Raw genomic sequence first — 57051 nt, forward strand, 5'->3', positions numbered from 1 at the left:
GTATCATGTGTCAGAGTCCTTGAGAGCACAGACAGAGGTGATCCAACTGCACTCTGACTTTGTGGTTTTATGTTTGCTTTGATCATACTTTACATTTATTCATGAATGGATCAGTCATGTGTTGTCAGACAGAGCCAGCACCAGGTTATAGGTCCATGCAGTGGCGTTTTTATATGTACAAAAGTGGTGGGGCACAAAAAACTTAGATGTCTATATATAAGCTTCTGCAGTGACGTGCAGTGAGGTTCATGGCTGCTGAGGCACTGGCACTGACTCTTCAGGTTTACAAATATTATATTTTGACCTAACCCAAAATATAATATTATTTTCAAAAGCTTTTTTTGTCTGATGGTTCGATTAATTTTAAACAGACAGTTCAACAAAAGGATACCCAAAAAATGTCATTTTATCATTTAAATATTGAATTGTTCTCTCTTAGTGAGATCCCATTTTCAATAAAATGGCGGTCTTACCTTGACTTGAAGATGAAGTCCATTTGCCTATCCTTCTGGACAAACATTTCTATTACTTTTTTGTAAAAGTCCTCCTTATGTTCTTGTAGTTTCAAAAGTCTATCATAAATCTAATCCATAGATTTATGATAAAAAAATTATATAAGTAGGGTAGACATGTGGATGTTATCCGGCTAATCAAAACGTGCATTTATCTAACAGGTACGTTTCCCACAGATCTTATTTCGAGCTATTTTCTAAAATCCTCTGGAGAAATCTCATTGCTTTTTTGTGCTTACTTCCTGGTTTTAGGACGCGCCACTGCAGCTCTCTCGTCTCCTGTTCACACAGCACACTTTTCGCGGCACACGTACTTACAGCCAATCAGCTCTGAATGATTTGAGATGACGTATGGTGGGGATGGTAGCTCCATGCCCCTCTGGTCATTATTTTTTTGCCACACACATTTCATTACAAAATACTCTGAGCATGCGCAGTGAAGTTTTTACAGTCACCGTTGACTTCACAGCGAGAGGAAGGGGCATAATCAGGTTTTGTCCCACATGGCTCTAAACAGCTCAATAGGCACACACTGTGACTGTAGACACACTAATTAGAAGAACACAGACTAAAACAGCAATGTACAGACGAATCAGATGATTAAACATGATCTTAAAATATATTTTATATATATATATATTTTTTTTTTTTGCATTTTTGTAATCATTATTTGTAATACTTTCTGCTGACACTAGGTGGGGCTGTGCCCCACCTGCCCCTAATGACCAGTCGCCACTGGGTCCATGCCCCTCCTCATTAGATCATGTGGTCCTCTTGCACTTGACGTCCCCTCTGTCTGACATTATATAGCTGTCTCTTGTCAATATGACTGTCTCTGTCCCTCCAGAGACATTGTATCGCCTCAGGCTGACTGATGTGCTGACTGACTTTCCCCTCGCACTGCAATTGAACAAAGTGCGGAGCTCCATCATTCACTCATCTTTCTCCTTGATAGCTTGATGTCTCTACAGCACACAGCTGGCGGACTGAAGTTATTATGATGTGATTTGCCAGGGGAATTTCCTGCATGTAGCTTTTTTAGTAATTAGGATTAGCTGGATTTGGAGACAAATTGTTTTATACACTTTTGTTTGCTCATTTATTTTCTCGTTGTGTCATACATATTCATATTGGGGAACACAATTGTGGATTTACTAATGAGTTGAGTTACATTTGTTGTTGACATTTTTCCAACCATCTCAGGACAGTATACAAGTTTTAATATTAATACTTTTCTGGAGGGTTACTGTTCATGGTGCTAGAACATATTTTCATATCTTTAAGCATGTTTTCTTTTTGGTAAGGCTGACTCTAGAAGTAGGCAAGAACATCTCCAAAAACCTACTTAAAAGACGATAGAATCCCTTTTTGTTTGTCTGTTTTCCAGTGACGTCCACTTTAAGGGCGGTAAAAGTAATGCTTATTTAAAAAAGAAAATGGTATGTAAGGAAGTCTTTGATCTACCCAATTGTATTAAGAAGTTAACACAAGCAGTATTTATGGAATGAACAGTTGTAAATCCACATTCATTCTATTTGTCCCAGGTCCGAATGAGTTTATGTCCTTGGCAGAGATGGAGGACGCCCTGCTGAGGAACCTTTTCCAAGGCTACCAGCGCTGGGTCAGGCCTATCCAGCACGTCAACGACACCGTCACGGTTCGCGTTGGACTCAAGATCTCCCAGCTGGTTGATGTGGTGAGGACACACCTACAATCACAAATGCATATCCATGTACTTCTTTATTCATGAGGAGATTTGTTGTGTGCTCCCCAGTGGTGGAGCAAAACTGCACGCACACATTGAGATAAAAAAAAAGAACTGTGTGGAAAATATATTTTTCTAGTTTTTAAGCTGCTTAAAGGTGGGGTAGGTAAGTTTGAGAAACCGGCTCGAGATACACTTTTTGTTATATTCCATGGAATGCTCTTAACATCCCGATAGCAATGAATATCTTAAGTGCTTTGACAAAAAATCCATAAAAAAATGTCATCTGTGGAAGCCGTAGTACTGTAAAAAGCACGACCAATCATTTTAGCTGGCCCGGCTAAAATAACTGGATGGCCTACCTGCCTGTCAGCCTTCCATCTGTGCACAAACTTATCTCTTGCCCTCATTGGTCATGTGCGCGTTCGTGTGTGTTGGAGGAGGGGCTCTATAAGGAAGTGGCAGATTTTCTCCGGTTGTGTATTTTCAAATTCTAGCGATCTCGAGCCGGTTTCTCAAACTTACCTACCCTACCTTTAAGGTAATTAGAAGTTACCTTATTTGTATGCTTCATATTCAACCTCATCATAACTCAGATCTTGAAGGACGAGTTTGGCATTGTTCCATGATTTTCTTATTAGCAATAAATCACATCAAAGTCGCAATCAAAGTCAAAGTCAAATTCTGATTGTTTCTTCAGTGCTATTGGACTCAATTCTTATCCAAACTATTTTACACTTAAAAAAACAACACAGTGGCTCTGGGTGACAATTTCCTTTTTTACAAAATAAAAACATATAAAATGGTCCCCCAGAAAATGAACAACTTACTGCTATTAAAAAAAACCGAACAGTCTTAAATGTTTAAATTGTTAAAAATGTTTGGCCTGTAATTTAAAATATTTTAATTAAAAAAATAATATATTGTGTATGACCAGTTTTTAAAAATGAACACATTTCATTAAGGATGCTTGGATCTGAGCGCCATGAATAATGTGTGCAGTTTTAAGAGATGGACTAGCACCTAACACATTGTTGGTTTAGGGTCTCTTTATGGGATTCATTGACAAAAACAATTAGCAAGCTTTCCAACTGTATCCTTCAAAAGAAGAGAATTAGTTAACACTCATGGAAATATGAGAAAGAGGACCACTGGCGAGAACTGAAAACCACAGTTTGATTTGAATGGTAAGTCTTCACCATCAGCCGAGTGGTGTCGCTGTCCATGGTCCTGAAACCAAACAGGGCACTAGCACCTAACAGCGAGGAGCTTTCTGTGTTCCTGAAATAGATCGGGAACACTCACTTCACATCTACAAACACAGTCTCCATACTCTGGAGTGGTTCTTTAATATTTCAGAGGCACGCTGTAATAGGTTGAGATGGTGTCCAAATGGAGAAAACGGAGGATGCTAATGGAAGAGCCGCTCTTCTTGGCTTGAAATATTCATATCAACCAGTTTAGATTGAACTCTTTATCCTTCCACCTAACACGTGTGCTGGGCAAAGACAATCTGTGATGCCCTCTGACGGCTCTGCAGAGAAGAAAGAGTTAGGTTAAGATGAATTGTTGGATTTTGTAAAAGAGACAGAGAGCTAACCAGAGACACAGCAGCTTGTCTCTGCTGCTTCTGTACATGGCTGTGTATTAGATTATGGTTCACCTCTGCTTTATGTGATCATCAAAACATCCGACTCAGTCTGACAGCTGAGGCCTGGTCTGGATATACCTAACAGCTGCATGTTTTGTTTCTCTATACTGTTTATATCCAGTCTTAAGCTCTTAGTCTACCCCCGTTTCTTCAAACTCACCTCCAGTGATGTGGAAATAAACCTGTGTTAACCACTCTCCATCTCTCTATTCCTGTCTTCTTCTATTTACCTCGTGCTGCAGTTATATCGCTTCTGCTTCAGGGTTCACTTCACCCATATCCGTTTTATGTTTCTTCCTCTTGCTTGTTAAGGAAGTGGCAGTGACGGGTCAATTAGATTCGGTCATTTCAGAGCAAGGATAAGATTATTAGTTTAACTCCCAACCAAGCTTCTCATATTCTCCACTAATCAAATCTAACATTGTGATTTTAGCACCCAGATCACAACGTTTCTTTTTGCTGTAATCAAGTTACATCGGATACAAAACTAAAAGGCTGTCAATTGTTTTGCTTTTAGAGATTTAGATCTTTAGAAACTACCCTCATTTGAACACGTGTTTGTCCTCTATGTTAATGTATATTGTACCAGAACATTCCCTACGTGGGAGATATCAGAGCCCTTTTACCAGCTTTTGAATATCATGGATCTATGAATTAAAGTAAATACAAAAACATTTGGATTGATAGGTCTCAATCGTTCTGATTTTGTTGATGTGTATATCCTTTTTTTCGTTTAAACGTTGATTATGAAATAAGCCTGACCTATACACTGTCATCTTGCTTCTTGCGTCTTCACTTCATTTTCATTTTTAACTCTTTCCTCGGTTTTCTTTGTCTGTCTTTTAGGATGAGAAGAACCAGCTAATGACAACTAACGTTTGGCTCTGTCAGGTGAGAAAAACAACTCAACAATATTTATACATATTATAATAATCTGATTTAAAGAAACATGATAACCTTCATATGGATAGTGTCTCCAACTAAGATACTGTATATTAAGTTCAGCATTAGTTCTTGACAAAATCTGTTTCTGTTCTGTCTGAAAAAATGGATGTTATCAACTCTAGGGGCATATAACTTAAATGCTTATTAATGCAAATAAGACTCTTAGTATTGTATATCAGTCTAACAATCCTGCATCCTGTGTCCTTGTGTTTGTGTCGACCAGGAGTGGATCGATTACAAGCTGCGTTGGAATCCAGACCAATACGGAGGAATCACTTCCATCAGAGTCCCGTCTGAAAATATTTGGCTCCCAGACATCGTCCTCTATGAGAAGTAAGACTGCTGTATTATGCTAGGAACCACTGAAAATCACATTCATAGGAAACTTTAAAAAAGACACCCTGTCCGTATGAAAAGTACAGCAACAGCAATCTCATAGACTTATGTATGTCATTTTCTTTATAGAATAACATTATCAAGATGTCACCAAATTGTAATACTTGAATGAGAGCTGTCATTTTATACATTAAAATAACAGTTATGTTATACTGAGTCATATTTGAAATAAAGATGGGTATAAAAGACAACACTTACTTATACAATCACAAGAAGCTAATATACAGTAGATCATCTGCAAATGTGATTCGGAGATTTGTTTTCTGATTATTATTTGATGTTTCTTCAGTGCTGATGGGCGGTTTGAAGGCTCTCTGATGACCAAAGCCATTGTCAGGTTCAATGGCGGTGTCACCTGGACACCGCCTGCTAGTTACAAATCCGCCTGCACCATGGACGTCACCTTCTTCCCCTTCGACCGCCAGAACTGCACCATGAAGTTTGGCTCCTGGACATACGATGGCCACATGGTGGACATGGTCCTGATAGACAATCAGGTGGATCAGAAGGACTTCTTCGATAACGGGGAGTGGCAAATCCTTAATGCCACCGGTGCCAGAGGGAACAGGAAGGACGACATGTACACGTACCCCTTCATCACCTTTTCATTCATTCTAAAGAGGTTGCCATTGTTCTACACACTCTTCCTCATCATCCCTTGTTTGGGTTTGTCCTTTCTGACTGTCCTGGTGTTTTACCTTCCCTCCGATGAAGGGGAGAAGCTGTCTCTCTCCACCTCAGTCCTTGTGTCGCTCACTGTGTTCCTCCTGGTCATAGAAGAGATCATCCCCTCCTCCTCCAAGGTGATCCCGCTCATCGGAGAGTATTTGCTGTTCATCATGATCTTTGTCACACTCTCGATCATCGTCACTGTGTTTGTCATCAACGTACACCACCGCTCCTCGGCCACCTACCACCCCATGTCGCCGTGGGTGCGTAATCTCTTCCTGCAGAAGCTGCCGAGGTTGCTCTGCATGCGCGGACACACGGACCGGTACCATTACCCAGAGCTGGCTCCGGAGAGCCCGGAGCTGAAGCCTCGCTCAGGAGGACGGAAAGCTGGCAAGAGGCCGAACAGCGGACAGACAAGTTCTGATTCGAAGGAGGACGAGGCCTGGGCGACCATGTTGGACAAGGCTATCTACTCAGTGCGCTACATCAGCAGACATATCCGCAAGGAACACTTCATCCGTGAGGTTGGTTTAGCGGCATGAAGAGAGATTGAAGTATTCACTAGAACAGCTCTAAGGGCTTCCTGTTTATATATGTTGTTATCTCATCTCCCATTTCTTCTTTTTCCCAGGTCGTACAAGACTGGAAGTTTGTGGCCCAGGTGTTGGACAGGATCTTCCTGTGGGCTTTCCTCACCGTCGCAATACTGGGCACTGTCCTCATCTTCACTCCAGCTGTCTACATGTTTTTCAAAATCACTCCTCCACCGGGAAGTGAGGATCCACCGTCAAACTAGTAGCAATAATAAACCACTTTCACAAACAACCGATGATCCACCAACAGATGCATCTTTGGTTACCTCTCAGCAGGTGAAGGCCACTACAGGTGTTTTGTGAAGGAGAACTTGGACTCTGATGGTTAGGTTTGTTCTTAAGATCCACTTTGCAAAACATTGTATGCACATTATAGCATATTTTTGAGTTTTTATAATTACATGTTTTTTCCCTAGATAAACAAGACAACGTTATTACAAATTGGTGCCACTTAAGTTGCTTTGTAGCCAAAGTCCTATTTATTTATTTATTTTCTTGCTGGCTTTGAGAAGCATGTAGCTATCAGTATACTAGACTACACATACTTTAAGGTATTTCAGCTCAAATTGAATGAAACATGAAAAAAGGAGTAAAAGAATAACTTTCTTCAAGGTAATATTCAACTTTAAAGTGTTTTCACATTTCAAGATCTGCTTGATTTATGCCTAGTTCCTCTTCATTGTGTTATGTTTCTAAATAACATTGCCTTTGATTTGTTTATTGGACCATCTTGAATTCAGAATTGCAAAGGATCACTTCCACAATATGTTCAGTTTATACATTTGTATGTCTTGAGTTACCAACAACATCTGAACTACCTTACAAATTCAGTAGAGATGCAATAACCTGTTATATGTTTGCAAAATGTTTGACAACGTTTGGGTCAATAAAAACAAAAAGAGCTCTTATTTGCGATGTTGTACAGGAACTGTTTCCTTGTCTTTCTCACCCTCCTCAAATACAAACGTTGCTTTGCTCACTGATATAAGTTAAACCACCTCAAGCAACATCAATGATTACATGAAGACTGAATGAACATTTCTGCTATAAATTACAAAACCTTCAAAAGTAATGTATTGGATTGTACTTTATTGCGCAAATAAAGTTGCTTTTAATACATTATGATGTATTTCTTTTACAATAAGCTCTGCTAAAAAGGTAAACAAATAGAGTTGAAATGGGTGAAGTGACAGCACCACCTAGAGGTAAACCACAGTAAATAAATCTATCCAATAAAAAAATACATTATTTATTTCCTTCTATTTCATTTCAATCAAATCTTATCTCAAAAAGCTTAAAATGCATGCTTTATTAAGGGTGAAAGTGCAACACAGCAAATATTCTAATACTTGGGTGTGATTTGTTTAGACTAACTTCAGTGTTATGTCAACATTTGCTCTAACTCGCTGACAATGATGTGTTCCTCACTCTTCAAAGTGTTCAGACCAACAAATACGTTGCATTAAAAAAGAAAACGACACACTTTGATTGTATGTTGTGTTTGTGGTCACTGCTTATATGAAAATGATAAATATTATAATATGTGTTTTTTACAGTTATATACAAAAGGTTTTGTGTACATCAACATTTCTTCCACTGGGTGGAGGTCTAACCACATTCATGGTTGGTAGACAGTTCACATTTTCTGCTGCAGGCATTTAACAAATGTGTGACAGACATGGGGGAAATATATCTATTTGATTTTTCTGAATATTTTAGCAGCTCTGTCAATGGTTAACACAAATATGATAAGGAATCAGACTGGTTTAAATACAGTTTTTTGCAAAAGAACATGTAAAAAGCACATTTCAGACATGATATCAGGATTACTAACAAAAACTACAGATATTTCTTTAAACTATCTAACTTATGTGATACATTTCACAAATAGGGGAACACATTCACACAATGTGGATGTGTATGTAACATCACCTAAGGGAAGTGGATTCAAAAGCTGCTTTTTGAGCCAAGATTGTCTTGCTTAGACTTCAGAGATTTCAAAGCAGGTCCCAAGAGCATTAATTTAGGTTCTACTTTTGAAGGTGCTGCATTAAAGCTCACATCCTTTAAAGTATATGAGCACGAGGCTTCATGTGAATTTCTTCGCTTGATGTAATATTTACACTCTCGCTCAAACACAGAGGCAGCCACATGAAAATGTCCACCTACAGTAAGAGCTGTGAGAAAAATAGTTGATGCAGAGAGACAATAAGTAAAAGTCCAGCAGAACAAAACTCATAAATGATTTAAACTGACTCTATTCATGAACCTAAGCAGCTCTAAGTAGGTCTATGAAGGTGTGACAATTACATTAGTACATGTTATTGTGCTAACTCCACTCCCCACACAATGTATTTGTCTACCCACACATCGCATGCCTCTTGTGTGTTTTATCAAAGTCTCTGTGTTTCTCCCTCACCCTCGTGTGTACCGCTGACCTTTGCACAGTAAACTCCTATAATTATGTGTGAGAGGCCTGACCTTTCTTTGATATCCCATAATAACCTGGAGACAAATGGCTGGCTGGCAGCAGGACAACAGAGCAGGAGCTCGTTGGAAAGAACCAAGATGTACAGATTACCTAAACAAAATGTTTTAATTAATGTTGCTAAGATGATTTTTCATTTGTCAAATGAATACTTTTTTCTAAGAAGATCCCTCCTGACAAGTATGACTGCACAGTTTTCGGATGCAGACACACAGAAATGTGGATTCCCAAAGGCATGCACAAGTACACAGACTTTTGTACAGCTCTGGGACCCTTGTGCTCTCTGCTGCTGTTAAAGCTCTGCGTCTTCCAGACATCAAAGGTATAGCAACTCAGACAAACTAAAACTCATCTGACCCCATTCTATCACACACACATGCACCCTGCTGGGATATTTGATTTGGGAACATGGGTAAGATGGGTGTTTGACCAAATACGCATTTAAAATATCATACTAACTTCAGATTTCACCATTGTCATTGCGGATTTAATCTGTTTTAACTTTTGTTTATGTCGGGTTTACATACGTTTAGGCTAGTGTTTAAAAAAAGAAATAGGACAAGAGGGATGTTGAAGAGAAAAAGGGATTGAGAGAAGAAGGAAAGACGCAATGGTGGCTCCACAACATTTAAGTCCATTAGCAGAACACTTCTCATTTATAAAATATAACAAATCAACAGCTCCCTTTTCTCTGTGCTATTGTTCATCTCCTATCAGTGGATTGATGCGTTTAAATAAGTGAATGAGATAATGCAGATTCCTTTAACAGTCCTCATTTGAGGAAACGTGCGTTGATTTTAAGCACTAAGAATTGAGAGGTATAACATCTACATTGTGGATTTGTAAACCAAGTCCACAAGTAATACATTTTCTCTGATGGTTGATGTTTAAAAATATAAAGTTTGATGTCAACTGGGGGCCAAACCTCTGTGGTGCTTGAGTTAAGTTTTCCTGTCTGGAGGTTTTTAGTGTTAACTGTTAAATATGGTGTGAAAAACAATTGACGGGTCAGATCTAAGTCGATCGGTTTCTGAAGAAGAGTCTCAGATGTATCAAGTTTGCTGGTTGCAATAATCTGCATTTTTTTGTGCATTGTTTTCTGGTGTGTGACATCACCATCACATTATAAACCTGACTTTATGGTTAAAAAACACTCAGCTTACCTTAGTCATGTACGGATGCTTTCATGGCAGTTTTCTGGAGGCAGTATTTTTTACATATCATGGTTACATCAACATAAGTGGAAGAAATATGATGCATGGATGGATTATTTGTCTTGTTTGATAATGTTGATACCTTTCTCATCTGTGTATTACTGCTGACACAGAACAGTGCTGCACGTAATTTCAGCAATATGGAGAGCTCTTCATTAAACTTCAGTTTACTTATTGATAATTTAAGTAAAACAATTAGCATTTATTACAGTTGGCTCCTTGGTAGAGCAAGTAAAAGGATAAAGGTTGTGATCAGAGGTTTCACTGAACCATGGCGTACTAAATCAAATCTAGTAGCATGAATCTCCTCTGATGGAGCTCCACAAGACATAGACATTTGGGATATGAAAAAAAGCAAGAACTGTTGTTAAACCAATGGCACAGGACTGCTTCTTAGATGATACACCCCTGTTCCACTGAGAGGAAGCCAGGCGGTGAGAACATTTGCACAAATGTGAAGCGTTCCCCCTCATTGCGTATCGGATCCTATTTCTGACTGAAATTATTTATGGAATGGAATAAATAGGTCATTTTATTATGAGCCAGGCTGGCACAATAAGGTGACAAATATAACAAAAACGCAGTTGATGAACCTCTTTAAAAAAAGCAAAGAGGGAAATTGCAACCAGACATTGCATTCATAACTGAGAGTCTACAGCTGTGGGCGAAGGAGGGCTGGGTGGTGTTCAGACCCACTTCCAGAGTATGGTTGTGACCTGCTCCAAGAAAAACTAAGATGTGAGATGTGTCTGTTTTGGATGTAACTATGCATTACCTTTATTAAAACCATAATGAATTGTTTTTGGTAATTGAGGGGCAGCTCAGGAAGCTGTAAACATATTGACCCATTATGAATTTTAAAACGCAGACGTGGCGATTGTGTTTCCAAATAATTTCTTATTTTTAATAAAGTAAATACAGAAAAACATTATCATTCATTTGGAGATTTGTCTGTCCACATGATAATTGTAATTCTCTCTTATACTTACAATGCTCAACTATATTCACCAGCTGGTCACTAAATGTGTGTGTCTGCTGTTTGGTGCTGGACATGTTGTTCACTTAAAGATTATCAGAGATATTATAAACTTATTTGAGCACCTTTTATTCTAACAATACTGATAAGAGCATTAATAACTTCACAATGTTGACATAAATGAACTTTGAATCACTTTAAGTTGAACACTTCTGGGAAACATTGCTTTATTGTATGTGAGGTGTGTAAACTTGCTGCCCTTCTGTCAAAACTCTTATTTGTGACCCTGCCAGAAATAAAGAAGCAACACATCCTATAATGCTTATACTAAATATGTGTCATACATTGACCATCAATAAAAGTAATAAAAAACTTTGTGAACCGGTAAGCAAAGTTATAAGGGCCTTAAGGTAACAGTATCTCATGCTCCAATGCAATCATTTGTAGGTCAGCATCAGCATTCACATACATCTGCACACAAACACGTGTTCTCTGTCTACGTCTTGAGACAGGTGAGGGCACGAGACAAAACAGTTGACTTTATAAAGTTAGTGGAGCTTAGTTAGAAACTAACTTTACTTGTTATCGTAAATATGCAACAACAAATATTCTTTAAAGGGAATAACAAATATAGAATGAACAATGAGCGGATTTAAATATCACATAAAGCTAGGCTACATCACTGCAGCATTCAATTAGGAGGACTTGGAAAAGCACGATGGGGTCTTATTAAATGCGAAATGTACCTTGCAATGACACTCTAGCTGCGTATCGTGAAAGTGATCGTCTCTATCAGACATTACATAAACTTTACTGTATTTATTGTCATCGCTGGCTGGCTCTACCTGTTAAATTACAGCAGCCATTTTTCTGGCTAACTCCTGCTCGGACGCGCGCCCCCGTGAAGCGCTGTGTGAGGGAATGTGTTTGTGAAGCAGCGTGAACGCGCCAATCTCAACTACTCCACACTGGTTCAGTCTGTCAGTGTTTTTGATCTCACACACTCCGTCTCCCTCCTCTTCGTCTACTCCAGCCTCATGTTCACACCACAGCCAAGCCGGAGTTGATTCCCTGTCTGCCCGACACTGAGAGCCCGCAGCCGGGGGCCGGCCGAGTCCACACAGCGCTGCCAGGATGAAGTTTTGGGGACCATGTTCGGTTGGATTTTATATTTGTGCGGCCATGCTTATCAAAGGTAGGATTTAAGAAAGTGATAAAGTTGTCTTTGTTTCTTCTTTAGTGAGTGCATGGGTCTGTTTGGATCAATTCAGACTAACAAATGGGTGCTTTTAACGACAAAATCCCTTTTTGTCATGCAGTAGTTTTGCATGTGTTTTGGATAATCTAGACGTGAGTTTATGTTGGTCTTTATCTGTTATTACTTAATTAAAGTAATTAAATAGCAGGTTGTGATCTTTGTTGGAAGGATTAGGCAACTTCTGCTTTACTAACTAAACTACAGGCACTGTTTTGCTAAACAAATCTGTTTTGATGTAAGGATGACACATACATTTAAAAAAATAATATTCAGTAATGAAGCCCAAAGAATCAGTAACATTTGAGTCACCAAATTCAATCGAATAACACTGCTTTGGAAACTTTGAATGACAAATGTGATCTTTTACATTTATTTGAAATACACCTCTTTCTGCACCCTGAATTTACTTTTGTTGGATCTGCTGTGTCTTTTGAAATAATACCATTTATTACACTTAGAGTTATTTTTAAATACGCGCTTGTCCTTGCATTAATGTTTAATTATGTGTGTGCAATTAGATGTGCATGCATGACTCTAACTCTGTACTAAGCTCCATCCCATCATAATCAGCATCATCATGTGCATCTGGGTTGTTAACCTTACCTTACTTTTCTGAAGAAATGCCCTCTATATGTACATGTGTGAGTCTATTTAGGGCAAACGGTGTGAACGTATTTTCACCATGTGCAAACATCAAACCTGCTTCTTTCCTCGCATCTCTGTACCGATCCGTCAGTGGTCATCTCTTTGGGAAGGAGCAAGGGAGGAATGACTAATGGCACCCTAAATGGAGAGATTCAGAGCATAGATTCCCATGACGGGAGGCCTCAACTTTCTTTCATGGACAGTGTGGCTGTCTCATGGTGGGACATCGTGTTCTGTCTTTTGAAGCACTGCAAAAGACATGGCAAAGACAAGTCTTGCAATTTCCAACTGAGTAGAAAATATGTAGGGCTTTTCTTTTTCTTGTTTTCAATTCATAAAAAAACTTCCAACAAGTTGAGGAGGTCTCTGTCTCATCATCATCAGCTTTTATTTGAAGAGACTCTTGGTCCATTATTAAAAGACATACAACACTCGAATATAAAATAAATTGTCTATTTAAGTGACCTTACTTTTGAAGAAATGCTGTAGAAACAATGAAATTATGAAAGTGGAAATAATGGCTCGAGATAGATAGATAGATAGATAGATAGATAGATACATACACACATCACTCCCAACAGTAAGATTATTTTCCTGGGTGTAATGGCGAGTCACGTTCGACTGTTGGCAGGCAAATAGGTTTGCTCACGAGTATTTGTGCGTGGGGATTAAAGAACCAGCTAGCCGCCTGTTGGCCTTGTATGTTTACATTCACTGTACCATTGATAAGCAGCTTTAGTCTATCAAGGGAAACACCAGACAATATTCAAATGAGACTAAATCGGAAAATGTAGTTTTCCTGAGATAGAAACACAGCCCACACAGCTGTGTAGACGGATGATAGAGTGAATGAGACTCCTGAGGTAGTGGACATTTTGTTTTGGTTATTATTCTATATAAAACATCCAACAGCGCTGTGTTCATGTGCAGCAGAAATATAATTCAATCCATATTCCCCATATTTCTGACCCTCTCTGCTTAGGGTGAAGTCACCTGGCAAATATGCTGTAATAATATCTGCTTGATTTCAATGCGACGCCTCATCTCTCTCATCGTATCCCTCTGTCTCTTTAATTTATTCTCTTTCACCCTCACAGACACAGTCGACTTGCATTGTATTTTTTCCATGGTCAGCAATACTTAATTCTTCCCCAGACTTTACATTTTCTCATCACAAAGTTTATGGTACAAGTACTTTTTATGGCCTTGTTCAGCATTATCTGTTCATATTCAGTTATGCGCAAATGTATCACAAGTGGTGCCGTTCGTTCACTGAAAATGCTAACATGGGACTAAAATTAAGACTGGGTTATTTGGAGAAAGAAACAGACATTTGAAAATATGCAATGCTTGGTAAATTGTGCTCAACATGTTGTAAAAGAATGGATGTGGTAGCCACGCACTCAGTGTTGCAACACAACGAAGGTTTTAGCTCCTGGATTAGGATTAAACATCCAATGGTCTTAATGCTCTGAGTCCTCGACCATAGATTATAAATCTCTTGAATGACTCCATCTATCCCAAAATCCATTAACACACAACACCATACGCTCTGATCCCTGCTCACCACTGTAGTTTGTCACATGATGACGGAAATGGTGTGCGAATGGATAGGTCTGTGACTCGTCAGTTGCTTTTAGCAACACAGTGGAAAATGATGGTTCACAGGCACACTGAAATCCATTTAAATACAGAGAAATACACAAAGAGACACCAAGTTGCACAAAGAAGTGAAAAACACTCCCAGTTGGCAGCGGAAGGGCATTGGATTGAAATCGCTTATGTAAAATTGATCTGTTCAGGAAAACTTTGTTCCCAGTGAGCTCTTTTACTGACTGTCATCTTTCTCTCTTCTCTCTGCCTTATGTCTCCTTGACACACCATCATCATTACTGATTTTGTACATTACGCCAACAACATGCTGCCCTTCTCTTGCCTTATTGTCCTTTTTAGTGGTAACAGGCTTCAAAAGTAACCCGTTAACAGTATTGCCAAATATAATTGTTTTGTATACAAAGCAGCTTTGCAAATGAAAGCATGAATAGAGATCTTGGTACGTTTTAAAGATTGGACTTTGCAATTCTGTAGAAAGATTGCTGATATTTGAAGAGGAATAATTTAAATGATCCAACAGCCCATCTTGTTGAAGGCGTAATGAATGAAAATATACATGTTAGGTCTGTTGTAATGACTGCACAACCCTGTCTTAATGAGTCTCACAGGATGTATAACTCGGGTCTGAAGTTTCACCATGCAGCCCATCAAAACTAAGCATCACACGAATTGTGATGAAAGGAACTTTCTTTATGGCTCCATAGCATACAGGACATGCAGGTTTTCCCCTACCTTAATTTTTACCTCTTTTTAAGATTATGTTTCTCCTTCCTGCCCTTCATTTAAAGTCTCCTTCATTTTTGTGACTCCAATTATCAACTCCTATCATCTCACCTCTCTGACTCTCTCCATCTCGCTGTCTTTTTAAACGGGTTAGGCCATGAGCTAGCCACCTGGCCTAAGATGCAGGTCTAACGCCGCTGCACATCTGGAAACTTCACCGCTGACTTCCCACGACTTGTTTCACTAGCAAATGATTAAAAGGGAAATAATGAGGTTCTAGACCGCTGCCAACATAGAAGTGACCTTAATTGAATTGGATGCACACTTGGTTAATTTTAGAGGATGTAACTCTATGTAAGCTACACTCATTCACACATGAATGCATAAACATACAATTACACAATAATAAATGTGTCAATCGAAGTGTTGCACAATTTACATACACGTGTCTTTATGTAAATCATTATTTAAAACAAACAGCATGTTGCAATATGCTACCACAACTCATATTTTAGTGTTTGTATTGTTCTAGCTTCGAGATGTAAATTGTATTTTTCAGATGTAACAGCTTCAGACAAACAATTATTTGATGTGGGAGTATCTCTCTTATCACCATTTTATTGCATGCAGTGTTATCTTTTTTTCTCTTACTATTTCTCCTATACTCTTATACACTGGCAGAAGATATTTGCATCAGAATGACTGTAGATGTCAGAGTTCCCGTTAGAATATTTTTTTGCCGGTCAAAATGTCCGTTTAGTTTAAATCTTCCGGACAAAATTAGAAAAGTGCCGGTTAAAGGTCTTCTTTGTTATTTATTGAGCTTTAAAACAAATTGATATGATTCAATAGTAATAATCTATCATTTATCTATAAATCTACTAATTATAGTAGATTAACTATTCAAAAGTGTACAGTAACTTACAACTAGAGAATGCAATTCCTGAAGAAATTGCTAGTGGGAATGCTTTATGCTGAAAAGCTGACGCTAAACTGCTATGCTGAAATGTAATGTGTAAGAAGAAAGTGAAGAATTTAGATTGAAATGATACATGAACACTGGGGGTTTGAATGTGTGATGAGAGAAGAAAAGAAAGTAAAAAGGCTTGGAAAAGCAGCAGAATATTTGAACTGCAAACTTTTGAACTAACTTGATGGCGAATGATCTGTCGCTATGCCAACGGCATTTGATGACATCCCATAATACGCTTAGATGCGTTGATGGCTGCATCGTTACCAAACCTGTGAAGTTTTGGGCCGTTTGGAGCATTTTCACTGAAGTTATGAGAAAACCGTGTTTCATGGCGAGCATTGTGTTGCCATGGCAATGGCATTTGAAGAAATCTCAAAACAGTCCCGTAGATGTCTTCACGGCTGGACTGTTAGCACAAATGTGAAGTTTGAGCACTTTTTGAACATTTTCATAGGAGTTATAGTGACATCGTCTTTTATGGCGAGGGATACACAATGGAAACGGCAAGTGATGAAACCCCATAATTGACGTAGAGCTGTTGAGGGCTGGACCGTTAACCATTATCTGAAGTGTGGTGCTGTTTTGACCCTTTTCATAGACGACAACATCGTGTTTTATGGCGAGGGATGCGTTTCCATGGAAACGGCATATGGTGAGATGTCAGATTTGATGTAGAGCTGTTGAGGCATGGAGAGGTGATATACAGGTGAAGATTGTGGGACGACCGGACTGTGTCCATTGGAGCTACAGCGACATCGTGTTTTATGGTGAGGAATGCGTTTCCATGGCAAGAGCCTATGGTGAGATCTCAGATTTGGTGTAAAGCTGTTGAGGCATGGACCGGTGATATACAAGCGAAGTTTGGGGGACGATCGGACCTTGTCCATTGGAGTTACAGCGACATCGTGTTTTATGGCGAGGGATGCGTTTCCATGGAAACGGCATATGATGACACCCCATAATTGACGTAGAGCTGTTGAGTGCAGGACCATTAACCATTATCTGAAGTCTGCTGCTCCGAACATGTCAGTTGGAGCTATGACATCATCGTGTTCCATGACACAGGTGTTTATATTTGAGCTAACGACGTGTCCAGAGATCAAAGGTTTCCATGGTGATTTGCAGTAATCAGTGAGAGGAGAACATTTTCATTGTTCTGAATGAGAGATAAACCTCTTACATGTGAACGTTTTGTTGAAGAACCGTAACAGATATCGGTGAAATTTCAAAGCGTGAAGCATGTCAAGGAACTTGAGCATCTGAAGTGTGCTTTTTGTGTACTTTCGGGTTAATAATGTGGCCTTTTTGGCAGATTAACTAAAGGTGTGCGGCTGCTGTGGTGGGGAAAGATAAGGCTGCACTTACAATGGGGTTTAATGGAGACATGTTGAGAGTTTTTGTCACTTCATGCCCTCAAGAGGCATTTTGTTTAATTATTTTGCTTAATTATTTTTTTCTTTCCCACTAAATAACACGGGAATAATAGACGGAGCGCTCTCTCCTTCTCCTGACAGCCCGCCAGTATCATGCCGCTCGCGGATCCAGTAATGAGTGACCCGACAGTAAAACTAAACATATCTATAACTAGTTTAGGTAGTTTGAGAGGTCATTCAAATAGCTACGTGTGATATTCTAACCTGAAGTGTGTGTTTTGTTCCGCTCACCGCTGCAGGTGATCATGCAGAGCTGTGTGTCGACTCGTCAGCAGCAGCTGATCTCTCTCTCCCGTCAGATTAGACTTTACTCGCGTTTATGTCCATATCGATCAGATCTAGCTAGTTATAGCTAATGATATGACTACCTGCTTATTAAAAGACACCTAAACAATAAGCGTCGCTATGCAACCGGGTGAGGCCACAAAGTATAGCGTAGCATTATGCATTTGTTTACATGCCCACCGGAACCCTGAGGCATTACCAACAGATCAACGCACAATCAACCCATACAGGACATCTCTTTCTCCACATTAAGTGTTAGACATTATAATTGACTATTCTTGTCCGTCACATACTCTTTTGTCTGTCACATACTATTCTTGTCTGTCACATAAGTGGCGCAACTGATGCGGTATTGCGCTAAGGGGGAATTATTTTGACCGGACATTTTGACCGGAGAGATTTAGATTTGCTGGTCTTCAGCATATTTTACCGGTCATAGTCCGGTAATTACCGGCTAACGGGAACTCTGGTAGATGTGTAGCATTTGTTTTGGGGTTGATGGTTCAGGCCCTCGGGGAGTGGCCAGGGCCGGCCCGTAGCACTGGCGTTATAGATGTTCGCCTAGGGCGCCAAATCTAGGGAGGCGCTGCGCTGGTAGAATCTTTTTTTGACCATTGGTGCTCATCCTAATTTTCAATATTATATTCATAATGAAGTAAATGTAACACCCTTTTCACCCCGGTTACACTTTTCATTTGCCCTGTACGATGGGCGCTGTAAGTGATGAAAATGGGGGATGTTGGCTTATCAGGCGCCCGCAGCTCACAGCCAAAGTGCGAGGGAGCGTGGGAGCGTGGGAGGGAGAGAGGGAGAGAGGGAGAGAGGGAGAGAGGGAGAGAGGGAGAGAGGGAGAGAGGGAGAGAGGGAGAGAGGGAGAGAGGGAGAGAGGGGAGAGAGGGAGGGCGCACCGGTACCGGCGCTGTTGTTATTAGAATCTGGTGCTAGCTGCTCTAACGGATATAAGAAGAAGATGTTTCTACAATAATGTGGAGGGAGAGTCCTCTCCAGACAGACTGAGAGGCTGATAACTACAGCTCAGTGAGGTAAAGGGCTCTTGAGTATTTAGTTAGTTAACTTTAGTCTAAGTTATCTCAGTGGGTCTGAAACGTTTTGATCACAATTTTTGTAAACACATATTTCAAAGGCACTCCTTTATAATTATTGGGATAAACAGGTTTGAAATCATTTCAATGTATACTATAGGACAGTAAACCAAAAATATCGTTTAAAACTGGAGAGATAAAAAAATATTCATGAATAAATAAATGTTAACTAGGTCAAATAAGATATGAAAGAACAACAAAAATAAAATAAGTTACATTTATTTGTTATTGGCTATGGTAGGTTGTTGGTTATGTTCACACACTTATTTGATTATTAAAATGTAAACCGATCTTTTTCATATGGGTGTTTTAGAGTTGTACCCCCTAGATCTAGTAGTAATTCTGCTCAAAGTGCACAAGATTGAAGCATTTTACTTTAAAATGTTAAAGCATACCCCCGGACCCCCCTAGAGGATGTGACGTCCACCCCCCATTCTATTGTGTATTCTTTGGATACTCTATTGACCTTTATCTTTTCTACTGTACGATTCTCTGGCTGGGGCACCAGGTAAAATCTCGCCTAGGGCAGCAAATTGTCTAGAGCCGGCCCTAGGAGTGGCAGTCTGTCAGCGGTGTCTTTGTGCAGCCCTATCCTCCAGGTTTATAACTCTGGTCCCTCTGTCCCAGAGCATTCTGGGATAAGAGCCCTGTTATGTTCCAGACCAGAACATAGACATAGATATATCCTCTTCTGAGAAGTAGCTAGCATGTTGACCAACAATAAGATTACTCTAATCTTAATAATGAGGTATTTGTTTCACAGTAGTGTGACTTCTATGTTAGTACTTAGACCAAAGGAAAAACTTAATGTCAGCATGTAATTCAAGGTGGAGCACAACTGAACTACAATCAAGTCTTTTTTAAAAGCCTTATTATCTTGATCCTTTATTCAACACAGCCTTTTCAAGTGAATAATACATTGTTGGGCCTGAGTAAGCGACAAAAAACATAGGCCGAGACACCTGCCAAAAAAAGTTAACAACCAACAGTATATGTTTTCCTGGATACTTTTTCCTTTCTAAGAAATTATTTGGGGATCTTAAAACAAAGACAGAATTTGGTAGGCACTTCACTCGCCCAACTGAAACTGGTGAAGCCACATAGAAGCATTGGTTGAACTTAATATGCATTTTGTGTTATTGTGGAGTTTTAATATGAAGGATCTTTTCATGGTAGTTATGGACTGTTATGATTAAAGCAAGAAATAACTCAATGTTAACCTACATACATATGGGCATGTGAGTTTTATATGAAGACAGATTAGAAAATATGAGTACCTTCAGCATTAGCCTTAATATTCAAGCATTGTGTTTGCAGCTCGTTTCAATAAATGCACCCCAAGCATATGTTGAGCATCAAAATAGCCATTGATCCATTTTCTATCCACTAATAGTTTCATTACTTTCCAATAAGTTGTATTCCGAAAGCCTGTATCTCTGTAAAAAATTAAGTGAAATTCTTTTTCTGGGTTCCCCAATATCAATAATAGCTCTAAAATCCAGTCTTGCATGATAATGGATTACCTATACATAAGCATGGTAGAGTATCTTGGCAGAGAGACAAACGAACAAAGCTTTCATCGTGTGTGTGTGTGTGTGTGTGTGTGTGTGTGTGTGTGTGTGTGTGTGTGTGTGTGTGTGTGTGTGTGTGTGTGTGTGTGTGTGTGTGTGTGTGTGTGTGTGTGTGTGTGTGTGTGTGTGTGTGTGTGTGTGTGTGTGTGTGTGGTGTGTGTGTGTGTGTGTGTGTGTGTGTGTGTGTGTGTGTGTGTGTGTGTGTGTGTGTGTGTGTGTGTGTGTGTGTGTGTGTGTGTGTGTGTGTGTGTGTGATGTGTGTGTGTGTGTGTGTGTGTGTGTGTGTGTGTGTGTGTGTGTGTGTGTGTGTGTGGTGTGTGTGTGTGTGTGTGTGTGTGTGTGTGTGTGTGTGTGTGTGTGTGTGTGTGTGTGTGTGTGTGTGTGTGTGTGTGTGTGTGTGTGTGTGTGTGTGTGTGTGTGTGTGTGTGTGTGTGTGTGTGTGTGCGTGCGTGCGTTTGTGGGGACAGCGGCTCAGCCTAGATGTGTTTAGCTGAGCTCATCGGGGGCACAAACACACCCTGATGTAAGAGGTGGTCATTTAGTGCTCTGCATAAAATAGCTTTCCTGTTGTTTTTTTTGTGTGCGTATGTGTATGAGAAAGGGAGAGGGAGAATGTGTCCCTTCGGGCCGTCTGTGTTTGGATACCCTGTGTCTGATGAGTGTGTTTGGGAGCCTCATCTGAACGCATTGACCCAGTACAAAATATTCCGATGGGACAGAAATGCCTAGCTGATTTTTTGGGTGCGTGTCTGACAGAGAGTGAACAATAATTATTTGCTTGAGTGTACGGTTCTTGTATTTTCAGATGCCATCTCAAACAAAAACAGTTCACAGTCGACACATCATTTGCATAACAAATGTCACCTTTTATCTGTTTATTTGACCTCGATTGCCCTTATATTTCTATAGAAATCCCACCATTTCTTCAGATGATGCTAACTAACTGTTAAGAGCCTGCACTGATCATGCCCATGAATGAATTTCTAGCTGATTGTTTATTTTTACGCAAACTGATCGGCTCTAGAATTGCACAATGCAAAAAGAACAAGGACACTGAAAGCTGAAATACACAAGTCAATTCAGGACAAGAAAGAGTGACTAAAAGGAGAAATAAAGGAAACAAGAGATGGATCAAAAGAGGGGATATCACAAGATTTGAGAAGGTTTGTAAAGGGATAAAGCTACTGATAGAGTGAGAGAGGTGCAGTCAGAATTGAGAAGATTGCAACTGTGGAAAAGGAGTGAGATATTGCAGAGGATTTTACATGAGAAATAAAGAAGGTGTAAAGAATTGGGATTAGAGTAGGAAAGCTTTAGAGGAAGTGAGGAAGGAGGATGGGAAGAATGTGCTGCCATCTGAAATGTAGTTTTCCTCTCCAGCTTGCACACTATATGGAAATATTTAATTTTAGCTGATGCTAAGCAAGATTTTCCTTATTTTCCTTCCATGTATGCAGCTGTCCAATCCTGACTCAGTAGTGGCCGTTATCATCAATATCATTTTTTTTAAGACCATCCCCCTGTTGTGATGGTATTCAATAGGCGCATTCACACCGCAGTACTTTTCCCACAAAGGTTCATGAGAACTTAGTTCATGAGAACTCTTTAGTTCTCATGAACTAAGTACAGATCGCGTTCACACCGGAATAAGTTCCTGGGGAAGGATTAGGCAAATGAAGCCGCTGACGTCACTTCTTCTTCTTCTGCTTTGGGTTTACTGGCAGGCCGCAAACAACTTCACGGCGTATACTGCCGCCCGGAGTCCCCGGCCGGAAGTCCCCGGAGTTGGGGACTGGCTTCAGTAGAAGCTGCTGAGACTCCCAGCAGCTTCTACTGAAGCCTTCCGAGTAAATCGCCAGAACGCCGACACCTCCTCATCTCCACCGCTCCCATGTTTTCTTTTGTGTTGCCATAAGTTAGTCTCTTTGCGTTTGTGCACTGGGCTAATGCTAATGCTAATGCGAGGATAATAAAATGGCGGCTTCACAAAACTTTTTGGGAGTTTTACGGGGCGTGGTTTGCATTTCCGCCCAGCCAATCAGACATAGGAACCTTTTTCTCCCACGAAAGTCCCTGCTCTCTAGCAGGGACGGAAAAGGGGGTAAAAAAGGTTCTGATTAACTAATTTTAGTTCCGGCTCTTTTTGGTGTGAACGCGACATTTCGGAACTATATCGGAACTAAAGTGGGAAAAGTACTGCGGTGTGAACGCGGCTAATTCTTAAAGTGTTCCTTCTCAAAGGAAGCACCAAACATAATGTATGTCCTCAGCGTTAGAATGGCTCTAAAACTTAACATTCGGGCCTGAAGCCTCTCCTGGTTCAGACTGATTGAAAGGTGACACATTCTCAGACTCATTGTCTTATCCCTACAGCACACAAATCAAAAAATATAAGGATATACAGAACAAAAGTACATCTACGTGTCTCACATTTTTCATTTCCTTTCAATTCTCTTTTCAAAAGATTCACTAGAGATAGCTCTAACATCCAATATTCTTCTAATAAATGTCGTTGAGGAAAAACGCTCACAAAGAAAATTGGCTTGGTCTCAAAGGAGGCGTTATGAATGTGAGAGATGTATTCATATTTGTGGGGTTCTGCCGAGCTGACATAAAAAGTCCCTGTGGGAGCAGATGCACTCTGGGTCCTTGAGGTGCCCAGGAGCAGTCTGCCTCTGCTTATTGAACTAGAAATAATTCAATATGCAGACATCCTGGAGCTCAGGGATAACATCAATGTGCTAGATCATTGGTTTTAGGCTAACATGCATACATCTGTTTATACACGCTTGAAAACATGTAAAACTACAAAAAAAGGTGTGTTTCTGCGGGTTGTTTTTGCAAAGTTATTATGAGCAAAAAGGAGATGAACAATTCTGAATGAAGATAGAAAGATTCACCTTTTTTTGGTCACTTGGGAAGGGTTCAGAATCCAGGACCGGTTCCTATAGATTGTCTTTGCATGCCTCTGTGACCATTGATTTCTCCTATTAATACTGTCTGACAGTTTAAAAGTTGAAATGCCTCATTACATTTTTTTTCAATTATTTTTTTTTTTTAAATGTTACATGTATTTTTCTTCATCCCATGTTCAGCCTTAATTGGTTAGAAAGTCATTCATGTTCTCACTTACAATTTTTTTCATCACGAACAATGTTTATTTAAATAAAAAGCTTCAATAAGAAATGTTGACATAGTGTTATGTTTTTGCTCAAAATGAATCTGAACCTCAAGGTTAATTTGTATAAAAAATAACATTTGCCAAAAAAAAACTCTTTAAAAAATGGTTTTGACAATTGCCTTTCTTTCAGAACACCTTTTTGAAGGGTGTTTTCAATCGAACTCTTTAAATAAAAGGTCAAGGATGGTGAACAGGGAGATGAACAAGAAATGCTGAACAAACGACAAATCTCCCAGCTCTCTTAGCTCCTTCCCCAACTCTCATTCTCTTCCGCTGCTGGAGTTTGTTTGATGAGGCCTCTCACTGGGTTTTGAAAATGATGTCTTCTCTCCAGCTTCTCATATCAGATTAATTAGTGAGATGATAGAAAAAAAAACAATCTAATGGAAGTATCCGTTCATCCCTGGCGTATGCTGCACACGTTTGTTGGCAAATTAAATCTGAAGTGGTTTATATTGAATGTGATTATTACATTTTTCCAAAAGCTGTTTTATGGCACAAGCGGCCTCAAAGACTGAGTTTTACATTTTCTTCACTGAATGCATTAGTTTTGTTGTGTTTGTTTGGACATCAGTTTAAAATTCACAGTCAAATACATGTTGAAACACAGGAAAAGGTTTGTAGAAAAGCAGCTGTAGATTAGGGTGCAGTTACATTTGACTGCATGTGCATATGCAGATGTACTTAGATGGACATATGTATTACTTTGCCGTGCCATGTATTGATTCACTGAGCCATTAGAGCAACTGCTTGGGTGTCCAAACCAACATGTGAACATACAAAGAGACAGAAAAACAATATCATGTCAATCCAACTTCCACATGAGGTAGAGGAAGATACAGTTGCTTGAATAGAGAGGATGCGGTCGGATGTATTTATCAGTCTGTGTGGCTCCATAGAGCAGCGAAAGGGATTCTGCTGTGCAGATCAGCTTCTCGTAACTCCTCTGTCTCTGACCTCAGGCTTGTTCCTGCCATAACTCTCCTCATTACAGCCTTAATGGGCCAATCAACAGCGTTACGGGCCGAAGGCACACTCCTCTCCTCTTCACAGTCTTGCAGTGCTGTAGCGCTCGCTCCCCTCCTTCTCTGTAATACTCTGTCTTTGTTACCCAACCACCCTATGTCTGTATCTGATACTCTCTGCATCCACATTCCCCATTGCATGTGTATATGAGGTATTCATCCTAATGTGTATGCTGATAGTGATGAGTTTTTGTATGTCAATGACAGGCCTTTGTTTATAGGAAATGTTTGTTTTGTGTTCATTTAGTTTATGCCTGCTCTTGATTCCTTTTGTATGTGTGCATAAATAGTGTCTTTGACAATATGTGAGTTTGTTGTACAGATGTACTAGAGTGCTCACTTTTCTAATTATAATGCTCACCAATGTATGTTTTTCATAATTTTAGATCTGTCATTTTAGAAATAACTTACCTGGTGGGCCTATACATTTTAAAACCCTGGACCTTGTCACAAAATGCATTGTCATTAAGCTCAACAGAAAGCTGTTTTCTTAAATAAATGTGTTTTTAGACTACAGGCAGGCTATGCATAGTTACAAATAATAGACCATAAAATGTTCACACTGCATATCCTAAGATCAGTTATGTTTGACATTGTGGCCAATATCAATCCAATACCACTCTAAAAACGAATTCTTCTAAATTGGCGTCCATGTGTATGGTGTCATTACATATCCACTCATTCATGCTGTGGCAGGACATTTAAAATGCTCTTTGCTTTCGCACTGCAGCCACCGATCATTACAACAGATTTGTGTCACATAAGGACAAAACACAGATTTCACTTGCAGAGTGAAGTTTGCAGTCTCTTCTTTTGGTTTTAAAATGCAGATTAGCAAGATCAGCGACTCCTAACAATGTGGTGTGATTGTTTTTGTGTAAGAGCGTAGGTGTTTGTGTGTCTCTGTCTCAGTTTATTTTGGGACAAATAGACCGTGTGAAATGTGTTTAGAAGGTGAGGTAGAGAGGATCAATAATGGTGATGAGTCGGGCCAAAAAACACATCACTGTAATCACCCGGACCTTAAGGTGTGTGTGTGTGTGTGTGTGTGTGTGTGTGTGTGTGTGTGTGTGTGTGTGTGTGTGTGTGTGTGTGTGTGTGTGTGTGTGTGTGTGTGTGTGTGTGTGTTGTGTGTGTGTGTGTGTGTGTGTGTGTGTGTGTGTGTGTGTGTGTGTGTGTGTGTTGTGTGTGTGTGGTGTGTGTGTGTGTGTGTGTGTGTGTGTGTGTGTGTGTGTGTGTGTGTGTGTGTGTGTTGTGTGTGTGTGTGTGTGTGTGTGTGTGTGTGTGTGTGTGTGTGTGTGTGTGTGATTTGTGTTATGTGATGGTGTGTGTGTGTGTGTGTGTGTGTGTGTGTGTGTGTGTGTGTGTGTGTGTGTGGTGTGTGTCGTGGGTGTGGTGTGTGTTGTGTGGGTGTGTGTGTGCTGTGGCTGTAAGTGTGGTGTGTGTGTGTGTGTGTGTGTGTGTCAATTACACTGATATGTGTTTATTAAAACTTTCCGCTCAACAGCCAACCCTTTTACCTTATACATGTTTATGCCAAAGGCAAGTTTACAGGAAGTACTTTGAATCACGGGATATTCCGATATGGACTGCCCGTTACAGGGCGGCGCCGTTTGCAAGTCAATCAGGTACATTTATAATCTGGCTGCAAGCTTGTGCCCAGCAAGGAAGGGTATCAAAGGTTGGAAATTACATTTTAGCTAGTTTCCAGATTAGAATCAGGCATCAGTGCACAGAAGCCGGTCCAAGTACAATTTGCAGGATAAGAGGATGACCCCACCCCAGCCACATAACACTGATAGCATTTTCATTTTGTTTTTAAACCTGTCATGGAACATCATAAATTGAGCACTACATTTACCGTTTAAAATGCAAATGGAAAGACACACCCTATCTGTAAATCAAAGAGAGACCTTCAGATATTCTGCAGTGAATAGAGGGGAGTACCTTGATCTCTGATATATGAGGTAATTTGTTTTTCAAACAAACCTACCTGAGAAGTGTGAACTTCCATTCGCAAATGTTGGTGCTTAGTTTTAAACAACTTTTAGTGTAGATGCTGCCTTATAATCAAAAATAACCATCAGACAAATCAGGTTTGTCTCTTGTTTCTTTTGTTTCCTCTAGGATCCATGCAGGGAGAGCACCAGAGGAAGCTGTACAAGGAGCTGCTGGCTAACTACAACCGGCTGGAGAGACCGGTGGTCAATGACTCCGCCCCCATCCTGGTGGAGCTGGGCCTCACACTGCTGCAGATCATAGACGTGGTGAGGGAGACAGCTTTTACTTCTCTTCTATATGTGATGTGTGTTTGTTAGTGGCAGGGTGTCTAGTTTCGGTAGTGTTTAGTTTCGGTAGTGTAGAATGTTGGAAACGTGACAATATACAACGTTTGTGTTTTGTTGAGCATACAGTTTGTTGCTTAATTGAAAGCTGAAGTGAAATTGTACCACTACGCTGGTGACTTATTTACATCGGAGGTATTTAGAGTGTCTTTACATATCGGAAACTGTAAAAATACCTAAAAACCGCTCAGTCATCTCATTGTCGACATTGGAATCTTAGTAAAATAATATTCCTGTCTATAAATAATAATGCATGATGAAGAAATGCCAAGTAAAGAGCCCCACTAAAAAGGAGATAACATGCTTGAAAAAAAAGAGTCACTAATTGAGTAGTATAAGTGCTAATAGAGAAGTAAGAAAAACAGGTGTTTGAAGCTTAAGGAATGAATGAACAGTGATACATCCAAAGGTAGATTAGGTTTATAGAATAGTGATAAATGTTTGCCGAAGTAATGCACTCCTGAACCTCTAAAGTTGGCTGAGCCTAGCTGATTTTTTGGCTGCTCCTCCAAAGCAGATTGTAGTCAGGTTGCATCCAGACCACTGGTATCCCTTCATGAAAAGGCGCATGGCTAACGCTAGCGCCCATCAATCCAGCATTAGTACCACCAAATGATGCTCCAGCAGAATAAAGGCAGGTTTCTACAGTATTGTCAACATTTTTGACTTGGCTCAACTTTTGAGCCAGCTGCCAGTTAGGCTGCAAAAGCACGGTGTGGTGTATCACATGCCTGCAAGCAAACAATCCTGGTAGATAACTTTGTAGCATGAATGACATATTTGTGCTGTTTACCTCATCTATTAATGTGTTCAAAGGCTTGCTGCTGTGATTACCTTTCCCGAGTTGTAAAATCTTGATTGTGAGGTTGTATTGTTTTGCCATACGATGAGCCTTAACCACAGGAATATGTTACTGAAAAACAGTTCCTAGATGTCTCAACAGTACCCTGACATAATTCAACGCAGTCCATAACATAATTTTATTGCAGTGATGTTTTCTGTCTGAAGTGTTTGCTCTTTAAGATTAGTTGCTGATAGAAGCATTAACTTTGCTTACTGTAATAAGAGGTGTCAAACTAGGAGCCACTGTACTGACACAGTGTTGTGTTTATCTGAGTCTGGGCACCCTGACACATTCCCAGTTATCACAATATACTATTCCTTTCTCTCTGCAGCCCATGACCCAGAAATCGTTCCTGATCCACAATCTTTGATGAATTTTCAAACCTTAAAAATGTGGTTCAGCGTAGCAGTAGGACTCATTAACCACCAGAGAGGATCAAAAACCTGCAAGACACTTCACTAGCTGCATGTACATTTTTACATCAGCCCGTCCGTGAAGTAACTTTAGGGAAAGTGTTAGCATGGTCTCTGAGTATCATACCAGCCAGATGTTTGCTGTCAGAACAGATGGATCTACAATTTCATTGGGAGAGTTTTTCTCCCACGGGGTCTCCTCATTTTCACAGAGGGGTAATTTAGGAATGTTTAACAGAGACGAGAAGTGAAAAAATAACTTAATTTACAAACTCTGGTTATGTGGCCATCATACTGTAGGAGGAGGATGGTGCAAAAGCTATCTGCATGTCCCATGACTGGTTGGGAAAATAAGTTAGGGGGTAAAATGACAGTTATTATTGTCACTCACACTTTGAGCAGGGCGCTTACCAACAGTACGTAAATACTTATATTGGGAACACTGGGACTGAACAAGAAAGCTCATTCAACCTTGCCAGAGGGACTGCATTTAAGTTAAAAAGAGATTTCCTTTAAAACACCTTTCAACCCACATCCAACAATAAACCTACATTTTTTCCCTAGCCCCCAGACAATTTAATAACTAGGTAACTTGTTGCTCGGAGATAAGATGTTGTGATTTTTAAACAACAAAATAGAAAGATTTGTATCTACCTGAAAATAATTTGCAACAGTATGTGGGATTGCTTCAATAATGTAGTGGTAACTGATGGTTTGAGACCCAGAGGTCAGCTAGTACACTATAACCTTAATGTTCAGTTGTCATGGGAACACCGACGTTCAACTCATTTATTCATCAGCTTTGAAGTAAAGCTTCAGCGACCCTTTAGCGGCTGGATTTCCAGGGAAAGAATCGACCACGACGGGAGGTAGAGTTGCAAACCATGGTGACTTTTATTTATCAAACGCCACAAGAGAACAGACAGCCAGCATGTAGGTGTTCACCACTCTCTGTACATGTTCACCGCCCTCTCTCCGACTGAAGACTGGCACATTTATAGAGGATCTTCCAAGGATGTAATTGGGAGAAACCATTCACAGGTGATAATAATAAATACACATATCATCACAATTGCCATAAAGAACATCCACCATATTATGTTCATAGCATAATTAGTTGTCCATAGCCATCTGCTAAGTTAACCCCAAAACAAACATTACAACTGACCAGAATAAATATAAATGAACTCCCATCTAGATAGGCACAAGACCCCTGTGCCTATCTCGCCACTTGGTTCGTCCCGGAACCTTCTCTGGTCAGTGTTTGTTCCCCCCCGAGGACCTTTTGGCCGAACACACTGTAGCGGACACAGGACGAGACAGCTAGTGATGGGCAAATGAAGCTTTGAATGAAGCATCGAACCACTTGGACAATTGTTTCGAAATAGGTTAATTTCTCGAAGCTTCAGTTACAGCGACCTCTCCTGGCGAAGTGCAAGGCTGCAGTGGGTTTAACATATCTTTGCCTTGAAAAATATTCGATGCACACACACACACTAGCCTCATCTCAATACCCCTCCTCGACTCCTCCTTTCCCTCACTCGCGTCCCTTCCTTGCGTCTTAGCTCCGCCTCCGTAAGATGCGAGCGAGAGACACGAGGAGGTGACGCGAGGACAGAGGAGTCCTCAGGTATTAATTGGGATGTCCTCGTTCACTCAAACGTCACTCTTAAACGACGTCTGTTAATGATGACATGTGCACAGCTGTATCCCCTCTCATCGGGCTTAACTGAATAACCCTTTAGAACTGGCCCATTTATTGTTAAATATGTATTTAAATGATGAATCTTTCTCTTGTTAGTCAAGGAATTCAATGTATGATGGTTGGTCCTGCTTTTGTGTTCCGTTTTGGTGTAAAATGTACATTTCAATAAAATTATAATTATAATAATGTGAAAGCCTTTACTCTGAACACGTGTGTCCTGTAGATCCCCACATTCACCACAAACCCACATTCAGGACTGTGCATTTTAAATAATTTAACTACTCAATATTTTAACACAAAACAAAACAAATAATTGTTATTTATCAAGATCTAGCCATTTATGAAATAGCTTTCTTAATAGCTATGTTTTAGTGACGTTCAAGATCATTAAACATGACTTAAATTGTTAGTAGGCTATAACCTTAAGAAATGAATTGCACATAATAATTCCCACGGAGCTGTGAGCACTTATACATTTATGTGACGCTTTTCCACTCATTCTTCCAGTTCTCCGTTTTCCTCTCTTGAAATCGACCAGCTGTGAAGGTGGGGGCGGGGCTTTTATACGCGAGTAGTGAAAACACTTCCGCGTAGTCTGCTCTCGTGTATCCTCCCTTTCGTCTCCTCCCGCACCCCTCCTCCCTCACCCCTCCTCGACTCCTCCGTGTGCATTTCAGCTATTGGGACGTCCTTCAAAATGGCGTGTCTTGATCGATTTCCGGGTCAAGTCCCGGAGGAGGGGAAGAGAGGAGTCGAGGAGGGGTATTGAGATGAGGCTTAAGACTGAATATCATGTTCTATTTGCAATTAAAGATTGATAATTGTTTGTATTGGGTTATTGAGAAAAGAGTGCTGGAAAATGTGGCATTGGTTGGGTGTGCTTGTGTAATTATGGCAGGGGGTGATTATGTGGGATGGGGAACACTCAAAGATCTTTATTGAGGTACATTATTCTTTTTATTTTGGATTTTTCTAAAGGCATTGTTTTGGCCGGAGAGGGCCTTTTTATCAGTTATAGTATTAAAGTTGAAAAGCGGGCAATGATTAAAAGTTCATCCATACCAGGATTTGAACCAGTTACACAGAGGATGTCGCCGCCTTCTGGGCTGCCGGCTCTATTCACTGGGCCGCCGGCTCTATTCACTGGGCTATCTATTCTTTAAACTGTTGACCTTTTTTTTTAATACTCATTGTCTTTTTCTTCACAACTTCTCCACATTTTGAAGTGTTTCCCGAGCCAGAACGACCTATCTTTCTTCCTGGCTTGCTCTATAACAGGGCTTCTCAAACTCCGGACCGAACTGCAAATCAATCCGGACCAAACCCTGTGTCCCATTATAACAAAAAAAAAAAAAAAAAAAAAATTCTGATTCTGATAAATTAATGTACATCATCATGTACGTGCGTCTTGTGTCTGACGCGTTGTGAGAATGAACGTGCATATATATTTACTTGTGTGCGCGAGCGTGACACGCATAGCAGACCGCACCGCAAGTTTACCTTGACATACTGTATGTATGTATTGAATGTGTGTGTGCATACAGGGGCGCCGTTTACCGACAGGCAAGGCAGGCAAGGCAGGCAAGGCAGGCAAGTGCTTGGACCAGAAGGGGGCCCCCAAAGAAGGTAGATTAAGAAGGTCCACAGCAACGACAAAATGAAACACCCTTTAATTTACTGCAACGACTTGTCGGGAAACTCCATGCATAGAGCGCCAAAAAACTGCTTCTTAATTTCAGTTTCGTTTCTCCGCTCGGGGGGGGGACTTTACTGGCATTGATCCGGACCAGTGACCTTGTATAAAGTTCACAACTGGACCTTTAATAAAAAAGTTTGAGTACCCCTGCTCTATAATGATCCAATACAAATGCAATACCAACAACAAGTCACAGCAATAACGCAAACTACGACAACAACCCACACATTGCGCATTGTTTAGAGCGGTTATAAAGTGTTGAAGCGCTCAAATTAGAAACTGTTTCAACCTGTCACCTGTCAGAATCGAGACGAGGCAGTGCATTGAATCACCTGATTGGACGGCGAACCAGTGAGTTGATTCATTCAGGAAATGAAGCAGTTGCTGCTTCGGACATCATATGTCACGTGATTTGAAGCACTGCTTCTATAGAATAGGAAAACCAGGGTTTGAAGCACGTATCGAAGCTTCAGTGTCAAACTGCCATCACTAGAGACAGCATGGGTAAGTGATAGATGTAAACTTTACATAGTGTTCACTTATACAATTAATGCAACTTTAACGTCATGATATATACACGCTCAAACATATTATTGCACACAATGATTAATCTGCTGAGGGGGCTGCAGCACCCCCATCTGCGAGGCTCCACTAGCACCCGCACCCCCAAACGCGGTGCACCTACAGTGTAAGTGCGCCACAGTTTAGCCGCTGCGAGGCTCCACTAGCACCCCCCCCCCCCCCCAGCGCGTCACAGTTTAGCCGCAGAGAGAGTGTGTGTGCGTGTGAGGAGCTCCACGGTTGGACCAATGGGTCCATTTGGGTATGGGCACGTCACCATACCCAGGAAGAAAAAGATACATCTCCAACGAGGCGTTCTGGGGCAGCATAGGCAGCATCTCACTTCGGTTAAATGAGATCCTTGCGTCCCTCACTTGCGTCGTTTCCCTGCGTTTAGTCCCTCCCACGAGGGAAGCATGGAGAGACGCAAGGAAACCACGAGAAGCAGGGAAATTAGTTTTAATAGCAATGGGACGTCCTTTCCTCCGGAGCGTCACGTGAAGCGACGTCCGTTTGTGATGACTCCGCACAGCTGATCGTCTGACAGCAGCCAGCTCTGTCCCCGTTTTTTTCACAAACACCCCTGCCTCTGTTAGTACACATTTACTGACATAAACATTTGTATCATCTGTTGTAGACCCAAATAAATAAAATAAAATAACTCATTCTCAAAAAAGATAAACGCCATTCTTAAAATGTATAAACGAACAATAGTTTGATTAATATTGATTAGAGTGCACAATATAAATAAAATAATTGAGAGAAGAAAAAGAGATATGTTATCTATCAAAACCCAGTTAGATTAACATTAATTGGATTGCACACGTTGTTTGTTTGTGTGGATATGTAGCAAATCAACATTTTAAATAGCACTTAATGACTGACTGAATGGAAATGACAATAAATGAAAATGTAAAACGGAAAAAGCGATCATGAAAATGTTTCCAATTAATGAATAAAATGATTTTTGACCACTTTGTTGTTCAGATATATCACATATTTGTAACTAAATGATACATTAATTGAAACAAAACACAGTATAAACTGAGGAGTGAGTCCCGTGAGTTTCATGTGTTTTCTTCACTCCGCTGGGAAACTGCTCTCATGTCAAGAATCAACAGATCAGTGCATGCGCTGCATCGTCCAATCAGTGAGCGATACACAGTACAAACGCAGACCGTTTACATGCATACAAACCTTCATAACACACAAGGGGACGGGTAACCGGAAAAGCATGACATGGGACCTTTAAGATACAACAATAGACCTTTTAAGAGGAGAATTACTGAACATAGTTGTTTTATGCCAAGTAGATAAAGGAGTATGAAGTCTATGAAAGTGTTCATATTGAACGTATGCTCACCATCCACATAAAGCTGCAAGCATTCTCAGCTCTGACCTTGAATAGGTGGGTGAGGGTATTATTTAACGATATACATTTATATACGACCCTCAGATGTATTATTAACATTTGAACGATAACATTGGAACACACACACACACACACACACATACACATACACACACACACACACACACACACTGCCCCCCCCCCACGTGGGGATTTGAAATCTCCGAAGGGACACATTTCCAATGATTACTTTCAGCTGTGACTTTTGCTCAATCATCTGGGTCATCTGCTTTCAGAAAATACATTATAGACGAGTTGCCATACAGTGTGTGCCTATATTTATGCCTGTACCCTACTAGCAGAACAAGGACTAAAAAGAGAGAGCGATTGACTGTGTGTCAAAAGAGTGAGACTTTGGTTTTGTGCAGCCTTCCTCTCTTCAGGGCAGACATTCATGTTTTTACTTTTCAGCTTTGCACTTTGAGCTGAAATTCTGAAGCTTGCAAAATTCTCCTTGGAAGCTATAATATTAGCAACATATTTTCTAAAAAGGTTATAAGTACACTTTGAAAACACTCCTGAAGTTTATTTTTGATAATCAATCTGCAATGTTTCTTCTTTTGTTTATCAAATCAAATCAAATCAAGTTTTATTTATATAGCACATTTTTAAAACGATTTTTGGTCGAGCCAAAGTGCTGTACATATAATAATTACCTTACAGTAAGGACACTTTACAGCAAATATAACAGCACAGTTTGTGCAGAATACCAGTATGAGAAAACGACACCCTCTGTCCTTAGACCCTCACATCGTGCAAGGAAAAACTTCCGGAGAAAAACCCCACAGTTTAAAGGGAAAAAATGGGAGAAACCTCAGGGAGAGCAACAGAGGAGGGATCCCTCTCCCAGGACGGACAGAAGTGCAATAGATGCCGTGTGTAAGAGATAATACATTTTACAGCATAGGTAGACCGAATGTTAGGAAATGCATGTGACTATAATAAGAAGATGAATCCACGAAGGTGTCAAGAACAATCCTGTGGGAGCCATCAGGGAAGCAGCATGACGAGACCCAGGCAGGACCGCAGAGACAGGCCCAGCCACGACCCGAAGTCCACGACTAATCCAGAACTCAGGATAGAGGATCCAGGGCACAGGACCACAGCAAGAGGATCAGCCTCGACTCCGGATCCCGGCGTAGATATAAACACAAAAAAAATATATGGGGGGAGGCTGGGTTAATCGGAACATGCGAATACACAGACACAGACAGGCACACGCAGGGAGCAAAGTCCCGGCTGGGGCCTTAGTTAGTTATGTATGTTCATTGTGGATGAATGACTTTTAGGCAGAAATTAAGATTGGTAACGTATTGTTAATAAAAACGTTGAAGTTATATGTTTAATCAGGATAGTGACATTAGCAGCAAAAAGCTTAATTTAGAAATTTGAAATGTATGATTAAAATAGTTGCTTTTACATTTCTGAGCATTCTTTGCTGCTGCCCACTTTGTGGACAACACAGTAATGTGTTTGCACTAGTGCTTTTAAGATAATAACATTTAACACATCATACAGCATGTAAAAGTGTTGGGAGGAAATAAACACAAATTACACAAATGCACCTGCTACCAAACTAACTTGTAAAAATGTAATCTATGGTTTTGAGTTTAGAAACAGTTAAGAAACTGTAGTGTAACTTCTTTCTCTGTGAAACAGTTCATAAGAACTACACTTGGTTACATAAAACCATCTTTAACAATTTTACACAGCCAGGTTTGTTCTTCTTTGGATATGCTAAGCAATTATTATTATTATTATAAATACATACCTGCTATTATTATTTATTACATTATAGACATTTTAGATTTTATTTTTATACTCCTGGAAATAATTACTGCACTTTATTCCTTATTCCTAAGTATGTATGCTGCGTGTATTTGTTGTCTTATGTTGTGATGTTTTTTTATTTTTATTTTTTTTATGGCACCCTTGAAAGGGAGAAGCATTTATTTATCTCATTGTACCTGTATAATGACATTAAACGATTCTATTCTATTCTAATTATTTTGACTTGCTGATGACAAGGCCATTTATTACACTGTTAAATATGGACTGGCCTGTCTTCACTTGTACAAAATAAATCTTAATATCTTTTTTCCTCTTCTGTATTTTTGTTTCTGTCCTCAGGACGAGAAGAACCAAGTGCTGGTGACCAACGCCTGGCTGCAGCTGGTAAGTCGTAGCTTTAGAACGGCACATTATCATCATTATAATGTTTTTTAATTATAATGCTGATTTTATTACACAATTATCTTCTCAATACGCTGTGACTGTGTTTTCTCAAATTACCAGTCCCACTACATTAATTGCTTGTTGATGATATTGAAATTTCACCATGTGCGTCTAGTGAAACTGGAACTCAGCCACCAGTTGTTGCCAAATGTGTGTGTTTGTGTGTGTGTGTGACAGAAAGAGACACTCCCTTTTGTGTGGCCATGTTCAATGCTGGCATCAGCATACTCCAGAAGACATCGCTTTAGGCACATTTTTAAGCAGAAAGTGAGACGAGCGGCGGAGGAAGAAAGAGTGCAGAATATTTAACTGGCAGTCTACTTGATAGTTAATGGACTTGATGCCAACAAACAAATTCAGTTTCATAGCCTCCAGCAAAATGAGTCTGTGTTGCAGTTTTAAGTTTTAAGCTGTCAGTTATGGCTGTATCCTTAACAAGTCTTAAAAACAATTGAATTCAATAATATAAATATATATTTGAGCTAGCAACAGCATGAGTATATATATTTAACAGTTGCTAACTGTAAGTGTTTTTATTTTGGTAATTGTAAAGTTGCTTTTAAATTAAATTTAGAGCGGTCTTAAAACATATGAAATTCCAATTGCCTTAAAGGTCCCATGTCATGCTTTTCCGGTTATTACCCGTCCCCTTGTGTGTTATGAAGGTTTTTATGCATGTAAACAGTCTGCAAAGTCACAAACCCTCAAAGTACACCCTGTAGCGAATAAAACTCTAACACAGAAAAAACCTGTCTATGCTGCCCCAGAACGCCTCGTTGAAGATTTCTCTTTTTCCATTTTTTTCTTCCGGGAACCAAGTGACGTAACGACGACCCAATGACCAATCCGTGGAGCTCCTCACACACACACACTCTCTCAGCGGTGAAACTGTGACGCGCTGGGGGTGGGGGGGTGGGTGCTAATGGAGCCTCGCAGTGGCAAAACTGTGGCGCGCTTACACTGTAGGTGCGCCGCAGATGGGGGTGCTGCAGCCCCCTCAGCACCCCCCCTTCCCGCGTCCATGGTGCTCAGGCTGAGTTCAGACTGAGTTTCGCGATGTCTCGCTGTCTCGCAGACCCCACGCAGCAACCAGGAAACGACACCAGTAATAGAGCTCACACTGTCCCCTCCTCACATCAGCGAGCCGCGCAACGTCCCGCCAACACGGCACCCAGACCCCACGCAGCATTCTCATCTGTTTGTCATTACTGGTGCCATTTTCTGGTTGCTAACAAACGCCATTGTAACACATAATCACTGATGTTCCGCTGTAACGGTGGTGGACTCATCAGAACAGAGTGGGCGAGCTGACCAATCAGAGCACAGTGGACTCATAGGGAGGGGGGGGGGCAGGAGCTCCAACAAGCCGTGTAGGACAGAGAGTGAATACACATACTTATACAGAGATGCTGTATGAGAAACCAATGTGAGTTTGGAACATTGAACAATGTAAATCTATTCTAGTAGACCTCAACAATGGAATTATGATCAGTAGAAATGGCCATGACATGGGACCTTTAAGCAGTTAAAACCCTAGCTTATATACATGCTTACAGGAAAATGTTTTTCTATTCATTACTTGATAACTTTTATACTGAATGTGCGACTTTCTTGTGAAAGATCAGTTGGATTATTTCAAATAGCCCTTAGACATTAAATGTTTTGCAGAGCATGAGAGTTGCATCCCTTTAAACAATATTTGAAGATCCCTACAAAGTACTTTGTGAAACAGTTTCTCTCTGTTTCTCCCTGTCTCTCTCTCTCAGTATTGGACAGACGTCTACCTGAGCTGGAATCCAGAAAAATACCCCGGTGTCCAGAACCTGCGCTTCCCTTCAGACCAGGTCTGGACCCCTGACATCCTCCTTTACAACAGGTCAGAGCTTTTCACCTGCTTATCACTACCTTCCTTATAGCAGACATTTTTATATTAGTAGTGTATCAAATGACGATGTGAAATCAGTGTTGTATTATTAAAGGGGTCGGATATAGTGATTTACTGAGAAATCACTTTAATTTGCAGGTCACTTCGGCTTTACACGGCTTTATCCTGAGTTTCTGCTCTTTGTTTAGCTTTCTAGCTGCAACATTAATATTTTGGTTCCACTCTCATGGTGCCTTTTCAGCTGCAGCCGGCAGCTGTGTCAAGCGAAAAAGCTTTAAAACACACTACGCACTACTTGTTTACTGTAGCATTAAACAACAGACAGAATGTGTTGTCTCATGTGAAAATGTTGGTGTTGTGACCCATCGTCAGCAGATTAACACCTTTGTTACTATTTTTATTTTTGATTGAGTGCTTTGAAGTAGTTCAAATATCAGTCTAATCCTTATTACTTTCATAAATTCTGTCTTTAATCTCTCCACAAACCAAAGCACCAACCAAACACAACGCTTTAAAAACCTACACCGTAGTTCCACTGCATTCAATAGAAATGTGCTGGCTGTCTTTTAAGAAACCATAACGATGACAACAAATAAAAACATTTGTGATATCACACTTTAAAAAAGGAGTCATAGGCTTAAGGCCAAGTCAACATTGAACTAAATGAGATTGAGCGAGCTCATTGCATATTTTGATTCAGGTCAGGCTGTATCCACTGTTCTGCATGATTCTCAAGTCAATTAGAAAAGTAGGCCAGTTGTTTTCATCCAAAACAACTAATTGCATTGCGTTTGCATGCTTCACTGAGAGATGGATGATCTGGTTTGAGACTGAGGGGGGAGAAACAAGAAGAAATGGAATAAATCACAAAAAGGGAGACAAAGACCAATTGTAATGTGTGACACAGCTTGTAAAACAGAACATTTGAAAGACGTATATACATAAAGTGAAGTTAAGAGAGACAGACAGCTATTTAATTGACATTTCATTATGTTTCTGAGGTGATCAATGGACAAAGATGCCCATATTTCCCCCTGAAACACACTGAAACACACACACACACACACACACACACACACACACACACACACACACACACACACACACACACACACACACACACACACACACACACACAGGCACTTTACAGGGAATACAAGGACAAAACAGAGGTTTGGGGGTATTAACCTACATTTTAAAAGCTCATCTTTCAGACCTGCCAGGATTACCCATCCTAATCTCCCTTCTCCCCCAGATTTGTTCTCCACTGCCTCCTCTCCTCCCTTTCTACATCCACCATCCATGCCATCTTACAAACTAGCATCTAGCCATCTTCTCATCTATTTCTGTCTCCCTCCGTCTCTCTTTCATAACTCACTGTCTCACTATAATTCACTCTATTCAATCAACTTTTTCCCTCCATATTTTTTATCGTTCCACAGCCTTCACCAACTCCTCTTTATAAATCATTCTAGTTACCTGTCGCTGCCTGTCAAGGTGTCAGTATGTTACTCTCCCCCTCTACTCACAGGCAACCTTTGTTTCTTGCTAGATGCTCCCCTGTCTTCTCTTGAGCTGAATTTGACTTTGCTACCCGCTGAAATCTCTTCACATATAAAAACACCTCCCTGGTTTTTGGAGAAACTTCCTGAAGTTTTGACTTGTTTGCTTTGCCTAGCATGAACCTGAGGAAAAATACATTCTTCCTATTTTATTTTCACTTGTTATCTTTGATCTAATTCAGGAAATGTATACAGCACAGAAGTCATAAGGAGTAGTTCACAGGGTTTTCTATTGAATGATGGGTAAGCCAAGGCTGATTTGACTCCTCAACTTTAAGAGGGTAGCCCTACATTTAAGCATATTAATGTTTGCTATTTAGCACTCAATTACACGTTGAGCTCATGAAAATATCATTAGTTTTACTGGTGTTGGACAAAGTAAATATCTAAACACATTTTAAGGCAATCTTTAAAAAAAAAGATTGATCAGTGTTTTGATTTTTACCATTGAATAAAGCGGTGGACCAACTCAGTCTTTTGTTAGCTTTGCAAAATAGCTGTATATGTATGTCATTTTTTTTAAATGTTATTATCGTAACTTGTTCATACATGTGTGCCTCAGATTGGTGCTGATGTTGCTGGTTTTCAGCCTAAGACTTATCTCATTGAATTCTGAGAAGATGAAAACTAGAGTGAAGCTGAAGACTCAGTTTACCCCCTGAGGAGAAATGTCAAATGTTCAGCAATAATATTGATTGTTGCTAGAAACACACACAAACAGATGCAATGCTGCACATCTCTAAGCTCTCAAGTCACTAATACATATGCACACAAACAAACACACACTCTTCACCAGCCCATCACACACAATCACATACATGCTGTTACACAATTACAGTCATTAATGGCACAAAACACACCATTACACTGTGGCCCATCAGTGCGCAGCCAATAAAACACTAGTCTTACTGTTTAGAATAGCAGATGCATTCAGGCTTATTAGCCCCTGCTCAGATGAGAGCCCTCCATCTACCCATTAATGTATTGTTATTGTGTTAATATGAAGTTAATGATGTCTAGTAGTGCCGAGGTCAGATGCCATCTCAAAATGATTTGAATTCAAGAAAGATAAAAATATCTCAGAATAAAAAATCAGAAATTGTCTGGATATGAGTCACTCAGCTCATATTATCCCAGTGTGAAATCTTTTATATCTCTCTCTTATTGCTTTTCACATTGTAGATCATTGTGCTCACACTGCTTCACAATGATGTTTCACGCATGGATAATCTTTACTGTGAGTCATGGATTTACAATCGCAAACATATCCATGCATATTGCCGGAGGAAAATATTTCCTTATCCCCATAATTGGAAATGTTTTGTAATGGGATTGACAGCTGACATCTTTCATTTCAGATCACAGAGTTAAGATTACCCTAAGTCCATTGGCTCAGACTAATTAGGAATTCCTTTAACACCTATTAGAGTTTTTTTTATTCAGCCTATTAAAACTCAACCTGCTGGTTACAAATTGAAGATAGTGGTTTATTTGGCATAGAGGGATGGAATATTTTATTATAAATAGGAAGAAGAAGAAGAAGATGGACCTTTATTAATCCCCCGAGGGGGAAATTCAGTTTCCACTCTGTCGTTACACACACATCCGTTTTTATACAGGTCATACAGTACACACAGTACACACTTTTTACAACATGCGCATACATATACAAATACACACAGTTATATGCACACATGCACATGCAGTTGAGAGGTCAGAGCGGAGGCAGCCAGTATAGCCGGCGCCAGTGAGCAGTTGGGGGTTAGGTGCCTTGCTCAAGGGCACTTCGGCAGTGGCCCAGGTGGTGAACTGGGCCCTCTCCAGTACCAGTCCACACTCCGTATTTTTTGTTCCGATCGGGACGTGAACCGGCCACCCTTCGGTCCAAAGTCCAAGTCCAATCCCCTACAGACTGAACCACTCCCGTCCTGTTGTTATGACAACAGGACACGGGTATGTGTCCTCCACTGAGACAGTGATTAATGTTTACATTAGGCTCTTCCACTTTCCTGATGAGAACCATCCGTATATTTCATGTTGACTCCGTCTCATCTGCTATGTGTGTCAGGCGAGCATAAATTGCAGAGCGTGTGTGTGATTGTATTTGTATAAAGAATATTCTGATCTTAAACGGCTTTGTGCGCCAGTGACCTCCTCTCTCATTGGAGGGAAAAGTCAATGGTCTCAGTTGACTGGGGATCGATGAGGCACATGAAGGACATCCAACTCGGGTAAACCACAGACAGAATCCTAATTCTTCCAGCGGAGACGGTAGAGGTACAACACAGACAGAGCGTTGTGACAGGCTATACACATGAAAGGGATTTCTTAGTTGTTGTTTCTTCACAAGGGTGGATGGTTAAATCAATGGACATATGGACAGTTTTGATTACCTTTTTTGCAATCACTTAAATTAATGAAAATGAAACGCAATATGCACTGTGTTAAGGTGCATGTCTTTAAAGTGTAGAAGTGCAGATTGAGCGCATGAGGTGTAAGTAATGTCCTATTGATATTATTCTTACTTGAGGAGGTGAACATCCAGAAGCTAAACACACAATGGATTACATAATGCCTTCTAAAAGCATTACGGAAATTCTGTTCATCAATAATGAAGATCTCTTGATAAACAGGAATGTTCATGTTTAACCAATAAAGCCCATGCTCAGTTTGTTTTAGTCACATAACAGTAACTTAAATGCTTGAGTTTTCACCCAAAAAAAGTACGATTAAAACCAAAATATCACATATCGTTATCCGTGGATAATGATCCAAAGTCTTTAAGTTACTTCTTAAAGATGACAATGTAGATGTTTATAAGTAGTCCATTCATCATGGGTAAATATGTGCTCTGCCTCTATAGGAATATACATCTGACTGTAAATTGGAATATACTGTACAGCTTCCTTGACCATCCAGTTAACCACAGAGCCTCGTGGCTGTCAAACAGAAAGCCTTTCCCCTGAGGCTGTTTAGTTGAACGCTATGTTCTTGAGATATGACATAAGGCACATGGATGGTGAGGACTTTGCTTAATGCAGCCTGAGTATGTGCTGACTGCGTGTAGCTTTCAACTGTGCATGGCTAAAATCTTTACAGAATGTGTTAACATATGAAGCAATACACATTATTTAGCTGTCTTTTATTCATACTTTTCTGATTTGAAACAGTTACAAATACAACTTTGCAATTAAGTAAAGGAAAAAGCAACAAAAAGTCAAATCATGAATTTGGATCAGTGCAACACTTTTGTCTTTGGGGCTTCCTGTCTGAGGACAGCAGCAGGTGATGAGTGAGTGGGAAGAAAGCTTTGGTGACTCATGTCCCATGGTGCAGTACCTGTCATTGTCACCATTGTTATTGTCGGTCAGTCTCTGTTTCCACCTTACCCCACTCTCACATGTCCACCGTACTTTCTCTGGTGTGTGTATGTCTCTGTGTGTATAGCCTGTACAAACAGGACCATGTCCCTTTCTCTCAGGGCTATCACTTGCCTGGTTGTATGAAAGTGTCATGGTTAAAATGTTTACATCGCAGAAGGTATTTTGTTTTAATATCTTAAAATATTTTGTCCCAACAGAAACAAAAAGAAAAATGTTTCCAAGTAGATGCAAACATTGCTTTTTCAATAATGTGTTTTTGTTTGCTTGATCTAATTGGTCCTTTTAAGATAACAGTCTGTAAATCTCTCCTTTTCCTCACATACATAACTTGTACAGTATGTACTTTCTGGTGCACACACACACACACAGAACAAGACGTGGTGTGCTGTGATGTATGTAACGCTTAAAAAGTGCACACCTTTAGATAAAGTAAGCCCAAAGCTTGAATAATTCATCACTCAGCTCCGCCTTTGCCTTGCCCAGCACCCAGAGCTACAGCTGATAGCAAAACACCCAGAGAAAATAAATAAATCACCACACTTAGGCCCCGGCTCCAAGGGAACGCATACGGCAAAACGCATCGGAGTAACGCAAACGCAACCGCAAAAAACCTTCCGTCCCCACGCAATATACACCGGATTGTGTCAAGCTCCACGAGACGGCTCCGTTTACATCCAACCGCTGGAAAAGCTGCAGTACATACATGCCGAACCTGTATGTGGCGCTGTAACTTCCTCCACAATAGCAGCAACTTCCTCCACAAAAGCAGCGAAGAAGAATGGTTGTCATGGCTGCACTTCTGTTTATTCTCCGCGGTGGGGGCGGAGGGAACCGCGCAGAGTTTTTCGCCGGTCAATGTGTGTTAAAGTTTAAATCTTCATGCTTCCTCATGCAGCAGCTGATCCAGTAAGTAAACCCGACAGTAAAAATAAACATATTTATAACTAGTTTAGGTAGTTTGAGAGGTAATTAAAATAGCTAAGAGTGGTGATCTGACTTGAAGTGTGTGTTTTGCTCCCGCTGCTTCACAGCCGGAGGAGCTGCGTGTCTCCGTCCTGTCAGATTAGACTTCACTTGCGTTTATGTTCATATCGAGATAAAGATAAATAATCTGAATTCAGTGTGCAGTGTACTTTTGCGGGGGTGAGCAGCAGAGGTGGGGAGAGGCGGGGCTATGAAACGGATGACCGTATAGGCGACCCCACGGCCCCGTTGGACCCCCCAGAGCGCTCCGTTCCCAGATCTATCCACCTTTGGACCCGTTGTCGTTTGCGGGGTCTGTTTCTACGTTTCCGTTACGGCGTCGTCGAGCTTAAAGGGCTATACGCATGAGAAATATGCGGATTCAACCCGTTTTCGTCCCCGTGGAGCCTAGGCCTTAACCCCCCGTAAAAGGTAGATTACTCAATCTTCAGCAAAAGGCAATGACAACTAAAACGGGTCCTTCCACAAATGCTGTGCATGCAGCGCTCTTTTGTCAGGGCTGAATGAGGCTCCAGGATGCTTCAGACACACTGGCGTTATCTCTCTCACTGGGGGATTGCATTGTGTGTCTTGATTTGTGTGTGCATGTATAGCTGTATTGTGTGTGCCTTTTATGCTGTATATGTATGTAGAGAGTTCAGTGCGGGTCTGAGTTATAGATTGGTGTGAATTAAGTGAAAAGGACTGTCAGCTCTAAAATGGGCTTTTATATTTTGTGTGACCTAAGATGACAAACACAGGACTTTACGTGTGTGTGTGTTGTGTGTGGGTGTGTGTGTGTGTGTGTGTGTGTGTTGTGTGTGTGTGTGTGTGTGTGTGTGTGTGTGTGTGTGTGTGTGTGTGTGTGTGTGTGTGTGTGTGTGTGTGTGTGTGTGTGTGTGTGTGTGTGTGTACAATAATATCTATTTTTTTTAATGCTGAAAACGGACTTTTGGCACGACAGAAGGAGATGGTGGGATTTTTGTTCCCATGTGTTGCTACAGTATTAGTAGTTACCTTTTTCCCATTATGCACTGTTAGTGTGGGTCCGCCTCTTACTCTTCTGCTGTGAATGCATTTTATCGAGATTCGTAAGTGCTTAACGCTGTCAATGTAAACACACTAAGACACTCAACATGTTTCCTAAATGTTGCATGATTGTGTATGTTATGCAACTGTAAATAGGGTCATGTAAATACAAATGACTAAAATATTGAACTCAATGTTTGATTTCCTGTAAGAGTTAAAAGGACAATTTAAAAACTATGACAAATCATATTTCTTAAATGTTACTTTTATAGATTTTTTTTATAAGCTTTATACAAATGTTCTGTTTAGCTGCCTGCATCTTTAAAAAAGTAGCAATGAGGAGGAGGAGGGGAGAGAAGCTTCCTTCCAGCGAGTTGCTAGAGTGGAGAATCAATTTGTATGAACAGGATGTTTGCTATATACTGTAGAAACAAAACAACAAAACAGAAGAGACTGGCTAAGTTCAGACCCTGCTTCTGGCACTTTTTTTTAACAGTTCACATTTTCCGTGACATCAGAAGAGCTACTCTTTAATTCTTAATTAGAGTTCAACTGGAGTGCCAGAGCTGAAGTGGACCTAAGGTTATGTGTGTATGCGCATATCTGTCCACAAAGGTCGTATTTGCTACTCCTAGGAGTTTTAGACATAACATATTATTCTTTGTTCAATGGTTTATTTGACTTTAAGTTCCGTTGTCAAACTTTAAATATTGAAAACGTACTTACACTAAACCTTTACATGCCTGCTAATATATATCTCTGACCTGTTATCTATAGGTTGCCGAGAGCCTTCAAGGATGCATCTGTGATGTTTTCTCATGTCACTGATTTGGTTCCTGTAACTCCATATTTTGCATAGTAGTGGAGGTGATTATCTGGTTTCACTGCACCCTGGATTTAACCTGGGTTTTAACTGTGTGCATATAAGGGGTGACAGACTGTTGCAGCACGCTGGTCGCTCCACAGATGGCCGGTACAAATCACTTCACTGCACGCCCCTGTGGCAGGTTAGGCTGAACATTGTAAAGATTGGCACACTTTAACCGGTATACAACCACAAAAACAAATTACATTAGGTGCCTAAAGAGCGAGATATTTACCTCGGGACTTGCTAGAGAAGAAACAGGGCTAAATGAGAGCAGTTTAGGACTTGCATTCATCAGGTACCCAGAAAGTCACCTCCAAATGAATGATAATGTTGTCTGTAACTGCTGGAATAGGCAACTGTTTGCCTACAAATATACTGAGCTGTTGCTGTTCTTCTGATAAATGTTATATCCCACCAACTAATACTTTTCTTATTCCTTAATCTGTCTTTTCAATATGTGCAGACTCTTTTTTTTTTTTTAATAACAATTCCTTGCCTCTCTAAAATAGTACAAATTAACAAACCAATTTAGAAGCTTTTGGCCTGCATGTGGTACCTGAGAGCATTATGTCGAAAACAATTAAAAGGGCAATAAAGAGATTTCAGTTAGATGGAGTTTTAGCTAACAGCAAGATGATGAAAAATGTTCAAGGTGCATCTATTCTCTCCCTAGTGCCGATGAGCGATTTGATGCCACCTTCCACACCAACGTACTGGTGAATGCGTCAGGCTACTGCCAGTACATCCCCCCTGGCATCCTTAAGAGCACCTGCTACATCGACGTGCGTTGGTTCCCCTTCGACGTCCAAAAGTGTGACCTCAAGTTTGGCTCCTGGACACACAATGGCTGGCTGCTGGACCTCCAGATGCTGGATGTGGACACATCCACATACATACCCAACGGGGAGTGGGACCTTGTGGGTAGGAGAGATGCACTGTTTTTGTTGCCATCAGGATAGATGACTGTACCATGGATCCTGGTAACTGTACTTGAATCCAGTCCCCCCTGCCTGAAATGCCTCAATTAGAATTCTTGATTACTTCTTTAACATAGTGACATAACTGTAGCACTCGCTCTTCTATTGGCTATGCTAAGGGTCATATGCTAAGGCAAGACATTTCCTCTTACATCTCGAATTGGTTGATCAATCACAACAGAGCCCACCAGCTAACCAATCACAGCAGACTTGGCTATCATTTCAGACAGAGGGTGAAAAGAGGTGCTCAGGCAGTATGAGAAAACTAAAGACCTTTTTCGAACATTAATGGTACAGTAGAGACACAAACTAGAAAATATGAACCTGAACATTAGCATAATATATCCTCTTTAACAAAGTTGAAATATTCTAACCGAAATGACTAAGACAATGCTGTAGACGCTATAGAGGACATTGCTATGTGCTCCCCCTTATACACCGGGGTCAGGGCTTACTGACTTCCTCTGTCCAAGGTCTGTTGTTTAAAAATAATTCTGGAGAGACATCAATTGGATGAGTTGTAGCTTAATGAACTGGAAAGGGTCGAGTTTTTGGAAGACCTACCGAGCAGGACGTCTCCAGCTGGGACCGAGCAGCAGCAGATCCCAGTGCCTGTGCCCCCGGGGTGAGGGTTAGCTGGACATTGGTGTCAGACAGCACCAGATGGCATGCAATAGGAATGTTTGACATGTTGGCAGGTGTGTAGCCGTTCCATATGTGAGAGCAACACAGTTAAAGTTCAAGGTGAGATAGTTAAGCCATTTGGTGGCTAGCCAAACATTTTAATTAAAATACAAACATAGGATAAATGCAGAGCAAAGTTCCAAGCCTGTCACTTAGTTGCTTATCATTGCCACTCGTCATTCGTTGTATTTCCTTCTATGTTGTTTACATGAATTATATAGGCTATTTACATATTCAATCACTTTATTAGTTCACAAATAACGTACTTATATGCGTTTACTCCTCTCTTAGGTGTTCCAGCCAAGCGCAATGAGCTGTACTATGAATGCTGTAAGGAGCCCTACCCTGATGTGACATTCACAGTCACTATGCGCCGCAGGACGTTATATTATGGACTTAACTTGCTCATCCCATGTGTGCTGCTCTCTGGCTTGGCCATGCTGGTCTTCCTGCTACCTGCAGACTCTGGAGAAAAGATTTCTCTGGGTGAGAGGGGCTTAAGCACACTTGTTGTTTACATGAAAATACCTTGCTTTGCAAAACAGTTAAAAAATGTGTCATTGATCTATGTGAGCAAGATAGAAAGATGTTTGTTCAGTATTTTAGTACTCTGCATTTATTATTTAAATAATAGTAAAGCAATATAGTTTTCAATCCCCAAGTGTGTTGTACAAAATTGAGTTTGAAAGTGTTCAAGCATATACAAATGCAGTCACAGCTGTACACCAATACATACATCTATTAAGGCACACCAGCATATGTGTGCTTGCATCTTCATGAATCACATAGTGAGCCATGAATACATACATGGCAAACAACCATGAAATAACTTTAAAATAAGAGGCTTGCCTTAAATCCAATTTTGATGAATATCCCATTGAAAGGAGCAGTAGCCTGTTACAAAGTTTGAGGGATTTCTGGAGCTGTAACTCACCTTGGACACATCAGAGTAGTCGGCAGTTGATACATGGTTGTAGTCATGAGACCATAATTGATTACATGTATACGTTATTACACCATTTCATACACCAGTGATCCTGATCACATCGTTATGCTCATGTTCTCTTTTTCTCTCCGTCTTAAGGCATCACTGTGCTCCTTTCGCTAACTGTCTTCATGCTTCTGGTAGCAGAGATCATGCCTGCAACGTCCGACTCTGTTCCTCTCATCGGTGGGTTATATTTATGTGTATAATTATGTGTCTACATGTAATATACTTAAGCGTGCATGCATGCATTATCACCCTGAATAAGTGACAAACTTCAGAAGGAAGTAATCATTTCCATTCCTTACATTTTTTCTAACAGATGCATTATACCTCACCAAAGATATCCCTGGTGTTTGTTTGCCTGTATACATGATTCACAGAGCCCTTGGGTGGTGTGTCAAATAAAATAAAATCAAATCAAGTTTTATTTATAAAGCACATTTAAAAGCGATTTTTGGTCGAGCCAAAGTGCTGTACATGTAATAAAAACACATTACTACAATCACAATAAAAGACAATAAATTACAACAGATATATATAAAAAAAACACAGGGAAAAGTCAGGAGTCGTGTGTGGAGTAAGAACTAAAGCTGTCAGCCACACTAATAGACTAGGGGGTAGCTAGATAGAGAAAGAAATATGGACCGTCTAGAGGGAGATGAGTAACGTTTGGGGCTAAAGTTGACCAAAACAAAAGGCTTGAAGAGGCAGACATCCATTTTTTTTGTCGTGTGTGTATGAGAGAATGTGTGTTAACATGCTTTGATTTATAACTGCAGTGCTGTATGTACGTGTCATATCAGTTTCACCTGGTCAATTTAAAATATATTGTACATATCAACTGTACATGATGTGAGTGTATTGATGAGATTAATGTTTGTCCATACTGGACAGGGTCACCACTACATCAATGCGCTGATAAGTGCCCTCGCTCAGAAAAGGCTTGATAAATGCTTCATCGATTGAATAGTCTGTGCTCCTTAATTCCCTCAACCTCAACACAAGGCCAACTGGGACACTTTAAGCAGACATGTTAGAATGACTCATACCCCTTTACAACACAGTGGCCGAATCCGGATTTGAGTTATTGTAGCTGCTTGAGCTTATATAAAGCAAGTGTTCAACACTGCTGCTTATATCAGGCCGCATATGTCTTTTATCATCAGTCTTTAATCACTAGATAAGGATATGAGTTCATATCCTTTGAGTTAATTTAGTCAGACATGTTTTATCTGTTTTAAGACCATTTGGCTCAGTTCGTTTTTTAATTCTGTTCAGTTTTTATTCATTTTTGACTTATTTAGTACAGCCACACTCACCAATGCCATTTGTAACTAAAGGTTATTTGTTGAATTATTGTAAATCATATATATATATATATATATATATATATATAGGCAGTCTTTTTCTGGCTCTTATTCCATAAAACAAAGTCATTTAGTCACAGCAAATGTCCCTCCGCTTCTCATGAACACGTCCTTTAACGGTCCCATGACATGGCCATTTCTACTGATCATAATTCCATTGTTGAGGTATAGATTTATATTGTTCAATGTTCCAAAATCACATTGGTTTCTCATACAGCATCTCTGTATAGTATGTGTATTCACTCTGTCCTAAACGGCTTGTTGGAGCTCCTGCCCCCCCCTCCCTGTGAGCCCACTGTGCTCTAATTGGTCAGCTCGCCCACTCTGTTCTGATGAGTCCACCACCGTTACAGCGGAACATCAGTGATTATGTGTTACAATGGCGTTAGCAACCAGAAAATGACACCAGTAATGACAAACAGATGAGAATGCTGCGTGGGGTCTGGGTGCCGTGTTGGCGGGACTTTGCGGGGCTCGCTGCTGCGCCCTTTGAGGCTCGAGGAGCGGCCAGTGTGAGCTGGATTACTGGTGTCGTTGGTGCGTGGGGTCTGCGAGACAGCGAGACACCGTGAAATTCAGCCTGAACTCAGCCTGAGCACACACACAAACTCACAGCCAGGCTGAGAAATCCGTGGAGCTGCGGCTGAGAAAAGATAAGGCTGAGTAAGTGTGTGTGTGTGTGAGGAGCTCCACGGATTGGTCCATTTGGTCCATTTGGTCGTCGTTACGTCACTTAGACCAGGAAGAAAAAAATGGAAAAAGAAAAATCTCCAACGAGGCGTTCTGGGGCAGCATGGACAGGTTTTTTCTGTGTCAGAGTTGTACTCGCTACAGCAGGGGTGACCACACTTTTTCAGCTTGGGAGCTACTTTTAAAATGACCAAGCCCAAAAGATCTACCTACACCTGCCCAATCTATGTCGCGAGCGCGGGGTGGGGGGGTGCTAGTGTACTAAACGGCGGATAAACTGTGGCGCGCTTACACTAATTGCGCATAATAGTGCGCCGCATTTGCCCCCCTCATAACTTCATGAACCCGTACACAATACAACTCAGACTGGCTTACCTGTACGTCAATCAAGTGGCAAATGCCATAGTAAGGATGGATGATAGGCTAACTTAAAAAAATAAAAAATAAAAATATATATATTTTTTTTCAATGCCATGCGATCTACCCACACTACCTTTGCGATCGACCGGTCGACGTATTGGGCACCCCTGCGCTACAGGGTGTACTTTGAGGGTTTGTGACTCTGCAGACTGTTTACATGCATACAAAGCTACATAACACACAAGGGGACGGGTAATAACCAGAAAAGCATGTCATGGGACCTTTAATGCTATGTTCTATAATGCTGTGTCTTCTTCAGTGTTTCTTCTCTTTCCCCACTATTTTATCATCTTCTTCTTCATTTGAACCTTTATGATCCTTAGTTTGCAGGCTTTGCAGTAGCTGTAGTCCTGTTTAGCCGTTAGCTCTTTTTAATTCACATTCACTAGCGTCTATGTGCGTGCGTGTGTGCATGTGTCCTCTTCAACTGGTGAAAAACATCCCTCCCGAACCAACATTAAGCTCTCTCTCTCTCTCTCTCTCCCTTCTCTAATTATATTGTTTTTGTTTTTTTGTTTAACCCTATTTTCTGTTTTGTCAAACTTTTTGCAAATGTTCTCCATTTCAGTTTAAGTGTGCATATTTTCCCCTTGGCACTATAACTTCTTGCACAAATTGATCAGACTTGCTTTCCTTTGATGTTGCAGTGTGAAATCAACCTATTTTTGGAAATAATTAAAGGATAATGTTTTACCTGTTAGTAGATGTTCATTAAATGTGACCATGGTAGTGGGGCATGGACTTATTGGTATCTTATTGGAGCAAAATGTAAAGTATTTCGTTTTTTGTGTACACTTGTCAGCCCAGTACTTTGCCAGCACCATGATGATAGTGGGGATGTCTGTGGTGGTGACAGTTATAGTCCTGCAGTTCCACCATCATGATCCTCGAGGAGCCAAGATGCCCAAGTGGGTGAGTAGCCTAAACTGGTTGAATCCGTTTTAAACATTCAGCACAAAGGCTTATGTTTAGATGAGTGTGTTATCGTTTGGTTTTGCGCCACTGACGCTCCCTCCCTCCTTTCAGGTTCGAGTGGTTCTGCTGAACTGGTGTGCCTGGTTTCTGCGTATGAAACAACCCGGCGATGAGCGTAAGCGGGCAGGTTACAAGCACAGTCCCACCTCCCAGCACCACTCCAGCACCAGCTCCATAGAGATGGGCACTTTACCAAACCTAAATATGCCCCTCTCACAGACATCTTGCCCACCTTGTCCCACCGGCACCTCCAACGGTTCAATGAGCCTCTACTTTGGCAATTACCACTCCATAGAGAGCCCACAATGCCCGCCTTCCAGCGACTCTGGGGTAGCACTAGGGGGCCGTGCCCATGGCTCCCCTGGTGATGAGGCTGAGTCATCTGGAGGAGTTGGCAGTGGTGTTGGAGGCCTGGGGATGGGAGTTGGACCTAGGATGGGAGTCAGCATCCCCCCTCCAGAGATCCAGCGCATCTTAGATGAGGTGTCGTACATAGCCCAGCGCTTTCGGGAACAGGACAAGGCCGAGGTCATCTGTGGCGAGTGGAAGTTTGCAGCGGCGGTGGTGGACCGGCTGTGTCTGGTGGCTTTTTCTCTCTTCTCCATCATTTGCACCTTCACCATCCTCATGGCAGCACCCAATTTCATAGAGGCTGTTTCCAAGGACTTCACAGCTGGTTGAAGCAGCAGTGGAGAGTGGGAAGACAGCAAAGATTAGGGTTGAAGAAAATATTAAGAAAGAAAGGGGAAGGATACAATGAAGGGTGCAGTTTGTGGTCCCATACCTACAGTCAAGGTACCCCATTGGAAAGGAGCTGGGGCCAGGCAGTGTTTTATGATAAAAATGTACTGAAGAAGCTCAAGAAAGTAAAATTGACAAAATCAGAAAAAAAAATAGTCATGATTGATCAATAAATAATCACAGAGAGGAATCATAATGTTTTACTCGCACTTCTAAATGAAGAAGAGAAGCATAATGCATTGTCCCACACAGGTTGTTCATATGTATAGAATGAAATAGGTGTTGCATGCAGACTCAACAACAAACCTGGAGTGACTTGAGCTAAAAGGTTGGTAATCACCGGGGCGGTAGGGGAGGACACTGTATAGATTTTCTTTTTGACATTTCAATGAGTGGAAGATAATGTGGCAATAATGTTGCACCCTGAAACAGAGATGGAGCACTCGAGTCCTGGACTCGGACTCGAGTCGGACTCGAGTGCCGATTTTCGGGACTCGTGACTCGACTCGGACTCGCGCACTGATTGACGCGACTCGGACTTGGACTCGTGAATTCTCGCACACGATGACTTGGACTCGGACTCGGACTCGTGAATGATCGCGTACGCTGACTTGGACTCGGACTCGGACTCGTGAATTTTTCCCCCCACGATGACTCGGACTCGACTTGTACATTGACGCTCCGACTTGGACTCGGACTCGGACTCGGACTCGAGCAAGTTTTCTATGGAGTCTGATGTCCTCTATCCTGGCGTGTGCACCGGCTGCGAGGCGAGTTCACGTACTGGGCCCCGCTATTCCAGTCTAAAGATGTCTAGAGACACACCCCGCATCGTGCTGTATGCTTTCACACATTCTGCTTCCACATTGGAAAAGAGCAGCGCAAAATGCTCTATGTGGAAGCAATATTGAAGAGAAGGCTCCGTAACACATTACTCTAAACATCGAGTTCAGACATATAGGCTGTCTTGAACACTATCATCAGAGTAACGTGATCTAATCAATACATAAAGATTCAGCCGATAACACGAAAGCACATGGCTACTTAACATGCAGAATGACGTCATTTTGCATGCTAAGTAGCCATGTGCTTTCTGGGGCTAAATCTTTATCAGTAAACCGATTTAACCGGTAAAAGTTCCTTCAAAATAAGAGTCCCGATCTTATTACTTTCAAAATAAAAGTGCAAAACGAAAACTTTACCATAGGAAAATATTGGCATACAAATATAATCACTTCTCTAAAAGGTAACTCATTTTAAACATAGTTTATTTATATATAATAATAATAATATTAATATTAGTAATAAGCTTTATATTTGTATAGCACCTATTACAAGAATTGTAGCCAAACTCGCTTTACAGCAGTTCAATAGACACATTAGTATAACATGACAGGATAAAAGCAATGTAGAGGAGCAGCTACATTTCAACACATATATCCACGAAGATTAATACATGAAGACTTGTGACTCGGACTTGACTTGGACTCTTCTTAGGTGACTCGGACTCGAACACAGGTAATGATAACTCGGACTCGGACTCGACTCGGACACTCCTTGGGTGACTTGGACCTGGACTCGGACTCGAACACAGGTAATGATGACTCGGACTCGGACTCGACTCGGACACTCCTTGGGTGACTCGGACTTGGACTCGGACTCGACTACGACTCTCCCTTGGTGACTCGGACTCGAAGAGTGGTGACTCGAGAGTGACTTGGACTCGTGAATTGGTGACTTGACTACAACACTGCCCTGAAAACACTGTTAATACCATTATTTTATCTGCACTTATTTTTAAACAACTTCTTAATTGACTGTACAGTGACTCATTCAGCACCCCAGTCTCTTCTCTTGTTTATTTGTATCTTTGTCCTGTATGTACACGATCATACACCAACTGTTCACCTTCAAAAGAGAATCAGACTTTTTCTTATGAAGTATCATCCCTGTAATAACATTAGGTTAGATATTAAAACGAGATGTTTCACTGTGAATTTTATTGTTATTACGTTCACTTTGACAACAGAAATCAACCTTATTGCTTTTACACAAGTGTAAAGGCATTTTCTTTATACATCAGAGTAGAACTGCATATTTAGGATAACTTTGTCTAGCCTGTTTAATTTAAGGCAATATAATATGTAACATGAGAACAGTTTGGAACAGTGATATGATACAATATTCAATACATTGTATAAAAAAAGCACTGTGTGGACTGGTATGTACTGGTGTTGACCAGTAAGACAACAGTAAATATTTTAGCAAAATGGTCTTTAACTACACAGACATCAATCATTTAACAATATAAAAGTGGTCAAGTAAAGTAGTATTACTGCTGAAAAATATACATATTCATGTATGTTGTTGGACTTCACTGTACAAAGTGTCAATGAAGATAAAGAGCAATGTGACTTTTGAACCACTGACACCAGAGGCAAACTTCAGAACCACATCCACCACCATATCACTGGAGAATATACTGTAGATTTGTAAAAGGCCCTATAGTGTTTGTTCGTATTTTGTAGAGGGAGCCGAGTGACTAATTCACACAAAGTTGTTAACGTGTTTGGAACCACCTCTTTGTTATAGGAACATTCATTGGTGTCTTTATCTCTTTTACTGTCATTACAAGTGTGAGTTTTTTTGCTCTCTATAATAATAAAAGACTATTTATTCTCTGTACATCAGGCTCTGGATAGTTCTGTGGGGACATATTCAGGAGAGTATTGCAGCGTGTTGTGATGTGGCATTCATAGCATTATCTCGAACACTATAGGAGCTGAAACCTCCTCCTTCCCAACTTTAGAAGCAGAAAACCAGCTAATACTTTCAAGTCTCCAAACTCCATCCACAAGTTTTAAGTTCAATTGGAGTGCATGCCGCTTTACTGCAAGCTGCCAAATTGTGAGACAGCAGATTGGCCAGATGGCTGAAGTGCACAATTAATCAAGATAATGCAGAATAAAATGGGAATGAATTTAACTGGTTGTGAAACAGTTGCATAATGGAATAAGAATGCTTTATATAAAGAGCCTCAGAAACAATGTCACCATCAGCGTCATCACTGATTATTAAGACTAATGAGACATAAAAGTGCCTGGTGTTTTTGTCACAGACGGTGACTGCACTAAATCTCAAGCTTTCATAACTCTGATAATTGACCATGCTGTCAATTAGACGGGATGTGCATATTTTGATAGGAGTTCAAAAATATTAAAAGTTCTGAGTCAAATATAATGTGATAATTCCCTCAAATTAACTTAATCTCTGGTTTTCTTAAATAGTAGAAGCAAGTCTATCATCTGGGGTTAAAATTGATTAGAAAGGAGATCAATGGAAATCTAAGAATGAAATACACCAAAAAAGCATGCAATACAGAGAATGTAGGGCATGTTCTCCTTCTGTGTAATAGGAAGTATGCTCTGATTTCTTATTTGTGTGGCCAACAAAGGCTGCCTCTCAACTTCGTTTGATGTTTTCTGAGTGAACTCCAATTCATGACGCAGAACCCACATTTGAGGTGGAACTGTTGGTACATTTACTCAATTAAGAGATTTCCAGTTTTATTTGTATTGAGACAGCAGACTGCTGAACTTACATTTTAATTAAAAAACGTAAGTGTCTACTTGCTAAGGGTGTGCGTGCCAGAAAGGCAAAAACATATCTGAGATAGGCCTACAATTACACTGAGCAAGTCATGAAGATTGAATTGTGGAATTTCTTCATCTTGGAAAATATTAAATGAGACTCAAAGATACCATAACAGTAGTCAGTCTGATCTAAGTGTGTGTTTGTGTGTAATAAGTAGAGTTATGCTTCCTGCACTGTCAGTAATCTATTCATTTATTAAAAGGGCCATGGAAATAAAAGTGAGGGAAACTGTCCATGACTGGGGAGTTTTAAGACAGCAGTTCATGGGCAGGGATATGCATTCAGATTTGACTTAAGGATATCAACCAGCCAGTAGGCCAAACATAAGGCTAGAGTATAGGTTAATGATAAAAAAAAGGTGTGTGTGTGTGTGTGTGTGTGTGTGTGTGTGTGTGTGTGTGTGTGTGTGTGTGTGTGTGTGTGTGTTGTGTGTGGTGTGTGGTGTGTGTGTGTGTGTGTGTGTGTGTGTGTGTGTGTGTGTGTTGATGTGTGTGTGTGTGTGTGTGTGTGTGTGTGTGTGTGTGTGTGTGTGTGTGTGTGTGTGTGTGTGTGTGTGTGTGTGTGTGTGTGTGTGTGTGTGTGTGTGTGTGTGTGTGTGTGTGTGTGTGTGTGTGTGTGTGTGTGTGTGTGTGTGTGTGTGTGTGGTGTGTGTGTGTGTGTGTGTGTACCTGGTGTCAGAAGTCTCTCAAGGC

General features: G+C 40.6%; 2 protein-coding genes across 2 annotated transcripts in view; both read left to right on the forward strand.

Annotated features, from left to right (window-relative positions):
- Positions 1-7694, forward strand: part of LOC117487391 (neuronal acetylcholine receptor subunit non-alpha-3-like) — an 8370-nt gene extending 676 nt beyond the window's left edge. Inside the window, exons 2-6 of the mRNA XM_034136013.1 lie at positions 2057-2208; positions 4715-4759; positions 5037-5146; positions 5499-6405; positions 6513-7694. Of these exons, the coding sequence (XP_033991904.1) occupies positions 2057-2208; positions 4715-4759; positions 5037-5146; positions 5499-6405; positions 6513-6677 (1379 nt within the window). The 3' untranslated portion in view covers positions 6678-7694. The remainder of the gene's footprint in view (positions 1-2056; positions 2209-4714; positions 4760-5036; positions 5147-5498; positions 6406-6512) is intronic.
- A 4592-nt stretch (positions 7695-12286) lies between these two features.
- Positions 12287-52793, forward strand: LOC117487375 (neuronal acetylcholine receptor subunit alpha-7-like). Its single transcript, XM_034136012.1, has 9 exons — positions 12287-12347; positions 27091-27230; positions 36069-36113; positions 37940-38049; positions 46537-46784; positions 47816-48010; positions 48609-48695; positions 51792-51901; positions 52016-52793. Exons 1-9 carry the CDS (start codon positions 12287-12289, stop codon positions 52643-52645), a joined length of 1626 nt encoding a protein of 541 aa, XP_033991903.1. The 3' UTR covers positions 52646-52793.
- Positions 52794-57051: the final 4258 nt, after the last annotated feature.

The sequence above is a fragment of the Trematomus bernacchii genome, unplaced genomic scaffold (genome assembly GCF_902827165.1).
Source record: "Trematomus bernacchii unplaced genomic scaffold, fTreBer1.1, whole genome shotgun sequence".
NCBI lineage: Eukaryota > Metazoa > Chordata > Actinopteri > Perciformes > Nototheniidae > Trematomus > Trematomus bernacchii.

What these genes read in the sequence shown, in the direction of transcription:
- LOC117487375 (XM_034136012.1), top strand. Translation starts at nt 12,287, where the DNA reads ATGAAGTTTTGGGGACCATGTTCGGTTGGATTTTATATTTGTGCGGCC. An exon ending in CGGGGAGTGGGACCTTGTGG is followed by an intron (nt 46,785 to 47,815) that starts GTAGGAGAGATG and finishes CTCCTCTCTTAG; the next exon opens with GTGTTCCAGCCAAGCGCAAT. An exon ending in TGGAGAAAAGATTTCTCTGG is followed by an intron (nt 48,011 to 48,608) that starts GTGAGAGGGGCT and finishes CTCCGTCTTAAG; the next exon opens with GCATCACTGTGCTCCTTTCG.